The sequence below is a fragment of the Coturnix japonica genome, chromosome 5 (genome assembly GCF_001577835.2).
Source record: "Coturnix japonica isolate 7356 chromosome 5, Coturnix japonica 2.1, whole genome shotgun sequence".
Taxonomy (NCBI): Eukaryota; Metazoa; Chordata; class Aves; order Galliformes; family Phasianidae; genus Coturnix; species Coturnix japonica.
Genome location: NC_029520.1, coordinates 29426468 through 29493627, shown reverse-complemented (window position 1 = coordinate 29493627; position 67160 = coordinate 29426468). Strand labels below are relative to the sequence as shown.

At 33.9% G+C, this 67160-nt stretch overlaps 1 long non-coding RNA gene across 1 annotated transcript; it reads left to right on the top strand.

Annotated features, from left to right (window-relative positions):
- The first annotated feature begins 10568 nt into the window (after positions 1–10568).
- On the top strand, positions 10569–16371 carry LOC116653551. The gene is made up of 3 exons (XR_004307645.1): positions 10569–10769; positions 12491–12821; positions 15611–16371. It is a non-coding gene; the product is annotated as an uncharacterized LOC116653551 (long non-coding RNA).
- The last annotated feature ends 50789 nt before the right edge of the window (positions 16372–67160 follow it).

The window sequence follows — 67160 nt, the reverse complement described above, 5'->3', positions numbered from 1 at the left end:
ATGATGTTATGATGTGGAATACTGATAGCAAAAATTACAAAATTATTAAACCATGACATCTCCTTATACTTACGCTGTTAACTATGTGGTAGCATATGCATTGAATAGGATCACTGAATGGCTTAGGTTGGAAAGGGATTTAAAGATAATCTAGTTCCAACCCAAATATGTGAATGTGTTCTGTCCCTGATAGAATTCACATTATATGATCATACTTCAGATATCTTAGTTTTGTTATTTATGAGGAGGAGAGCTGTTAAAAAGTAAAGAAGTAATCATGCTGAGGTTGTCTGACTCCTCAGAATAGCAGTCAAGTCTTCAAATTACTCCAGTAAAGTTTGGAGTGGTGTTTTAAAATAGTGCAATTAAGTGCAACCCCAAAATGTTATCAGTAACACTGTTTCTTCCTGTGCACAGAGAGCAGAGGTTAGTTCTGTAGTGTCTGTGAAGACTACAGTGTTATCCATTATTTACTGCTGTTTTAAGAAATTTAAGCACAAAGATTCAGTGATTCATAGAGTCAAAGAGGAAAAAAAAAAAAAGTGCTCAGAGCAGCTAAAAAGCAATATTCACTCTACCTCATCTGTATAAGCTGCAAGTTTGTTAGCTCTTGTAAAAGCTGTTCTGCAGTTTTTATTATTTAGAAAAGACTTCATTCTTACTAAAGACTGACAGTGTATTTTGGAGCTGTTTTAGCTCAGTATACTGATTTATATTGTCATGGTTTTATGATTTTTGGTTATCGGTATTCCACATCATAATATCATGTAGTGCACTGGGAGTTAAAGAGTTAACACTCCAGTTCTGGGTACCAGAAGAGAAAAAGAACTACATGCCCCAGAGGACTTTGTGTTCAGAGAAGAGATATAACTCCTGGTATGGTCACAAGACTTAGAACATTAACTCCTTCATATTCTTCAAGGACTTTTTGTTATCTTCTTTAGACTTTGACATCATTTCACAGAAAGTGTCAGGGGTACCATGCAAGTGTGACCAAAAGTTTTGACCAGAAATAGAGCTGAAAGAGAAACTTTGTATTTGTGAAAAGGAGAAAGCCTTCTGCACCCCACTTCCTGGTTATTCTTCTTCCTGAGACATTAACTAAATTTATTATCATGGAATCATAAGATGGCTTGAGTTAGAAGGCAACTCAAAGGTGATCAAGTTCTAAACCCCCCCAACATGGAATGTCCAGCTGTAGTACAGTCGGACACCATCTTAGCAGTAATATTACAACATTTTTTTCTCCTTAGCCCTAATATCTGATATATCTCTTTTAATCTAGATCTAGTTCACTTCACTTCTAAAACACTGTTTTACTTAAATAATGGTACAAGGTTTCAGTGTGTCAGTGTGTTAACTTGCAGTGAGCACTTAATGTTGATCTTAACAGTATGAATGGCGTCACTGATTGCAAAGAGGAAAAGCTTGAAACACAGTCTGTAAGATCTATCAAGTTTCAGAAGAAACATGAACACAATGAATGTTGGTTCACATTCTAAATTGTATTTTTAACACTTTGTAGTACATTTTTTCACCATATCAGAAGGAGTAAATCCTTTTCAGATCAATGTGACTGATGTGGGCAATGAGTGTTTTCCATAGTATACTTCACCCCCTGCTACCTAATGCACTGATTATATAGATAAGACAGTTATGAATTGATATTCATTGTGATTCAAATGCATGATGTTCTACTATCGTTCTCTCAGCAGAATGTATGATCCTGTGTAAATAATTACGTTTAGTGGAGTAGAGCAAGAGACTGATTCAGTTTCTTAGGTTTTGAGGCAGTCCCAGTGGGGTGTAGATATCAGGAGAACGGCACTGATAAATCTTTATTCCAGTGAAGATTTATGAGAGCATATGTATAAAATGTGTACGTGACAATGTTGCTGACTATAAGCAATTTAATAGTAAATAAGCTTTGGACTTAATAACAAGTGACAAATCTCTAATCATTTTTTTCTAGCATTTTATGACAGAGAAGGAAAAAAAGCAAAAAAAAAATTTTTTTTTAACTCCAGTTCTTCAGCATTAATTTTACTTTGTCAGTGGAGATAAAGAAATACACATAGATATAGAGTTTTCACTACCTACTCACTGCTTTGATGTTTCACCAGCAAAAATGTAATGTTCAGGCCAAGCAGAGAATTATTGAAGTATCCCAAAAGATATTCCAGTTTCAGTGAACATCTCTTCTGTACTTTTTATTATGAATAGGAAATAGTCTTATTCTTGTGTCTGTTGCTGAAGGAAACAATTGCTTTCAAAACAAATGAGATTACCCAAGAATTGTAACAAAATTATTTCTTAATTAAGTGCTAACTGAACTGTAAATATAAAAATTTTCCTTTTAGAGAGTATCTATTTTTATCATAGTTTTTGAGTCAGTTGTGTAATTAACAAAATACGTGAGAAAAATAATGGGTTATATTAATTGATTTTCACTTTTACCAGGAGTAACAGCAGGTAGCAATCTCACTTTTCCTTGAAAGCATCATTCATTTTAAACTACTTTCTTTCAGACGTGGGTATTTATAATGGTGTAAATTCACCAAGGAATGCCATTATACATCTCTGAAAGAGCATACCATAAAAGCATTGAAATTAACAGTATCTTTAACACGCTGAGGACATGACTTCATGATATTAGAAAGTATTTAAGTTTTCATCTACCCTGCAGCACTCCCTTGGCCACCATTCAAACTGTGTCAATCTCTGCCACAATCCAAGAGATCATCTGTAATAAACCGGTGCATGTGCAGTAACTTCCATTGAAGTGCTGTGGCTACAACACAGACAGTTTTAGAGGCTGGACAACCATAATTTGTATACAACTCCCTTATCTGTGAAGACAGAGAACATTTCACCAGGAGTTCCTTACTATTAGCACTTCAGACTATTAGAATGAAATCATGTTCCTAGGCATGCCATTTGTTTATTATTTTTAGTGCTCAGCCAAGCTATCATTCTGACAGAGATGTTAATATTTTATCATTATATTATACAAACACATGCACGTATGATTTTCTTTAACTAGAACTGCATTTTTCCCCTGATTACTGAGAATTAAAATATTAGTATACAATGAAAAATATTTTTTGCTTCCCTGCTTATGTGGTTAGTTTACTGCTAAAACTTTATCTTGGTGAGAACATGGATAAGCTGAGAGCGCAAAAGGCTGCTGGAAAAATTTGTTGCAAGTCTAATGTATTTCAGGATGAGTCTGAAATATACAGTGTGGCAGGAGACCCAGAGATCCTATGTTAAAGTCTAGTGTAGGTTTCTGATTTATTGAAAGGAATGTTCCTCAGATAGTTTTCAACAAGTTTTATTTCCTCAGGTTTTAAAATCAGTATCTCTGTAAGAGAGATGAAGTGAGGATAAACACTTATTCAGAACTAGCTGTAAAAATTCTTTTCTATGTTGTTTAAATAACACAAACTTTTCATAGAACCGTGGGTAAGATATAAGATTTGGTTCAAAAGGAGTTTTTCAGTAATTCCAGTAAATTTTGGATGCTTTGTTTTGCTTTTTTAGGCCTGTAAGTTTTTAGACTGGGATGTTAGTGGCTCTGCACATCTCATTTCAGTGGAACCATGAAATACCATTGCATCATCAAATTAAAGAACTATAGAAATACAACATCTGCCAGGGTAGCTCTCAGTATTGAGAATAAATAAATAAATAAATACTTTGAACAACTTACAGTTTGCTTGATTTCTGAAAGCAGACATTTCTGTTAGACCTTTCTACTTGGCATATATTGACCTGCTGCCATATATGCAAAAAGTAAGGATGGGCTTCTGTACTCTATGGCTCATAATTGGGTTATGCAATATATTCAAGAATTTGGAAGAAAGAATGAAATAATGAGTGATGTTCCTTTGTTCATATTAGTTTTGACCATGCAGCAATGATTAAGATTAAAATAAGCAGTAAACCTCAATGAGGTAGAAAATGAAGAGCTTGGCTTTTGTTAAAATGTTTTGCATGCTGTGTTTCTTATTATGAGAACACAGATCTGTTGGAGTCTAAAATGTTTAGGTGTTATGCCTGAGGAGTTCTTACACAATTGTAATGTCTGTGAAAACTGATTGATATATAAAAGAGCAGAAAGAACAGCTAATAAAAAGCATGATTTTCACAAATATACAGTGAGAAGAACTATAAGGTAAGTTTCAGCAAAATTCATTCAAAATTCACAGCTGTTTAAAAACTGGCATTTCACATTTTCATTATTTGAATAGATGTCAGATTTCATTAGGCAGCAGCTTGAAAGCATTAAATGAACAGAGGATAAGATATCAAGTGCCTTCATCGTGACCAGTCTTCCAGTCTTAGACTACCATGCAAGGTGCAGGCTCTAGCAAGCAGATAGCTAGCCTTCTCTGTATTTTCTTGAGAATTACAAACAAATACAAACAAAATAAAGCAAAAGGCAATCTCATTTAAAAAAAATATAAAATTTTAAATAATTTAGAATCTGAGTGCTCCTCTGAACAGATTTATTTTGGCCAGAAGGAAAGACTGTTGAAGATGAAGGTCCATGCATTTCCTGTGCCAGGGTAATGACTTGACTCCTCTGTTTGAACTGGGACTCAGAATCTAATAGCCTCATCTACTGAAATTTAACCAAGGTAATCAACAACAGCTTATATTTTCTGGTAAAGTATGTTTTTATTCAACCTGATATGATGTTGTGAGATTGTTTTTTCATATTCACATATCCTGCATGCTATAAGATTGAGACTGTTTAATGTAATGTTGAAGTTTATGAGTAAAAAAAAAAACCAAACCAAATATAAACTACTTTTGACAAAGTAGGATTAACAGGAAAAAAATATATATATATTTCTTTCATTAGTCAGATGCACAGCATTCTTTGTTGTTTTTTTTTTTGTTCTTCCCCCTTCCCCCTACTTTTTAGCATTCCTTCCATTTCAATAAACCTTGAACTTTTTTCTTTCACCCTTGTTAGAAAAAAGGTAATGAAATCAGACTTATCTAACAGCAGTGATGCTGCATCCAGCAATGAGGTAATTTAAAAAACTTCAATAAATCTTCTTTCTCTCAGAGGGAAGAATAATTTTTCATTAAAAAAAGCTTTTTTTTTTTTTTTTTTTTTTTTCCCTTACCCTATCTTCTAAACCCTACCTTTCCTTGAGAAGCAGTAATCAAACAAACCAAGTAACCATGAGATGATCCCAACCTGCAAAAAAGAGGAAGGGAATGTGTTCTCATCACAGTGTTCTTCCACTTAAAGATATTTTAAACTAGCTTGAATATCTTTTTAGTTCTGTATTTTTATTATTTTTTTTTCAAGGGACAGTGAATTTTGACCTGATAATTGTTCATTTTGCATTTGTTCTTAGGTCTTTCAAATATTATAATAATTAATGAAATTAATGAAGCAGATCAAAGTCATTTTAGAGTACCACTTGGCATACACATTTTAAGAAGGAATCAAATCTGAAAAAGAAAATTTATTTCTAGACCCCATACCTTATCTTTACAAAAAATTGCTGTTCTTTAGAACAGAAGTCATCCAGATACCATGAAGGTGAAGGAGCAGCTGCTTAAAGGCATTGAAGAATTTTGTTTTAGATTTATAAGATGTTCAAAAGAGATACTGATAAATGTGGGCCTTACTCTGTCTATTAAATTGCTCTAGTTCCTTCGGTTTTCAACTTTTTTTTTTTTTTTCTGAGGTAATTAATATTTGACATTTTTTTCTTTTCACTTTCTTCTCCTTGACTGTGCTGCTTATATAAAAAAATATCATTGCTTACATTTGTCTGTTGTTAGGCTGCCTTACATTCTAGATCATGATTTCACTAAAAGATTAAGTAGGAGGATGAAATGAACTGTAAAGGGAAAAAAAAAAAAAAGAAAAAAATAATTTTGCAAAAGTGAGAAGTGCCAAATGATACATCAGAGATAAAAAAAAAAGATAGGACAGCTAATTAAGAGCTGGAAATTTGCAGTGACTGTACTGTATCAAGCAGAAATGCTCTGAGGATTCAAGTGTTTATTTTCCAACTCCCAGTGCATTTAATGTACCTTAGAAATTAATGGGTGAATAGCGAGAATAGAAAAATTTACTTTTTTTTTCTTACTGAATTGATGTTTTCCTTCTTTCTGAACACCAGCTAAAGGAACATATGCGGAACAAAGATGGCAAAACAAGATACCTACAATGTCACTAGAATGAAATTTTCTTGTTCGGTTAAGGAGAAGCTGTTTCCCATTTTGCTTCTTTTAAAGCAGGTAAACTGAAAAATATTGCATATTGAGTGAGCTACATTGCTTTTGATAAACAATAACACAGATATCTTTTGATAGGCATATGCACATGAGAAATCATAGAGGATTATCTAACTTAACTCTCCTTTGAGCTGATTTCCTAATGATAATTCTAATTATTTTTCCACATCCAAACAAGGATTATTCTTTTCAGGCTAGTTTGCCTTCTTTGAGTGTAAAACCCTGGAGTATTCTAGCTCTAGCACAAACTTAATTCATTCCATAGTGCAGACTTCATATGGGAACCGTGTATTTAATCAACTGCTGTATTTTGAACTTCTGCAATAACCTGTATTAAAAGATACCAGGAAAGAAAAAGAAGAAAAGTAAATGGCCTTGTCATTAAAACGTCTCTGGAATGATTTATCATTTGTTGTTCAGCATTTGACATATAGGACACATCAAAACTGAAAACTTTAAGTCGTACAGACAACAAAGTCAGAGGAGATGTGTGATTTTTACAATATGGAAAAATTCAGAGATATGATAATTTGTGTGACATATTCCTGAATGTTAAAGGAGAGTTTGTTTTTTCTTATTATTCATTGCAATTAATTGAACTTAAATATGTGAGGGAAAAAAAATTGATGTCAGGGGAAAAAAGAAAACAAAACCAGAAAACTTTAGCTTGTTTGAGACAGGAATTTACTACTTTCTTTGCTTCTTGGGGTTTTCTGTGGACATAAAAATGCCCAAAAGAAGAAAATGAGGAGAAAATAAGGAGAGAACTCTTTTTACCAGGTAGTCTAGTATCTGCCTTTTATTTTTAGACATGTTCCCTATGTGTTATCAGGAAACGTTCCATATTTTATATACTCTATCTAAATCAATTCTTAGGCAGATGTACAAAATCTGGGGTCTAGGATGCATTTCTTTAGTCTTACCTCTGTATAATTCTTACCAAAGCAATGTTGGAGGGTGCAGTTCAATGGCTTTATCATTGTCTGCCTAAAAAAATGAAAATTTGAAGGGAAAAGTTACTGAAAAAAGAACACAGGAAACATGTTTATCTCCTTTAGATTCTGATATTTAAAATGTTCCTATGACATAGCACTAAGGATAGTTCAGAAATAATATTGCAGTGACAAGAAGTTGATGACACAGGGGCATGGTTGCAGATCGCTATCTCTTCAGAGTCATTTATCTGATAAATTAGTGTCAGATATTAATTTTGAGGGATTAATTCTATATGAATCATATGTACTTAGGTACATAATCATCACTACTAATTAAAAATATGTACTATATGTGTAACTTTAAGTGCTGCAAGACTGAGATGCTGCAACAAATGTTTTATTTACTTATAGAACTTTTTTGCTAGCCAAACCACATTGAAAAATATGGAAACCTTTCACTTATTTCTGCTTTTCATCCTCTCTTTTATAATCTCTCAATCAAACAGGAATGTAGTATTTTATACTTCAGTAGTTTAGTCCTTCTCCATTTCTCAAAAATTGATTTTCCCACCCCCTCTTATGTCTGTCATGGAGCAGAAAATACACTGGAAATTGAATATTTACTTATCTGCTTTGTAAAAGATTATCCAGCAAAGATGCAAATGGTATTCTGGAAATGGGACTTGCTGGTTAACTGAAATATACTTTGCTTTCAAATAAAAAGCAATTTTTTTTCTCAGTGAAAATAACCTAGTGCCATGATATATATTAATTTAAGAATGGTTCAAAGCCTCATTATTTTTTACTAAGGTTATGGTTGCACGGTGAAGATTTTCATGAAATATAGAAACAGATTATGCTAAGATTCAAATTCTCTTTCAGGTGCTAAGATCAAAGGCTAGAATATGCGATACCCTTCCTTTTTTGTTAGTACTTCTGATTTATTAAGAAGATAAATGTTATGACAGCTTAAGAAAATGTGTGAATAATACTATTCACAAGAAGGCAGACAATGTCATTTTAAAACAAAAGCTTAGATAAAAGCTACACATTAGAGTATATGAGCATTCATTTAAATTTTCCATCTTAACAAATTGTCGCACAAATCTTTTTCTACTGGCCAGTCACATAAATATGTTTGATCACAGTTATTTTCCAGAAATAGTTGCCAGTCAAACAGTGCTATTTTACCTGAAACTAACAATGTCAGTACATGAATGAGGCAGATGAAAGCAAAGTACATCATGGCACAAGGCAGCTTGAAGAGTGTAAGAGATAAAGGTCTCTTGTAGCTTCAGAAGACTTGTAAGGTGGTATCTAGGCAGACTTAAAGAAAACATTGCTGGAATGATTTTTAAAAGATAATTTATTTCATCTTATTATTCCATTTATATTTAAATTCACCCTAGATGTTTTCATGGCCGCTTTTTTTTTTTTTTAAGATCTCTAGAATATACAAGAACAACTGGACACCAATAAAAGAAATCTGACTTTCTTTTTGAAAGTATTTCTTTAATTGTTTACCCCTCAGGCAGAGAACTACTATTAGAAATATGTTTCATTTGATAAAAAATATTCAAAACTTCTTTAAATTCAGAGGCATCCTCATAAGGGCATCTTCAGTTTTTGAGTCCTACCATGTAATCATCCAAGGAGAGATTGTTTAAACTCCTGATTTCCTTTTACTGTGAGTTTTACACTTTCCAGTAGTCCAGTGGTATTTCTACTCGTTCAAACATATTTAACCCAGAGAATTCTGGTATAACTTTTCATTCTGACAATGTTCCCCCCATCCACCCTCTTCTCCCTCTGCCTGTCAGGCACAGGAGAATAAGGAATGGGCACTGCAGTCCCATAATGCTTTGTCTCCTTCACTCTTTCAACTCTTGCCTGATTAACCCGGTACAGTGTGTATCCCAGGAATAGCTATGATCAGAGATCTATGAGAGCTAGCCTACTTCCAGTTTGTCTATAGTGGCAGCACAAAAAATAATAATAAATTCAAGCTACAGAATTAGATGTAGATTCTTTGGACAAACATCTCTGGTCCAATACTTCATTTCTCCTGTTTCCTTTATTTCCTAAAATGCACTGTAAATAACATGCACATGGAGAAAATTTCTTAGTTTCCCTTATCATATGAACTTTTCAGAAATACGATAGGCACTAGATAAGAATTGTTTTCTTAGGAAGGAAATAGTAAGTGAAATGTAGGACAGGGTCCTCCTACATTACTCACAGTCAAGTCACAGACAAGAAGATCAGCTTAAGGGTAGTGATTATTTGTCATGGTACACATGATGAACATCCTGTTTTAGTAACATCTTTAATCATTTTGAAGCAAGGTGAAATGATAGAAATATCTGACCTAAAATGTAAAAGGGATCATTCTGAGAAATGTCTTAAACTGAAGTATTTTGAAGACACGTTAAAGAGTTTCAACGTTTGTTTCTCCATTCCAAGCACTGTAATTAAACTTGTCTAGCTTGTTCCCTAGGAAACAAAGAGAATCAGGAATTTCAAGCCTTTGGAATAATTCACTTAGCAATGTTTGGTATGGTAATAAACACAGGCAAGTACTACACTAGCCAAAAATCAAGAGCTGAATGTGACTCTGTTGACAACTAAGGCTAAAAATGTATCTAGCAAATGTCCTTAAAAAAAATTAAACCCAGAAATGGACTTGGTAAAAGGAAAGCATTAGTACCTTGAGAATATTTTTTGTAAGTGGCCATGAAGTGATTTAGGCAGAGCATTTATGGTGTTCCTCTAGTGGCCTGTTTGAAGACACGCTGCACGATTTTATGATAAGAATTAGAATATTGTTAATATTCTGTGGATTAATTACTGTATATGATCAAACTGAATTTTTATGTTGAGCAGTCATAAATATATAAGACTAGATAATATTCATTTGTCACGAAAAACTGTGATGTTCATCTATATTCATTTTAGTGGTGAAGCATGTATTCATGTTGTTTTACAAAAGAAGACTTAGCAGGTTGTAATTGTATGGAAGAATATATAGCAGTGCTCTCCACTGATAGTCATGCTATATGAGAAGATTTTAAATTTTAAATGTTTTAATTTTCTTTTGTAATGAAACCAGATTCAAAAGTTATACAGAAAATTTCAGTCATCTAGAGCTCTGAATTCTTGCATTTGTCATCTGAAGTTACAATAATGAATTTCACAGATCTTAAATTATCGGCATGCATTTTCCTCATTATTTGAACAGTGCTGAGTCTGGAGAAGACAACTGCAAAATGTGCTCTGCTGATGTTTTGGCCAGTTTTTCTTTGCTTAGCTTGTGACTCACAATGTGGAAATATGCCTCAAGTTTTTCTTGTGTTTCTACAGGGAAAGACAACTTTTTTGAACCCAGTAAATTAAGATGCCAGGTCCTTTCTAGGGAGCCGGTATAGGAAGAAATAATTTTTGGGCATTGATATGATTATTCCAGTCTCTGCTGACACCTAGAATCCTTAACCTTAATCAGCACATATGACAGAAGGACTGCAATGGTTTATTGCCTGCTTATCTCCTTTTGGCAATAGCAGAGAGGTAAGTCCTCAAACTAATTTGTTTAGGTCTTGCAGCTGCTCTTTTTATCTGCTGTTCAACAGGTTTCAGGTTGTAGTTTTCATTGTTTCCTCTTGAATTCATTCCAGCACCTCTGGGATTATCTTTCACTTGGTGCTTTCCTTCTGAAAGCACTTGATTTCCTTCTGAAAGCACTGAATTTCCTTGTAATCCACACTCTAGCTGCCTTTGATATTATTAGCCATGAAGCGTAACAGATACTGTTTTGTAAAATATGCCAGAAACAGACAAAATGGTCCTCTACTCTTTTTGTTATGTTAAAACAGATGAAAATAGATGACTGGAAATATGTATTACACTGATTTGTCAAACAGGGTTGTAAGAGCATGATGTATTTTTGATACTTATTTTTATTCAAAAGTTAAAAAAATATGATAAATGACCTAATGTTTTTGGAATGAATGTGATGTCAATAAACAGAGTACAACTTCTTTTTGAGATTACATTAGTAGAAGCCTATTTAGGCTGGACTGCCAGTGTTTATGGGAATTTAAATATGGTACCTTATTCAATGTTTTCCATCGTGAGCTTTTGGATTATGTCTCCTATGTTACACAACTGATTAAGATGAAGAAGAGGAAGGCAAAATACATAGTATTATGTTTTTATTTCCAGCTAGATGTCACAGACTTTGTAAATAATTGCCAGAAAAAAGTCAGCAGTTTAGATCTGATATCAACCTATCTTGGAAGGAAATAATTCAGTTTAGGATAAAGTGACATTTCAGTTCAGGGCGATTCAGCCATATGAGTTTGTTGTCTCATGCATAATTTTGGTTTTGATTAAGATAAATGTTTCTTTAAAAGCAAAAATCACAACAAGAAGGTGGGGAATTTCCAACCAGAAACACATATGTTATTTCAACTGTTGGGAACATATGTTGAAGAATACAGTCAACTGATACTCACTGTGATATCTACAACATCTAGAATGTGACCACATCAGTTTCTCCATTTGTTTTGCTTTGTTTACGAGCAGCATGTACGTGTAGCACTGAAGGCCAGCTTTTTTTCTGGGCAGCATCAAAAGACAGGGGGCTGGATGTTAAGGTAGATGTTAGGAAGAAATTTTTTACTCGGAGGATGGTGAGGCACTGGAACATTTGCCCAAAGAAGTTGTGAATGCTCCATCCTGGAGACCTTCAACGCCAAGTTGGATGGTGCCCTGGGCAGTCTGATTTAGTGGGTGGCAACCCTGTCCAGAGCAATTTGGTTAGAACTAGATGACCTTTAAGGTCCCTTCCAACCTAAGCCATTATTTGATTCTATGAAATAACATTATAATACATAACTGCTCAACGCTACTTCATAAGAAAAGGAATATGAGAGGGAAAATTCTGGTTTTAAAGAAACTTGGGAGAGATTTTACAAGGGAGCATTTCTAAATGTTTGCCTTTACAGTTAGTTACTGTTTGTATAGATTACATTACATAGTTTCAAGGTATTAGATGAATGAAAGGCAATCTTAAGAGCTGATAATTTCAGTGTAAGTTTCTGGGACTGCTGTTTTTTGTATATTAGAACTACTTATTTATATTGTCAATAAATGAAAAATAAAGAAGTTTGGTCATGAACCAAAGGCCGCTTTCAAGTTTCAAAATGTCATGCCTTGTTTCAGGCTAGCCAAGTAAAATTTCACAATGATTCATTCTAGTTTTTCTTTTTCTGGACATACTTTTTCAGCCTTGGTTTCCTCTGACATTCTAAGACTATGAAATCATCACTGATGAAATCGCCTAAAGATCATAAAGAAATGTGGAAGACTACTTAGCTATTTGGTCACAATAGAAAAGAAAAAGCAAGATAATTCAGAGAGTTCCTTAGTTTTAAATTAGACAGACAGTGATTACAAGAAAAGCACCAAGTGAAAGATAATCCCAGAGGTGCTGGAATGAATTCAAGAGGAAACAATGAAAACTACAACCTGAAACCTGTTGAACAGCAGATAAAAAGAACAGCAAGAGACGGGAAATATATGAGAAAATTTCCTCTTAAAGAATCTCAGGATTAAAAGGTAGGTGCTTGCATACTTCCTTTGATTTTAGTTTAATTTTAGTCTTATTCTTGTAAGGTTCTATAAAGAATTATGATGTCAAGTCATATTTTTATTACTGTGCATTTTGATTGTAAGAATAGTTCTGCTGCAGATTATTTTTTACCTGCAGCACTTTACACACTGCAGTAATAAACAATGTTATGACTCTTTTGACATGTCTTTGTTTTACAGACCATCTGACAGACAATACCGAGTAGGATTGATTAATACTGTTGTAATTAGACATTACAGTAAAAAATGTTCTCAGAGACGGACTCTAAATTATAAAGCTATAAAGTTGAATGCAGATACTATTGCAAGGTATTTCAAGGGATTTGGATATTTCACTTTATAGTTACTAGTTTTACATTTGAACTAAGATCATCATGAATCTCTCTCTGGTCTCGGAGAGCTTCGTTGGAAAAGTGTTATCTCGGTATCTTATATTGTTGGCACACATTATCTCCACTCAAGCTGTTACTGAACAAAGCGTAAGGATAAACTAGCATGATAACATTATTGTCTTTAGTATTTATTTTGGATGTTTGTTTGATACAGGTCCCATTAGAAATAAGAGGTATGTAGGATAAAGAGAAAAAATAAATAAAGGCAGTTATCTGGTGTTCCAAATGAAGCTGTCAAAAATTTGAAGATGTCTTCAATTTCAATAATTTAGAAAATAATCAAGGCACTAAAAAGGTCTTAATAAGAACTGCTGTTATAGCTCAAAGTCGGTTTCCCTACAGAGACTGATGATAGTGTAGTAAGAAGTGATATTTTAAGCAGTTGTTATACAGGAATCATATAGGACTACCAGTGTCTTCTGGTAGATCATTTCCTGCAAAAAAATCTCCTGATTTCATGACACGGAAATGGTGTGGGCAATTGTTTCATGTTTTATCAGCTCTGCTTCATTCCCTACCTGCTTCTAGCTTGATTTGCTATTTTCTGCAACAAGAGAATTCTTGTAGTTGTGGTAGACAAAATTGGTGTTCTTTGTATATTTCAGAGATGTGAAGGGAAAGCTTTATGGATTTAAAAAAAAAAAAAAAAAAAAAGGCCATTTGCACTCAGGAATGGTTTGTAATAAACTCCCCAGCAACAACACATAAATAATACCATAGAGACACGCATTTTACATTATTATGTGAACATAATTATGTTTATTGTATTATTAATTGTATTTACATATTATGTAAACATAACACAGTTATGCTATATATTTTCTTGGAAATAGGAGTTTGCTATGTCAAAAAATCAAAGCAGCAAGCAAATCAAATAAAGTCCATTCTTTCCATCAACACAAACAATGGTGAAAATTCTGTCTTCTCAAACAGAGTTCCGTATTTTTTTCAACAGTGCTTTAGAATTTCTGCACTTTACTTTCTCCGCAGCGATATTAGTGCTTACAAGATCTTTCAAGGCAGTTCTCTTGCTACAGCTTGACTCCATTTTAAGAAATTGGTACATTAAACCAGTCTACAATTACACCTATCAGTAACTGGAATCTTTATAGCCCAATGTCATAGAAAATTTTAATTCCTTTTTCTCTCCTTATAAATTTATTTTTATAATGATATCTGTAATACATTTGTGTATCTGAAACCTAAAATGGTTTAAAGGTTTGTTTGTTTGTTTGTTGTTTTTTTTTCTGGCTGTGTTGATCACACTATATTAATTAAATCCCCCAAATATTTTACAAATTATAGATCATTCATAAGAACACCCATCCCAAACTATGCCTATCTGTACCAGCTGATATGCTCCATATTTCATATGATTTTACTGCAAAAATAGGAAGAATCTATAGTTTTAAAGTGAAAAGGTTATTTTGTTCTCTCTTTCTTAGCTATAATAGAAATTCTAAAAGAGAATTCTGCAGGCTCCGAAAGCAGAAATACTGAAACTGAAGGAAATAGAAGGTTAAAACTCTAAATCAAAACTGCTCAGTAAATATTCAGTTAGATTCTTATTTTTCAGTGCTTATTAATTGATTTTTCTCTATTAATCCTCTTAGTTTTTAAGAAAAATATATGCACTTTGACTGACAAAAACACAGTTTCTGATATGAAATATAGTTCTTCTAACGTGCCAGTCTCAAATGTCTGTCACAGGTTAATAGATAGATACTCCTTAAAAGGAATTCACTTTTCATATTAGGTGAAATGAATATCTCTTTGGTTTACTTGTCATATCACCGGGTTTGAGGATCTCTGTGTTTATTTTGAGATTACCTAACTACACATCTGTGGTATAAATTAACCATCTAAGGTATAAAGATTTGCTAGTAACTTTTGATTAAATTGGAAGATGCCTGCTTACAGCTCCTACTCCATGAGATTGCCTGTAATTTCTTCTCTTACACCAAGTCAGAAATAAAGATGGAGAGTCACTTGCAGTAACATGAAGAAGAGCCATACATGTCTAAGTATCCAAGAAATAAGAGGGCAAATGAGGTTCCTTGTAGGGGAATGTGAAGTGATACACAAGAGAACCAATTTGTCTACAAAACAGTGCAATGTGAGTTCATTGCTTCACCACATACACAAGACCTTGGGATTATGATGTGCATTTTGATGAAAATATAATCTGTGTACATAATTGTGGACAAAAACTTGACTCAAACATATGGAAATGTTAGGATGTATGGAGATAGAAAGAAAATAATTAAAGTCTATTCTGTGTATCTATCTATTATATTCTCAGTCTTACCATTTTGCTGGATTAGGAAACAGCTGTTTCTCAGTCCTTCTGATTTCTCTCCACAGGTCTGAAGAACAGTTTCATGTCATGTCCCAGAGGAGACTAGAAAGAATTCTCCAGGTTTAGACCAAGAGGGTCCACTAAACCTCTGAATTTTTCCTATCTACATTTTTTTTGTTGTTGTTTTAATATACTTCATACCTTGTATATATCTCCTGGTTGAACCAGATTATCTTAATGCTCTTATCCAGTGTCAATGATTCTCTGATTCTATACATTGCCTCTTTTCCACAGTAAGTACACAAATTAATTTCTTTAAGATCTGTACATGAGACTGCTATGTACCTTGAGAACATTCATTTTTCTGTCTGGTGGTCAAGAGTATGAGCCATCAAAAAGGCCTTTCAGCATTTTTTCTGATATGTGGTCTTCTATTGAAAAGAAAAGATATTAATGCAAGCAGATTGGGAAGTATTTGTTCACTTGAATGTTTAAGTTTCTGTATTTTGATGCCTATTTGTTAAAGGAACTAGGGCTCTGTGAACAGTGTTGAAGAACAAGATACTCTGCTGATTTTTAACTATTTGCCTAGAGGGAATTTCAGACTGACATCTCCAAGAGTGATGATGACTGATTGATTTTACTGGCAGTAAGAACGGATGCTTTCAATATGGATTGTTTCTTTCTCTGAAAGAAGAAATTACCTAACAGTAGAGCCCAAGGATAGTTTTCTATCCTGTTTCAGTAGTGTTGATTACTTTTTTCTTTTCCTTCGTTTGTGGACAAATCATAACTAACAAATTAATCTCTTAAACAACATAAAGTCCTTTCCACATTTTCATTTGTATGTGTTGTGTTGGTTTTTTTTAATTATGAAAACAAATAATAATTAAAATTATTCCCCACAATTAAATGCATCAACAAACTTGTGTGCCTCCTTAATTTTAACCTAAATGTCACAACAGATGCTGCTCTTCCAGTCTCAATAGGAAGCAGATTCCACAATCAGGGAGTATAATTACAGAAATCTCTAGCTCCTGCTGTCTCAGAGTTATACTTAGGGCACGCTAAATAGTCTGCCACTCTCAATCTTCAATGGCTGACTGAGGCCTTTGGTAATAAAAGATCAGTCAAGAGTACATTATGATACTTCACAAAATGTTAACAGCTTTGTAGAATTTATAATCTAGTGAGACATATGCCAGCTTTGTACACTACTTAACTGTTAAAAACAAATACAATAAGATTAGTATATAGTATGAGTTCACAGCAGAAAGTGTCTGTTTATTTGCCATCGCAGAAGTATGGCAATGTATTGAACATAAAATAAGAATTGGCAAGCAGTGGATAACTGGCATTATTTTGCTGACAGTGCTTGCTGGACATAGATCATACCTCAGAAGAGTCTTAAGTAAAAATAGAATGTATTTTTTTTAATTTTTTTTTCACTAGTGATACGATTTTTTTATAAATGGAAAAATAGAGAGGAAGGCCAATAATGAAGTGGGATTTTTTTGTTTGTTCTTGATTTTGCTTTGCATTAGATTTCTTCAGAATAATGTAGATCACAGAAAAAATAAAGTATATGGGGAAGAATGAGAATTAGAGGGAAAAAAACAACAAAAAAACAACAAAATCTGAAATTTTCATCTCTTGCTGCACACAAATTGTTGGCATGCACTTAGTTACAACAACTCTTCTAACAGCAATTCCTAAAATATGCTCATGTTTGAAATAAATAGATAGGTAGATGAGTAGATAGATAAAAAATAAAATATTCTCCTAGGAAAATAGAAAATGTTGAAAAAAAATCATTCTTTTAGTGTAAGCACCTCCTCTCTGGCCTTGTGGCCAGCATGGAGGAGGTGATTGTCCCTCTCCACTCTGCACTCCTGAGGCCCCATCTGGAGTACTCTGTCCAAGTCTGGAGTTCTCAGTACAAGAAAGACAGGGTGCTGTTAGAGAGGGTCCAGAGGACAGCCACTTAGATGATTAGAGGGCTGGAGCATTTCCCCTACAAAGACAGGCTGAAGAAGTGGGGCCTGTTCAACCCAAAGAAAGCTGCAGGGTGTCTTCATTGCAGCCTTCCAGTACCTAAACGGAGCCTACAAACAGGAGGGGAATCAACTCTTTACAAGGGTGGATAATGGCAGGATAAGGGGAAATGATTTGGTTGTGGGTGGTCTGTCCCTGGAAAAGTTGAAGGCCAGCTTGAATGGGGTTCTGCACAGCCTGGTCTAGCAATAGATCTGAAGACTGGTGTCCCTGCAAATGTCAGGGTAGTTGGAGCTTGATCCTTGAGGTCCCTTCCAACCCAAGCCATTATATAATTCTATTTTTCTCTATAACTTTACATTCATGATTCTTTTTCAGAAGACTGAATAATTTTCAGTTACATACTTAATTTTTTCCAGAATGTGTGGTAAATCCTGGAATTAAAATAACACCCATTTACATAATTGGCAATCAGAAAAAAGGCATTTAGAAAACAGAAATGATGGGAGAAAAAGTTGAGTGCACTTCACCTGGAACTGTGATCATTTCTTTTAACTTAGGTAGTCCCCTTTTCTAAGTTAGAATGTGTTATCTCATTTGCTCCAGAGGAAGAGCAGATCATTGAGCAAGTGTACTACTCTTGATTTAGATATTCATGCTAGACTCTTGCAGATTAAAATCAGGACCAACTTACTTCAACACAGATAATTTTCACATCTTAATTATAGAATCATAGAAATGCAGAATTGCCTGGGCTGAAAAAGACTACAGTGATCACCTAATTGTAGGCTTTATGATTGTTAATGACTTTACAATCTTGCCTCCCTAGAAGCTCACAGCTAGGCCAATTACTGAAGTGACACCAAGGTGGTGAGCAGTAAAATGGCGATTTATTGAAGCAAACACACACTTATATAAACTATGCCTTTCGTGTACGCCTACTACATTACACGTCACCAAGATTCTTCCAGAAATGGGGAAGGGCCTGCCACGTAACATCCTGATAAGCTCCCCGTATTTCACCTAATACAACACCTAATTTCAGCCCCTCCCCACTATTTTCAGGGTCACCAACCACTCAACCAGGCTGCCCAGAATCACACATCCAGCCTGGCCTTGAATACCTCCAGGGATTAGGCATCTATAACATCCTTAGGCAACATGTTCCAGTGCGTCACCACCCTCTGGGTGAAAAACTTCCATATTTTGCAGTAAACTAATTCTCTCAGGAGGAGAGATTTAGAGAAGAGGATCACAAATATGTGAACCATCTAGTACTAGTTTCCAGGTGAAAGCGCTATATCTAAAGCAAGACAGATGACTACTCCAAGTCACTGCATCAGTTGTGATCCTTGCAATTCAAGCAGCAGATTGGAGTTTGTGTTTCCAAACTACAGTTCTCTGTGTTTACACAAAATCTGATCTTTTTTTTTTTTTTTTTTTCTAGATGAACTGTTCAAATCTGAAGAACATTGAAAGGTTTCTTTTCTTTTCTTTTCTTTTCTTTTCTTTTCTTTTCTTTTCTTTTCTTTTCTTTTCTTTTCTTTTCTTTTCTTTCCTTTCCTTTTCTTTTCTTTTCTTTTCTTTTCTTTTTTTTTCCTTTCTTTTCCTTTCTTTTCTTTTCTTTTTTCCCACTAAAAAGCTGCTGAAGGTAATACTTCATTATTTCTTGTTAGGTTTCAATTCTTTTACATATAAAATGACTTCATTCATCAAAATCCTGAAGATATTGTAGAATGGAACCTATTGATCTGTTTTCCTGTGTGAACTGTGAAGACTGTCAACTACATGTAGAAGGAGTAATTCAAATAAACGTTAAAAGTACATAAACACAAATTAATGAATGAAATTTGCAAATAATATAAAAACATCTTAATGAAACCTCCATAGGTACTGTGAGGGAAGACAGCAGGAAAGATGGATGGGTAGAAGCAGAGATTACTAGAGAACTGGTAAATAGTAAAAGAATCAATGAAATCTGAAAATTCAAATATTAACATTTCAGGATATATTTGGCTGTATTTTCATCCAATAAACTTAACATCCCTAGAAGTATAACATGTACATGAATATCATTGCATTTGTTGATTTCTATACGTAGATATATTGCTAAAAGAAAAAATCTTCTGAGAACTGCACTGACTTTGCACCACAGATATAAGTTGTTCCAGGATTGCAGAATCACCCCAGTATGAAGTTTGTGAAGTTTCATGAAGGATCCCAAGGGAGAAAAAACAAAACCAAAATGTCACACATTCATTTCCTAGGAAGAAACTGACCAGTATTTTTAAATATAGATATTGAAAGACAGAAGTGTATTTGTTAAGCACATAATATTTTTTCATTCAAAATATTTTCTCAGATTTTATTGCTTTATACTTTTTACTTGCACTGAACTTTCTTCCAATTCATTGTTAGAGCACGAATAGAGGAACGCATTACTTTCTGAGGTGCTGTGCGTTTCTCATTTTGTGTTTGAACTGTGTATGGGAAACTGTTGATCACAGTCTGAACCTCTGATTAACTGCCTGAAGCAAGTGATGAGTCAGCTGCAGAAGCACAGGTGAAGGTAATTCAGCTGTGAGACCAGAAAGGGTGATGCTTGACTCCACCTCTCCCAGCTCTCATTTAAGGACTGACTACCACTATGATATGATCACTTTCTCTGGAAAGATAGAGCTCTGCTTCTGTGTGGAGTTTATGGTAAATCTTCCCATTTTTTAATAGATTATCTTTCTATCTTTCATATGAAACATCTGGTTTAACCTCTTTTTATCTGTCAACTGTACAATCCTGTAATGTGGAAAGAATATTTTCTAATTTGACAATATCCTCTCATTGCAAAAAAAATTCATAAAGGGAAAAATAAAATAAAAATTGTGCATAAAAATTTTCACAAGAGAGCAGTAAAATACAGGAAAATTCTCCTGTGAAAATTTTCTTTCCCTTTGAAAATCTTATTAATTCTGGGGAGAATGTAACACATTTACATAAGTTTTACATTCTTCTGGGAGTTCTCCTTGGTGAAGGATCAGTACAGAAGTGGGGCTAAATCTTTGGTGGAGGAAAAAAGATTCTATGGCAGCTTATTAACTGGGAATATTTTCTAGGTGCAATGAAATGATGAAACCTGTACCATAGCTTTCCAAAATAAGTTGTTGCAGCCAATAAACATCACTGGAAAACTAACAGATATAATAGTACTGTTACTTTTTCCTGTGTATCACTGTTTTAAACATATGGAAAGGCCTAAAAGTTTTCTAGGTAAGGAGTCACACCTGCAGCCAGACTGCAGATGAAAAATATTTTTTGAAAAATATTGAAAGAGTGACGCTATGGCTATTGCAACTGTATACCTCTGGGTAAAGTAAAAATCCATTGAAATTCTTTGCTTTTGAGATACTGATCTTCCAGGGTGAAAAATTACCAGTTATCGACTACCTCATACTTTTAAGAATCTAGAATATTTGGGAATAAATTTCTGTCACTGGAATTACCATTCAGTGATACCATTAGCCAGTTTAACCTAAAAAAAAACCTTCCAACTCATACTGTTTAGTCCATTCTAAATTATTTTCAATAACTGTACCTAAAAGTGTGAAAACAACCAGATTATATTGCTGTGTTTTCCTGTGTGCCAATTTACTGTATTTATATAAACATGTCATATGCTGGGAAAGCTTCACACTGGTGGTAGAACAACTTGGGTCAGACAAACTGCAAATTTGAAACTGCTAATTAAATAGCTATAAGATTTTAGTTTGCCAACCACTCATTTACACAGGTATTCACTTGTCATTCTAAGTTACTTTCTGTTGTTTGTATGCACTTATTTTACATACTTCAGATCATGTGGGCAAGATAATATTGTAAATTATTACATTTTGATAACTGTTTGAATATATAAATTGCTTGTTCTTTACCATCAAAACTAAGACTAAAATAATCTAGGTTTTGAACAATCAGAATAGCCCAATTATATGTTACTATTTACCCTACATATACATACTGAAACCTGAGTGATTTTTCTCATCTTCCTTTATTAGGAAGATGTTTTAAGTGAAACCACTTTTACTCAGTCCTTCCAGATTTTCTTTGATTTATTGTTTACTGTCTGGTACCTTTTCCCATTCTCTGAGTCACTGGAAACAGATTGTGAATGTTAATGAACATTTATTTTTAAAAACTAGATCATTTATTTGAAAAAGCTAGCTTACTCTTGAATCCATGGAAGAGAATCACTCAGAAATAATAGATAAAAAATATGTAACTGAAAAATCATTCTTGTCCATTCTCACTTATGATTTTAAACTTTATTTTTATTTTTATTTTTTTTTTAAATTGGGGTTGATTTTCATAGGTTTAGGACTCTATTTGCTGCATTCAGTTATCCTGATAAATTACTGCACTATTCATTGCACATAACCAGCCTATTCTCTAGTCTCCTAAAACTGTTTCTTGTAAACATGGGTTTTTTATTATCCTTTCTTTATTTTTTTCTTTTACTTTATCCCTTTTGTCCATGTAGACCCAGAAGTAATTTATGCTGTTTCTCTTGCTGTCATCTATTTTCTACTTAAGCCCATTTGCTATTCACATTACCGTTCATACCTCTAAACCAGCTGAGAGTAAGAAAAAATGAGACATATGACAAAGAGGTACATTGAAAAATAGGCACACTATAGAATAGTAATTTCAGGTTCTAAAGCATAAGAAAGGAAGATGTTATGATGACAGAAGAATTCAAAATAATATCAGCAGCAGGATATGAAGAAGCTCATGAGGCTTTTTGGGCATCAAGTATGACAGATCTCCTGCTGGGAGTGGAGGAGCAACCTGAAGGCATCAGAAGTCAGGGTCATTGTTCAGACAGCAAGCTAATCAGAGGTATGTTCATAGACTTGAACAAGCATTGTAAGAAGGCTGTGAAAAAGTAAAAGAAAAAGCACATGCAAATTTGGTACATAGGTACTATTTGGACTAAGAGGAGTGGAATGTGAATTGAATAAAGTATAGCAGTTTTTGCAAGGAATATACAAAATGCATATTTAGTTACTAGGATAAGGAGATCCCTAAGGAGACAGGAACAAAAGAATACTTAGTTCAGTGGTCTTTGACATCATGAACACAATGGACATTTCCTGGGTGTCTGGGACTGGTCATGACTGGCATGGTACCCAGAGGTACCTCTGAGATACTCCTGTTTTCATGAGAGAGAAGACAAGGAGGAAACAGTGATGAAACAATGCACTATTCAATCAGAGCAACACTATTCAGTGAGATAGTTACTTTTAAGAACTGTGTGAAAGAAAAAATGTATAATAATAACTGGTGTAAGCGTGGCTTAGTCTGGAAGATTATAGCTATCAAGTTTACCTTAATATGATATTTAAAGTAAAACAAAATTATTATTTATCTCCAGTGCTTGTGAAAGGAAGCTTGGATATTATTAAAACAACGATAACAACAGAATTCCTAGCGTGATGGCATATGTGCTTATAGATGCCCCCATATTTTTTTCGGCTTCAAAACTGTTTTTAGATCTCATCTCTGTAACTGTGCCTTTCTAATTGTAATACTGGGCTAAGTTTTCATTTATTATTTTTTTTTTTATTCTGTAGTATAATGTTTGATGACAGAATGTGAGATACCCCAGTAACAAACACATTTGTTTTTTTGTTTTTGTTTTTTCACTGGGCTCCACTTTCTGGTAAGAATCAAATGCTTCACATTTCTTCATGTAAATAACTAACTGCATAATAAATATGCAGAGAGAGAGAAATGTATAGTTGATGGTGAAATATTATGGCCAAACATATGTAGTGAAATTTTATGTTTCACCCAGAACTTTCAAAAAGAGAATTAACAAAGACTCCTAGAAGACAATTCATCATGTAACACTGGGTTCAGCTTTGAGAATAAATGAAGTAATGCCTTGTAACTATGGGAGGCTTTAAATTTGAGCTATTTTTAATTAGCTTTGCTTTGTGCAAAAAAGGAGGTTATTTCTTGTACATAAGCACTGTAGATTTTACCTTTCCAAGAAGCAGGTCTTGATATTGACTTTCTGATTAATTTTTTCACTGAAACAGGACTGTAGTGCTTAGGAAACTATACATCTTTGTGGATGACTATCGTATCTGCAGTTTTCAGAAAATTCCCAAATACCATGTAAATATTTTATAATGATGTTTAGCACTGAGCACCCGAGCCAACCTTATAAATGACTCTTCTGCATAATTAGCACATTAGTCACTATGTAAGATTGAGTCTGATGAATTATTCAAAGAAGTTCTGCAAGCTGCTGGTCGAGGGCTCTCTGTGAGGGCACTTTAAAACTCTCCTGTTTAACTTTGAAGTAATAAGTAGGGGAGTATCATAGTTAAAAGAAGAGCAAACACTAACATTTTACTGCCATGTGAAGAACGTTTAGTGGGGGAAAAGAGAATATGTAAGGGAGATGAAAACTAAAACATGAAAATTCTCAAAGCCCTTAGAGAAAAGATTTAGGAAGAGACAGACTCATCTTTCAGGGTTTTGTTTGGTAGTTCTATTTGCCTTTAATTATCATCATCTGAGTAACTGAGAAACTGGTCAACTCAGTCAGATGATATTCTTTGCTGATTTTTGATTGATTGTTGGCAGCTGGCAAAAAGAGGGTGAGTGGGATAATGTCATTAATTTAGGAACAGTGACATATGAATATGTACTAAGGAATTAAAAGCGTGTTATAAATTCTTTCTGAACTTGTCTTTTTTATTCTGTCTTTTTTAACCACTTGGTTAGACTATAACTACTAGAAAATTGATGCTATTAAAACAGGCTTCAGAGAAACACAATATTCACTTTGCAATCATCAGTCTACAGGTCATATTTATTAACTGAATATACAACATAGGGTTTCTACTGAAGTCTTTGTGTTGCAGTTTCCCTCTTGTAGCATTTCAAATGTGGGCCATTGCTTCAAACATTCTCACTCACATTATCTGATTTTTTTTTTGGTTGTCCTGCATGGAGCCAGGATCCTTACAGTTCACTTCCAACTTGGGGCATTCTATTATTCTGTGAATCAACTTTGCTAAGCATCACCCTAGACACCTGCACTGTACAGGGAACTAGAACTAGGTGAGCACAAAAGTAGTAAAGACATTAGCTATTTAAGACCAATGGAAAGAGATTACTCTGTGGATGCTAGCCGAAACATACAAAAATAGTAGTGAAGTTGGAGCATGGAGAAGATCCATGCTGCTGTAGTAAACATGCATCTTTGTCACAATTAAGCTAAATAGGCTTTTTTTAGACTTTTAAAAAAAATAAAAAATTTAAAAAATTGTTTAGTGATAGGAACATAGAAATAAAGGTTTTAGTTGCAATGCAGAAAAATGTTATCAATTTCTTCAAATTACAAAAAAAGTTTGATTTTTTTGTGATTTTTTTTTCATGTTGACACTGTCTATACATATATTGCTGTGTATCAGGTTTCTGAACTTAGTTGCATAAGTACCTAATACGTAACTTTTATATACGGCCTCTAATACTTTAAATGACTGACATTATATTCAAAACCATATCTTAAGTGTTTAGTTCTGGGCTACCCAGTACAAGAGAGACACTGTCCATAGACAATACCTGAAGAGAGAGTGTAAGGAAGACAGAGCTAATATCGTTTCATTGGTGTCTTGTAATAGAACAAGTGGCAATGAACACCAGGTTTGATATACAGGAGACTGTCTGAACATAAGCAGAAACATTTTCTTCACTGGGATTTTGGCTGAATGGATTACTCAGAAATGTTGTGGAATCTGCATCCTTGAAAATCCCCTACTTAGCTTTCCCAACAAGTTATTTGAGCTTCTGATGAAACTAGTTCATTCTACCAATGCAACACTTTTTTATATGCTTTTTAAAGAATGAACCTTATGGCAGATGCATTTCATAATTTCCCTCTCCAGTTCTTCAGGAAAAAAAAAAAAAAAGAGAGAGAGAGAGAGAAATCCACACAGGCGACTATTGTATAATAGAGCAGAATTTTCAAAGTTTGGAGCCAGATTTCAGCTTAGTAGAATGTTTCTGCAATGTTCCAATCTGGTTTGTGTGGTCATGACTCCCTCTAGTGATGTCTATATAGTCTACCATAATCTCATTTCAAATGTTTTTGGTTTTTTTTTTTGAAGTTGGTACCACATGCTCTTTGTACTTAGTGAACACCATAATGGCTGTAAACCATGTTTTATTCATATATAATTTTTTAATTTAATGTTAACTGGTAGTGGATCAGATCTGATGGTTTTTTAAATATTTTCTAGTGTGTAATAATATCTTCAAAATAATCTGAAGGACAAGTAGAATAATAATCTCAAAAATCCTATAAAATATTCAACATACAAGTACATTGCATGTAACTGGTATAGGAGTTGTAGAAATAAAATACCAGTAAGTAGAATATCAGTTGGAGAGATGAGTTCAATTGAATTTTAATGTTAGTCAATGTTCAAACACTGAAGAGTTCTGTAAATCCTTGTTCTGATCATAAATGTCTTGTACTTGGTATGGGTGGATGTTTTTTCTGTGAATCTGATTTTCTGCTTTCTAGTAGGCTACAGCTATAGCTACCTTGTATGTTGTGTGCACTCTGGGATATTCCAATAAATAATATCCTGCAAGCCAATTTACCAGCCCGAGGGAGAGAAAACTACAATTAATTCCTTTATCCCTGAGTCTTCATATAGATGTGTGACCCTTAATTGCACTTACAGTATCTTATTCAGAATGAATAGATAAAGTCTAAAACATGGATGTATCAACAGAATAACAATGTTTCAAGAGCTTTATTGATGAAACGAAACGTTATTGCATTTATCTTTCAAAAAAATATCCTGTATTGGAGTAAGGTCCCTTTGTCAGTCTAGCTTCAATTTCAGTACTGTATGAAAACAATTACAATGCTTTTAATAATCTCAGTTGTAAGACTTCATTTGTTATTAATCAATACCAAACTGAAAAAGTAGTCTGAATCAACCAAATACTCTCTAGTGAATTGCAAACAATACCCTGAGTGATACTTCAGGACAAAGAAAAGCAACACCCATTGAGAGCAATGTTATAAATACGGACAGTAGATATGTGATTAAGATTAGAGTATTACATAGTTTTATTGTTCCTGCACTGCATATCTACTTATCTCCACCTTGAGGATGGTAATGCAAACACTAAATCTGCTTAATGAATGATCAATATTCTTTCAGCGCTAAAACAGAATGAGTCACGTGGACCTTTTTCAGGCAAAATGCAGCATTCCATATTCTTAGGAGGCCAAGCTTATGAAATGAGAACACTATGAAGTCAAATATTCAATACTCAAAAAGTAACCTCAAATTTCTCTTTAGAAGATGACTTCGACTTTCTTTAGAAAGATATAAGTGTATCTGAGAAGCAGAACCCAGTAATTTAAAGTTCACCTGAGGTAACAGACTAGATATACTGAACCTAAATTTACAGTTGAATTCAACCCAATTTGCACAGGGAAGGCAGTTCAGAAAGGACAGAACAGGGTAAATATTTTTGTAATTTATTCTGATTTTGATGGTTCACTTCTTACTATCTTACCTTACTGTTTGCCTTAAGTTACTGTTGGGATAAAATGGTTCAAGTTCAAACTTTTTTGAGTGTGAAATACAGACATAACTGAACACAAAGGCTTTGAATGTATCCAATGAAAGATTACAAAAGTATAAGTAACAAGCTGAAGATGCTGGGAAGTTAGGATGCATTCCAGCCTGTAGTGCTTCTGGTAGATTACATTTTTCTTTCATAAATCTGCATTGATGAGAGGACAATGAATAGTAACAATAATTCAATGAGTTTTGTCTTTCAATAAAAGTTTTAAAAGGAGCATAATTTATCCGATTTTCTAATTTAAATAATGTTTTCAGTTCCCTCTGTTCTAAATTTTTATTTTTAGTTCATATGTTAAAGTACAGAAGATGACACTTTCTGTTGTGATTTTATGTTTACTTTCACTTAAATTTAGATTAACTATGATGCCATTGGACAATACAATTATCTATGATATTGGTAATAAATCAACTAATTAGGTCCCTTTTTTATCAGAAAAATAATTGCATACTTTATGTAATTCTTCAGTTTAAAGGGAAGAAGCTTTTGTGTTGACAGAAAATATTTTTCTCTGGCCAAGAACTGGTCAGTTGTGTGGAACCATACAATCATTAGTCTCATGCTCCAATAACATTTTGTTTTGAATAAGATATATACAAGTTGTGAATCTATTTAAACAGAAGTAAAAAATTGTCTGATTCTAGTATCAATATCAGATCTTCCAAGCCAGCTATATACTTCCTCTTATGTACTTTTACATGCGCTATGTGTATATAACACAAATCTCTATAATCTTCCTCTCTTGACTTCACAATAATGGAAACAAGGAAGACAGAGATTAACTTCTGCATTGTTTTCACTGCTTATGATGAGAAAGTCAGACATAAATAGAACTATATAGTGCCCTGGCTGTAATTTTTGATTTTGTCTATTAGGTTATTATCAAGGGTTATAAACTATTTTGACAATAAATGAAACATAAAATTGGTTGTTATTATTGTTGTTTTGTCGTGGTGGTGGTGGTGTTTTTTTAGATTAATGAGTCCAGTGAACAGTGTGATGTTCTTTCAAAAAATATGTGATTGAAAATGAATGGGTCTAAACATTGTGATTTAGTTGAAAGAAATACTACATGATGCACATGAAACACAAGCTATCTTTAGAGAAATTAAAAGTACAATTATATAAAGCCATGCAGAGATACATTGAAACTTCTCACAATTTCTAGTCTGCTCTGAGTATGTGTTCTAAATACAGTGGGGAAAGTGGTTTATACGTCTTCCAGTAGTGGTAGAGTAATAAAATTAAGCCATTCTCAGGATTTATATTGATGATCATTAGACTAAGGATCCAAGCAGGTAACTGTGTAGGTTGGTCTGAATGTAACGCCTCCTATTTATTTCTTTGGAACCTACAACAGCTATAAAGAAAAAAAAATTAAAAATGACCCATTTTAGTAGAGCGAATTCTCAATGGCAAACAGGCTATTTTCCAACATAGTCACCACTATTGGTTATGCATTTTCACTAGCCATGTGCAAAAACCTGCATGCCTCCTATTTTACTGTACTGGCCCACACTGTTAGAGACAGATGTTGGTGCTACCACAGCAGGGGTTGTACCTTGCCACAAATGCTTCATTATATTTTGTTGCTATGCGACAGATAGCAGAAGAGGGAAGTCTGACAAAATGGTGTCTGACACTGAAGTGCATATGAAGCAAAGGCATGTAGCTGAATGCCTCCGTGCAGAAAATATTGCACACATTAACACTCATCAATGCTTACTGAATGTTTCTGGAGACCAAACAGTGGATGTGAGCCCAGTGAGGCAGGGATTTGTATGTTTCAGCAGCGGTGACAGAGATAAAAAAGACAAGCCACATTCCAGACACCATGCATATTTTTTTAAGTGAATCATACAGACACTAGTTCATCACTGGCAAAAACACATATTAATGGTGGTGACTATATTTTAAAATAGTAGGTTTTTTTCTTGCCTGATAATTTCCTCTGTAGAATAAGGTTATTGTGTTCTTTCTATTTGTTTTACTTTTCATGGAAATAAAAAGGAGGCATTATTTTTGGAGAGAACTGTCTTTCATCTTGCTGTATGTTATGGCTAGCAGCTAGTAATGGTGTGTAATGTTAAATACTGCTGGGGTTGCATTCTATAGACCAGGTATCCTTTCTATCATCAAGAAGAAATGTGATGTTTCGCACCAGATCAACATACAGCTTCTTTACAGGATTCAACTTCCTTTCACAATAAGGTGTGTTATAGAAAATGTTTATAGGTGTTTGAAGTTGTCAGTAAGATTTATGTAAAAAAAAAAAAAAAAAGAATAAATAAATGAGTTTGATTGTTTCCTTTGTGTGAAAAATTTTTTAACATACATCTGATTGTGTTTCATGCAACTAAATAATGGGGTAAAACTGATCTTGAAATTTTTGGTGCGCATCCTGTGGGGATGAAGATAACTAATTTCTTCCTTGCAAATTTGCAGACATTAATGAGTGACACAGGTCCAGGTTAAAGCTAATCTTCCAGATTTAAAGTCTAAAGAATAAGAAGCAAGACAAATTATAGCATTTCAATCAAATCATTTGATAAAAGAACAGATACAAGACAGTGGACAGTTAGTTCTGTGACTTTTAGCTGGGCAACACATCCATATTTCTGCTCTATTACCAGAAAAAATTAAATCAGTTTTGTATTTTTGATGAATTAAATGGAGAGCATATACAGTAGCTTACTGACATCTGTGAACAGCTGAGGCTAAGGAGGAGGGGGATGGTATGTAAGAGGGAAGTTGAACAGTATTCAACTCTCTCACTAATCTACTGATTTCATAGCACCATATTTCATCTTTACTGTGTTGCCATAGAATTTCTATTACCATGGGCTTCTGTAGCCATTTTTATCGTGTCGGTGCCCTTTTCGTTACATACCGTGTGTGCTCTAAATGCATAATTCTTGCTGCATCTGAAACTTCAGATCATTCATTTGTTATCTGTAATTTTGCTGATCCTATAGGATAATTCTGTGCACTGATCAATTCACTTATTTTTCTTCCCCTTAATTCTGTCTTAAAATTTTTATTCAGGGATATTTTTCTTCTGTTCTTTATCACTGCAAATTTATGGTTTTTTTTTTCATTTTTCTTTTTTACCACTGCACAAACATGTTGACTTTATTCTCTCTTTCCTGTTAGACAGTTCCGGCTGGCTTACTGAATTACAAACAGAAGATATGTTTTTAGCAGGTGTTGTGTGTGACTTTGCATGAAAGATTATCATTAGTTTGTTGATTGCTTATGTAGCTTACTAAATATTTATAAATTACTGATGAGAGAAAGTTGTGCTATGAAACCCTCATATACATACAGTACTTTGGGAACTGCACTTGTAAATTTTCTATTGGATTGAATCATTTCCTATTTCATACATAAACATTTCCCTGAAGACTGTCCAGGCCTCCCCCTAGATCATTATAAATGACCTTTCCTCACTACTTTAGAGATGATAAACCATTAAGATGTAAGAGCACTCAGGTGACTTATCTTCTTTCTGAAGTTCTTTTCCTACACTATGGGCATAACTATTCTCTTTTCAAAAAAGACACAAATACAGACGAATTCTTTAAATCTGATGCTGAGAAATTTCCTATTAACTGCTTATACATAAAAGATTTGTGTCACTTTCTGTTCAAAGAGCAAAAAATTCTGAACAGTGGAAAATGTTGCCTACAGGTCACATCAAGTAATTATAGAATCAACTAAATGAGATAAAATAATTTAATTGGCTACTTTCACAACTCTTAGATACTTATCCAAAATACAAACAAGAATGCAGGGCCCAGCCAGAGAGGTTTAGGGAGTTAACAGAAATGATCAGGAAAAACTGGGTAATGTACATTTTCCCCAGCATATGCCATTAAGCTGTACATTAAAATATGCAAAGCAGTGTGTTTGTTTGGTATTTTCACAGCTTTATTTTCACTGTGAACACCCTTTTAATGGTTTGGTACATGAGGATTGAGAATGTAGAAAGGGAACTTAGGAGTCATATAAAGTTTTCCATGGTTTATCAAGTATAGGATTGCTAGGGAACAATGCAGATAACATTACAAACTAATATAATTTTAGATGACCTAATGTCTTCTATTCATTTGACTCTTTTTTTTTCAGTTGACCTTTTTTTTCCGGAGGATGTCTGTCTGATTTGAGTCTTGTGCCTTATCTGTCCTGTCCAGTGTGACTGAATGTACTGGGGCTTCTAAAATGGCACTAGATGCCTTTTTTAGTATCATAAATAGCTTTGTAGGGGCCATATAATTTCTGCCCTGTTCAAGATGATTTTCTGCTCTATTTCTTTTGTATTTCTTTTCAGATATAGATATAAATAGGTATAATTTCTTTACACACTATGTAAAAAAATCTTATATTCTTTACTTTTAGTTGATTAGGAACTTTACAAAGATATTGCTAGAAAGACTTGATTTTTTATTTTTAACTTGACCAAAATCAAGGCAGACAAGGAATCAAGGGAATTCTGTTCCTGTTATTTTTCAAATCTGCCTCTGCAGATGAGGAGATCTATTGTATTTTGAAAAAGCACAGACTTCTCTGTAATTCTGTTAATGAATTCTTGGTAAGTTTCTAGACATTTTTACAGTAACTATGATGCCTTCTTTTACCCATCTCTTTCAAACAAGTGAACTTTTCTGCTATGCACACAACAAGGCACAAAGAAAAGGAATAAGAACTGCATACCATATACTTCCCTAATACTGACTTCTCTTTCTTTTTTTCATAGAGAAGAAAAAGTCTTTTCACCACTTAATAGTCCCTGATTATGGTTGATATACTAATTTACATTTCACATCCTTAAAGGGTAGATGTTATAACACTTTGGCTGTAGGATTACTAAAATATATGTCTTGTATATTATTATGGTTTCTCAATAGGCCATTCAAGTTTTGGTTAAAATAGTGTTGGGGTTGGTTTTTTTTTTTGTAATTTTTGAATGCAATTTATAAACCATCCCATTCAGCTCTGTGAGGACAGTATTAAAATGCAATCCCTCCAGAGCAATATACTTCTCTGACACAGCTGGATATTTGATAACCTGGGGAGCTGAATGATTACGTTTCTTTGAAATTAATATTTGTCTCATTTCTTTAGCACTGATTTTTTAAATATACAGTTCTGTATACAGAATTTTTGGAGAAAAACACATAGTTGTAGGGAAAAAATGAACATTTTCAGAACTGAGTTTTGTCTTAGGGACACATTTTACATCTGTTATCTTTATTTTCTTTTCTGTTCTGCAAAAGTAAAAGTAGGGGATTGGAGAAGAACAATAAAGAACCAAAACTATAATTCAACCTGTCATATTCTCCTTACATAGGAAAAAAGTAGAAATCAATTATTGTTCACTTTAAAAACCCTGAAGTTCTGACATTCTAGGACTCAACTCATGTATGCCTAACTGCACATTATAATCTGAATATACCTTAAATGCAAGGCAGTTCTGTATTGATGCTTTCTTCTCTTCAGTTCATGAACCTATCAAAGAGATTTTATTGAAATCTAATTCATTTTGATCAACAGTGGTGAAACAAAGTCCTCTCAGGATCCTAGTGTCACTAATAAATGACAGTATTAGTGTTGAAAAGTTACATAAGAAAATTTATAAGAGCTGGACTCAAGGCCAACTATTCTGGGTATTTTGTTCATCCAAAAACAAGTGTGTCTGTGAACTTGTAAGTATCTTCTAAATTCTACAGCAGTTATTTTTTTCCTCCTAAGTTCTGTGACCCTCTATATAAACATAATTGGATCTACATAAAGCAGTTATCAATGGTAAAAACAATACATTAAGAAGAATCACCTAAAAATAATGTTTTTCAACCAGCTGTTAAATCAGGTAATGTATTTGTTTTATTGCACATTTGCATAATAGGGCAAACTAGAAACTCTCTGTAACAGATGTGCTGGTGGCAGGGAGATTTGATTACTGGCGTCTATTATTAATCACTGCACAAATTTTAAATGATTTGTTTCTACAGTTTGATCAATTTACATCAGAGTGCTTGCATTTATACACAAAATGTGGAGATAAAACATCTGTTCACACCTTTATTAGCAGCACCAATTTTTTAATGGAGTTGAAGGTTTGTGTTGAGCAAGAAACAAGAGACTGACAACATTTAAAGAACAGTTTCCACTGTTTCTGAGTGTAATCCATAGCTGACCACATTGATGGTAATATTAATACTGTTTTTATTTTGACTTGAAAAAAGAGGAAAAACAGTTTTCAGTTTTCAAAATATTCTTAAAACTTGGCCAATAGAATTATTTCTAGGATGGCACATTTTTTAACATGACCGGTTGTTGAGATGGCTTGGAAGATAAATGTATATTCATCATTGAGGATTTCAAATTTTGTACTGAGTTTCTCCTAACTTCGACATTTACTTTTTTTGCAGTTCTAGGTATATCTTGCATAAATATTTTGACTACAGGGAAATTAAAATTCACATCTGAATGAAAAAAATATACACAAATTATATATTTTTCAGTCGTTTTTGGTTAAATATAAGTGTATTAGGGGAATGTGGCATTTTATGAAGTACACAAAAGCAATAATAATTCCTGCAGAGAAAAAATGTAGTATAACTAAACACAGGCTGTGCACTGTATCTGTGTACCTTAATATATTTAGGGAAAGCCCTGTAATCATAGAATCATATACAAGAATCATAGAATATTACTGGCTTTCTGTCTAAGGATCAGATGTAACTGTTTTCTTCATACACTGAAGTTACTGGCTTGACTTGCATCGCTATCTATTTTCTTGGTGTAGGTGAAATCCTAGATGGCGTAAATCCTAGCTGACATAAAGGTGCTGCATCCTTTCTGCCATCAGAGGACAGAATTCACTAGTTCATGTTCAAAAAGGAACATGCCTGAACATGTTTCTGGAAAACAGAATCAGGACATGTCTATGTTTCTAATTCCATATCACTTCTAGATCAAAGATATCACATGTTCTCACATCCTGGGGTGCTGTAGGAACCCCTAGACTGCACACTATTTCTACTAGTTTCTACTTCTACAGAAGCACTTGCTTCTGAAGGTCAGTTACCTCACAGCCAGCACAGAAGGTGCTACTGAAACCTTAAGGTTAAATTAATATGCCCTGACTACATTTGAAAAGTGCTTTATACAAACAGGGAAAGTTTAAATGCTTTGAACCTAATGGCTGAAAATATCAGAACAGGAGTCTCTTCTGTCAAACTGATAATTCTAATTAGTCACATTTGGTTGTTGTGTTGAGGGTCATGGAGAACTATTGGTGATTTGTGGGTGGTTGGACTCGGTGATCCTGTGGGTCTTTTCCCGCTTTGATGATTCGGTGATTCTATGATTTTATGTACAATGATAGATAGGTTAAGGAGTGAAATTCTTGTTTATGAGTACAAGATTCCAGATATCCTGCAGGATTAAAATTTTAAAAGAAAGCACAAGTTTTATAATACCATGCCTAAAAAAAAAAAAAAAAAAAAAAAAGAAATAAAGAAATAAAGAAATAAAAGAAATAAAGAAATAAAAATAAATAAATAAATAAATAAAAAATAGGAAATTCCATTCATTCCCTATTGTATTTAACAGATATTTTAGCCCAATAATATTTACAAATATTTCAATTGTAATTTAGAAATGTTGCATCTCATATGTTTGCCTATAGACATAGCTTTATACACACTCACCTGTTGAGAAATATTAAAAGAATTTTCTCTTTTCAACTTTTATAATTGAAATTGTTGCTTTTTTACAATAATTTTAGGTGTAGCTCTCAGTTCTAAGTGTCATTATTCCTTATGTGTGCATCTTTTTCCTTATGTTTTATAAAGCAGGTTTGTTAGATATCAACGATAAACACTCAAATTCCCAAAAATTTTTGAAGCTCCATGATAATAGATAGCAAAGTCCACACATAGATTTCTGGGGGAAAAAAAGCAAGCAAGCAAACAAACAACTAATCAACAAACTGAAAGACATACTGTAGCAGATGGAAATACAAGAAAAGGCTTATAAGTCAGGGTTCTGAGTGGCTGAGTGATTCCAGTGTGAGCTAAAGAACAAGATGGCAATACAATTCAGGGAAAAATCTTAACTCTATTAAAAGCACACAGCCATCTCCAAAGTCATTAACACAGTTGCCTGAGGTATCTGCCAAGGAGCCAGATGTCACTCCTCCATAACTTTGCATCTTATGCCTGTCATTTAATCTGAAGGAGGATACGTTGTGTTTGGATGCAACAATTATGATGCCTATTCTCTAAGTGGATTTTCAGTTTGTTTTGTAAAAATGGGAAACGTGGTTTTATAAGGCCACCTACAATGATCTGGGCATACAGTTGCATTCTGTTCTGCTGACAACATTACATTTTGTAGAGCATTTGCAGTCATTTTAGGTTTTAAGCTCATAAAAGATGAGCATGATCATTTGATTTGTTCTCCCATGTAACACAGACCTCATTCATTGAAAAGAAGGATTATTATTAGCTAGAAAACCATTTCTACTTTTTAAAAAATTCACTTTAGACATAAGAAAAATTGTGGAGTTTGATACAGTTGAATGAATTATTTTGTTATTCTTGCTGTTGTTGTTTTCTAAAAAAGAATGGCTGCAGTGGCACCGAGAAGAAAATAATCTAAAAATATTTTTATAGGATTTCTCAGGGAAACTGTTAGTTTACTATTGAAGAATAAATGTAAACACAAGATTTCAATGGAGGTGTTAAATTACTACAACCTCAGTCCTAAAATGTGAAAGAGATCTGTTTGAATGAAGTGAGACTGCTTAGGAAATATCAGAAAAATCACATAAACATGAAAATGAAGCAATTCCTTAATCTTCACAGCCAAAATACAAAACAGGAACAACAGGATATAATAAAACTAAAAGCCTCAGCTAGAAGAAAGAAATAGAGTATAAGAACTTTTGAGTTATGGCCTGAACCACTGATTGATCACCTGAGGCAAACATTTAGTCAGCCACAGGAGCACAGGTGAAGGCAATTTACCTCTGTGACCAGAAGAGGTGGAGCGTGGCTCCACCTGTCCTAGACAAAATTTAAAGGTCAGTGGGGAGGAAGCTCTTTCTGGAGATCTCTCATTTTGGAGTTTTCTACTGTAAGCTTAGGACATAGGTGAGTGTTTTATGTCTTTTGGGGTTTGTTTCATTTATAAACTGTCTCTTTCTACCATGATGATCTTTCTACCTATAAAATACAGCCTTAGCCACACTGCTCTTCTGTCTGTGCATTTGTTATTTGTATAAATGTCAAGATGAATGCTGTTGTTACCTGAAGCCACAGATTTATGTTCCGTTTGTTTTGTTTTTTGTTTTTTTTTTTTTTTTTTTTTTTTTTTTTTTTTTTTTTTTTTTCTGGGGGGGGAAAAAAAAAAAAAAAAAAAAGAAAGAAAACATAAAATGAGGTAAGGGTTAGGGGTTAATGTTTGGAACTTATACCTCTCTGCTTAGCCTACTGATTGATACCATACAGCAACTGATATAAGAAGACATCAGGTATTGATTGGCACCAAGTACTTCTGTTACTCCTTTTAATGGTGTTATATATTTTTCTAGTTGTAGTTAAGGCAAGGACAGGGAGACAAGAAGAGTATAAGTAGGGTTTAAAGTCAAAGGTTTTTTTTGTTGTTCTTCTTGTATGAGCTGGTGTTCTAGGTTCAAGTTGGGAAAAATATAAATGTAAGTCTTCTAAAACACAAAAATTGAATACTCAAGCAACTGTAAAATAAGGAGAATTAGAGGAATTTCTGCATGAATCAGTTAAACATTTAACATACTTTGAGATTTATGTAAGTTATTTTTAATGTAGGAGTTTCAAAGAATGACTTTCTGATAGTAGATAGATAATAAGTTCTATGGCCCTGTTCAAAGCATAGCAACAGTGTGTTGTTAAAGATTGTGTTTTCATTTCTGATTATTCTTCAGCTTCAGGATACAGATTTAAAATAGGCATGGCAACTGCAAAAATTTGTATTTAGGCTTCATCTTGCACTAGATCACAAGCACAGATAAAACTGATATGAAGTTGCTGTCACTACTCTTAATCTTCTTAGTTGCCTGTCAGGAAAACTCTACATACATTCAAATATGCATGTGTCATTATCAGTACTAATTATAGGAGATGTAGAAGATGTAAAGCTCCCATCCTCAGTGTTTATATTGCATCAATACTAAGCAGCCCTTTACTCAAAGCACTGAGTGCAGTGACCATTTTTTGGCTAATCTTCACCTATTTTGTTAACCACGTCAGAACTGATGGACTATGTTAGGGAAATTACATTTCTTGCAGTGGATTTGATAAGCTGTATAACTCTTCAGCATTTTACGTTTTGTAGCAAAGAAAAGATAACTTTTGAAGTTTTAAGTATCTGCAGCACTTGTGTATAGACTCTTCTGATTTGCAATGTCATAAAGTGAAAGTGACAATCTGGCATCTTTTACCTTTTTTACCCTATAACTTATATAACTCTTTTCCATATATTGTACTTGAAAATACTGAAAGTCAAATATATGAAAAAGTAGTAAGTGCACATTCTGGGAAAGCAAGAGGTTATACTGGAAGAGGAGACTGGTCAACATAGAACACTCCAGAGCTTGGAGATTGTTTAGCTGTCTTTCTTAGCAGTCCAATCTACTATGTAGCTATCTACTATGTACTATCTACTATGTAGCTACCTTTTGCAAAAGGAACACAACTCTCTATTTTATCTTGAATTATTACAGCAGGGTTTAAACATGCACACAAATAAAAATGACTAAACATAAATTGCTATGTAGTGCCTATGAAATATACACACATAACTGGGGGGGGGGGGGGGGGAACAGAAACAAAGTATTTAAACCATGCATATGCATGAAGAAGATGAATAACTGTATGTTTAGACTACTGCCAGTGAATAATATTACCTGTTTTGCAAGAGTTAATTAGTGTCTTTTGTGCCCGATTATCTGTTTGCTGTCCTTATATCTTGTGCGTTCAAGTTAGCTGATGGTTTTTTGTAACATGAGCTCTTACAATACAAACAACAACAACAAAAAATCTTATGCTGCATAAAAAAAAAAAGCTTTCATATTTATTTGCAAGAGAGATTGCTATTCAATGTTTACAAGATATATTCCAATTGTATTGTTGTAGTGCTGTCCCCCATATCTGTCAGATTTTTGGAATATGTGCATACAGATGGACACACAGTTAGTTGAACAGATCAACTAAATAAAAATAAGAATTGTAAAGTTATTTTTAAAGTTATATTTTTTACAGTGAACTCAATGAAAACTGAAAGAGAAAGTAAAATACAGAACACATTTTTCTTCAAAGTGTTGTGTAATTGCAATGTTTCTTGACCCAGGAGTCTGTTTTCTATTGACCCCACAGTGTTATCTATGACATGTAAGGCACTGATGAGATTAAAATATTATGGAAACATATCATAATGAAGATATTTACTGGAGAAAATTATCCCAATTTTTTCCCCTGTCTCTAACAGATTTGTCAGTGCCCCTCAGCTCTGCACAACTTATTTCTAGCATTTACGGATATTTCCTGAACCTGTGTAGTAGGTAGTTTTGAAGGCTGCTTGAGTCCCTTTAGTGAATATCAGTGCTATATTTAGTCAACCAACATTTTGAGGATACCCTAACCCTTCTGCGTACAACTCATCCCAGATTAAAGCATGCAGCACTCAAATCCTTTCTAGGCCAAGGGCTGTATTATTCCCTGCAGACACGTGCTGGACAAGTCTGGGTCAGTGAGGAAGAGGAGTATGAAAAGGACAAAAAGGGGGGAGGTGGAATTTGTGGTAGAAGTCATCCTCTCTGGAGGATAGTGGTGTTTTTTTGTTTGTTTCTTTTTACTAGACATACTGTTAGGAGAAAGTAGAAAATAGTGGCAGAGAGAAAATGGAGCTAGAGTAAATGCCTACAAATCTAACAGCTGTGTCTAAAATTCTAATGGTAGATTGCAAAATGTTATCTTTGTAGATTTTCCAGCAGCTGAGTGTATATTTAAATGTAATTCTAAGACTGTTAAAGACAAACTGAACCCTGCTTTCTATAGAGCTACAAGAAAAGCTCTATGGAAATCATGTTTGTTAAGATTCCTCTCACTGAGAAGACCTGGCTTTAATTGAGCCATCCACATGTGTTTCCTGAAAAAATAAGTAGTCTTCCTTGTTTCCTGATGTCAGGATAAACTAATCTGCACTATTTGTTTTAAGACAACTTAAAAATTCATTCTTGTAAAAAGAAAACCACACAGAAGATAATTGTTCATTTAAGCTTCAGCTGCATAGTACCAAAGCTCTCCATGGGAAATCCAGGACACCAGTGGTCCAGAGATAGTACAACTCAGACATGCATAGTAATATGGAACAGAAGTGATGTTCACATTTGAGATCACTATCTAGCATGTGTCTTCTAGCCCCTCACTCCAAAATAAGTTTCTAATTATTTGGAACCTCAGAGTAGTCTGTTAAATCTACTTTGCCCTCCATTGTGCTTAATTACAAAATAGAGTTGATGATAGCCAAGCTGTAAACTCAAAGGTACAATAAACTTGTGCTTGAATACTGTGATTGATTAATTCATGTAGATAGAATAGACAAGCCCAGAAAAGTGATGATTGTGTCTTATCATTCTATTTATTTTAATGGAAAAGGCCTACATCAAAGTGTCTAACCACAGAGGACCTACTTTAGTGTCCTTTTGTTTTGTTTTTTGTTTTTTTTCCTTCTCCCTGAAGCACTGCTGAAGAGCTTTTGAATGCTTTGGGCTCTGCTGTTATTTCACTTTTATAATATACATCATACCTCTGAATAACCTCAGTGTTGTCAGGATCTCACAAATCTTGATTTTAGTTACCTCAGCCATGAAAGTATCTGAAAAAATAAGTTATTTTAGGCTGTAACAAACATTACATTTAATGAGTACAGTGCACATGTAATGATATACTGAATTGGTATGAAGCCTCAAATAATGATTTCTGTTGGCAGTATAAAAGGAATGTAATTTTTCTTGTTGAAATACCATTTTTCAGTTACTGCATGACTGATGTGGTAATTATCCTCTACACCTGGGATTTAAATCCAATCCTACAAGCCCATTTTCTGTTTGCAAGCTGTCAGACTGATGCATAGGCTTTGTTCTTATCTAGCAGTAGGCAAGGAATCAGTAATTCAGAAACAACAAAGCCACTGATGGGTCATCATGTAATCTGTGCTGAAAATTGCAATTCGTAATGAGATTGGAAACAGAGATGAGGAGAGTAAAACTGATTACATACCATATCTAAAATTTTCAGGTTTATTGTATAAATATGATCAAGCTACCTTATAAATTTGTGGATTAGCTAAGAAAGAATAAAAATTACTTTTAAATTAAGTGAAAACCATTGAAGTTATTTAACTGTAAATTATTTGTTTTACAGTAATTAAACTCCAAGGTGATTCATATGTCTGTGTTATTTTATTCTGTATTTTAGAAAATCATATATCTTGTTGTTCAGTCCAGACTTGTATAATATACTGCATCGTCTTAAAAATAAGTTTAGTCATGAAATGTTGAAAAATAATTAACTTAGGTTTTACATTGTAGAATATGACAGTGGGCTAAAAAGGCATGAGCTTATTCTTAGGAAAGAAATGAAAAATAAACTTCAACTGCATGGAAATTATAACTTTTACTGATAATGTTGGCTGCTTTATCTTTCTGACAGATACTCATGGGCATGTGTCAAATTCTTGTTCTCAGCTCAACGCTATATATGTCTCTTTTCTGTACTGATGATATTATGACTAGAACCATACAGAAAAAACAAACAAGCTCTGATATTTACAACAGAATTTTGATCAAGCACAGTTATTTAAAAAGAATAAATCCCTGATTTTTTTTCCAGGTACGCAGAGCATTAACATACTTTTGTCCATACCTTCTTAAGAAAATTTGCTCTTTCTATAGAAATCACAAAGTTAGATCACCTAGTCCAGACATCTATCCACTACCACCATGCTTACTGAGCCATGTCCCTAAGTACCATATCTACTTCTGTCTTGAAAACCTGCAGGGATGTTAACTCCACCCCTTCACTGGACAGCCTGTTCCAGTGTGTTACTTTTTCTAAGAATAATGTAAATTCTTTTCTTCTTGAACAATCCCTGGTAGAAATCAAGGACATTACCTCTCATAGGAACACTAGTTACTTGGAAGAAGAGGCTGACCCTCGCCTTCCTACAGCCTCCTTTCAGGTAGCTGTAGAGTGTAAAAATGTCTCTCTTGAGCCCCCTCATCTCCAGGATTCTTTATATTCGTCCATAAATTGGTATTGCATTAAAATAATACATTGTATTTCCAAATGTTAACAAATATATCTACTTTTTTCCTTTTGAAACTATAAATCAAATATTAACTGATGAATGATATGTTGCAGTGAACAATTTTGTAATGCATAATTACTGAACTTTAACTGAGAAGTCATATAAACTCCATCTGAGATACTGAGGCTGAATCAGGGATTGTAGCATTTCATTAGTATGTTTATGGTGCTACTAGTAACAAGTTTAGACATATTCCAACAATTTACAAGGGATACAAAAATATATTAACTGCCATTAATCTGAATCAGTACTATGTATGTGATAAATGAGTTACGAGTAATGCATCATAGTATTTTCATGGATGTTTATACCTTACATTCATGCATAAAGAATCTGTGAGGGAGAAAAGACTGGAATGTATTCTACAGATCCATATTCTGAGTATGCTGAAGTGTCTATTATATAGAACGGCCACAATTCCAAAATATTTCCAATAACAGGCTTAATTTGCAAATTAGATCAACCTACAAAATAGAAGTCATAACAAGTGCAAACAGTAGAAACAATGTGGAATTCATGCATGTGAAATAAAAATTGAAGTCCATTAACATATCAGCTGTCGTTTCATTTTAGGATCATCTAAATGATGGTATCCTAATTAACTTTTGTTTATCCTTAAGTTATGGTGCTATGTATTAGGAATTGTTCTTTTCAGTAACCACATGTACTTTTTGATAAAATGTGAAGAAATTAGGAAAATTTTATGTTGAAGGAAGGGGAAGTCATGGGACAAACTAATGACTACATAAAAAACTAAATATTTGCTAAATAAATAAAAAAAACTAAAAAAAAAAAAAAAAAACTAAATATAAATATATAAAGACAAACTATTTTGTGTGTCATTATCAACTGACAGCACAATGAAAAAAATATTGTCAGGAAAAATGTATTAAATATGCTAAAATATGACCTTCTGGGTCTTTTAAATGTAGTAAATGGATAAATGAAATGCAGAAATGGATACAGCTATCAGCTATAAATTCTTGACATGGTTGTTGATTTGGGGCCATCAAGACCTGAAATTAATTTTTTTTGGTTTTTTTTACCCCCACTGCTCTAGCAGTCTTCTATTACATGTTTTTTTGTTTGTTTTTTTTTGTTTGTTTGTTTTTTGTTATAGTAATAGTAATAGTCTTGTGTGGGTTGGAAGGGACCTTAGAGATCATCGAGTCCAACTCCCAGGATTCGAGCCTCTGAGCTGCATAGCGGCACTTCTACCACTTGCACCACCGGGGGGATTCGAACCCCAGGCCCTGGTGTTGCAAAGCAGCATTCCTACCACTTGCACCACTGGGGCACACATTGTTTTGGGTTTTTTGTTTTTTTCTTTTTACCATTATGAATTAAAAATTAAGGTCACTGAACACAATACATTTATATCATTTTCTCTTGTTGTCAGTAACTTTAACATTTGTCTTAGCATCTTCAGATTCCGTCTACAATGACCAAATCTAGGGCCCTATATTCTGACCATTTTTTCACAGTGTGAATTTTTGTGTGTGAGGCTTTATTTTACTGCCCTTACACTCTAGAAATGCATACAGCTGATGACACAGTTTTATCTCACAGCAATTTGTTTCATTTCTCCTATGCCTGGTGTTTTCATTGCTCATTCAAAAATTCCATATGCTTGCCAAAATTCTCAGTGCATCGCTGGTATGGTTAAAACAATTCAAGTTCTTCTAACCATCTGCTGTTTGCATACATTATAATTGGCACTTAAACATAAAGACAAAATAAGGTCAATTTGCAATCAGATTTGAATGCACTTATCAAGGGAAAAAAAACAAAAAAGAAACACCTCCACATTGCAATAAGAAGTTAACAGAACTCTGCACAGAAAAGTAGAAGTACTTTTATAAATCATATTATTTGTTAGTCACCAACTATTTCACAATGCTTATGAGTATGAATAAGTAGTATAAAGAATGCAGAACTGCAAACATGGCAAAAACAATGAGAAAGTTGTTCTTAGCTACACATGATTCAGGAAGATAAGAAATGTAGTTAAACATGAATTTTTGCTTTCAAAGGACAAATTGTACACTGAAGTACAAAAATCATGCTGTATACAAGAGAACATTAGGTGATGTCTAGAACAGTAAGTCTGTAAGTATTTTCAGATGTATATTTAATCTTGATTGTGAAATTCCTGTCACCTGCAGGATTCTTCACATCTTCCCTCTATAGACTCTAAAGTCCACTTAACACAGGCAAGAAGGTGATTTTGTATAAAAATACATGTTTTTCCTTACCTGTAGAAATGTATAGTATTTTGTTCAACTCAAATTCAAAATGTATTCTGCAATAAACATACAGCATTTTGAAATTGCTTTCCTTTCCTGATATAAGTTTGAAGTTCTAACATTTTAATGTATTCTTGACATCATAGTCAAACTGGATTGTGAAACCTTTCCCTGTTTAATGTGATTGTGTAGTTAAAGGTTTATTCATAATATCCCAAATCTATTACATGCTAGACTTAATCTTTTCACTACAGAAGAATGTATTTTAGAGGGATTCAAGAGTCATGTGTGAAGGACAGAACTGTTTTTCTTATTTGTCTCAAAGCTTGCTTCGTGAACGATAAGACTCTGACTGGCAACTGATAACTATCCAGGAGAGTGAATGATGGGTGTCATCGTGACACGGCACCTCTGCAAGCAGGACAGGCAGCCTTTCTCAGGGGTGCGGCTTGGAGGAGCTGACCACTGCAAAAGGTGATAATGCTTGTGCCTGGCAACAAAGGCACCACTCCCTTCTGGCTTATCTGTTGGGCCAGGTATGTCACACCAAACTAAGGAGAAAAACAACCTCACAGAAATGGAGGATAAAAGGCCCTCGCTAAACTGGGGACTTTGGAGACAAACTCCCAAAGACACCTTTGACGGAGAATTCCCTGAGGGGAAAACTTTGTCGGAAGAACCCCCGGGACCGGCTTGCTGCGGAGCTCCCTGGCTGTCTCCCATCCCCCGCGGTGATCAGACGAGTTCCTGAGATCAACGGACCTATTGTGTACCTCGCTGGACCCACGGTGGTGACTATATCTCTTTTGCTCTCTGCAAAGACTCCTTGCTTATATTTCCTACTTTTTCTATCGCCTACCTTCCCTTCCCCATCTCCCTAAAAATAGCTAGGACTTTAATAAACTGGTTGGACCAACATTTGAACCGTTGCTTCTTAATCTCATGCCGGGTATATACACAAAAGAACCTTGCCTCCCTCCTGTAAATTGGAGCGAGACATCATGAATACGTTAACATCTACAGTTCATGTTTCTTCAGCAGAAAAATCAATAATCCCAGTGGAGATTTTACACAAAACGTGGAGTTGATGTTTATTTACTAACTTCAGTTCCAGTTATACTGTATTGTGTTGTCTTGCATTCTTTTATCACATTTAGTTGATCAGTTTTCTCGCTTAATTCGTTGCTGCTTTTTTGCTTTTAGGATCATTTATCTACTTTTTTCCATAACCCCTTTTCCCCTCTCCCAGGGCATGGGCCTGTGGATCCCCCACCCCAAAGTCATGGAACCAAGCTGAACCAGCCTAAGAAACTGTTCACAATCAGGGAAGTTAAACTGCCCATTGAGGAAATAGGGTTTGCAATGCAGAACTTCTGCCAGCTGTTCACAGAAATGCCTTGTCTGTCTCTTCATCCCGATTAGGTTGTCTTTAACAGACCCCCACCTGGATGTTCGCCCTGTTGGTCTTCTCCTGGATCCTTACCCACTCAGATTCAATCTTATCATTCCCAGCTCTAGGCTCAGCATCATCAAAACACTCTAACATAGACCGCTACACCAAGGCACTTCCCTCTTTGCCTGTCCCTCTTAAAAATTATAAAGCCATCCATTGCAGCACTCCAGTCATGTGAACAGTCCCAACATGATTCTGAAGTAGCGACTAAGCCATAGTTTACCTGCTGCATGATGGCTTCCAGCTTCTCCTATTTGTTGCCTATGCTGCATGCATTGGCATAGATGCACTTCAGCTGACCCCCTTGCTTCACCCCTATTCCCAACATCAGGATGACTGTGGCTAGAATCTTGTCAAAACTGCACTTTGAAGCACTGCAGTGGAAGAGAGGGAAACTGAAGTTTAGGAAGCACTTTTCAGTTATTTTTTCTACGTAGTTTTTCATAATCCAGAAATACATTGTAGGAATAGGTAAGGGAATTGATTCTTCAGTCACTGAGTAGTGTTATGGTACAATTTTGCCTTTCATTACTGCAACTGAAAGCCATGGTTTTGGAGTTCATTAATGATTAATCTAGCCCTTTATTTTATAGAGGGTAAGAAAAAGAAAAAAGAAAATTAAAGAAAGAGTGTGTAACAGAAGAGCTGAGAATAGACTGGCACTTTAATTACACTAACTTTAAAAACCTTTTGGTATTTATTTAAAAAAATAAATAAATGCAGACTTCTTGCAATTTGTCACAGAAGTACTACCTGTGATGACTTCAAAACCTATCCTTTTCCCCAGAAAGTTTCATTTCACTATCAAAGAATAACAATAAATGCAAGGTATGAACAGAACATTCCTACTATTTTTCAACTCTGTCACACTTTTAATGTTATGTTCATAATGCCAGCTGTCTCACATGATGTATTGCAGTGATCTTCTCACCTGCTTGTTGTTATTCAGGTGCTAAGTGAGGGGAATGAGTATGTATAATTCTCTCAAAAGTACATAATAATGACTGTCTGGCATATTTTATTAAACATTCCACCAGACCCTGATTATGTTGTGAAGTTGGTATTCATGTTACATTGCTTGGCTGTTGATAGTTCTCGCCAGCTTTCTCAAAGAAAATTATTAACAGTAATAATAAAAGGGATATTTTCCAAGCATAAACTTGATAGAGGGATAAGGAATGTTAACATTCATTCCTTTATCAGTCTTTAAGAGAGGATATAAATAGCCTACATAACCATGCCAGCATTTTTCCAAACTTAGCACCTAATTAAATGACAAAACTATTGTCACAAATATATGAGAAACTAAACATTTTGACTTTTATTTCTTCATACAGATTTCTTCTGTTTTGCAGTAATTAATTTCCTACTTTGGCATCATGATAATGTACTGTATAAGCTACTCTGGTTTTTGATGTTTTTTAATAGTCCCCACTGAAACTATTATCTGTTTCACTTGCTTTTTCTCACTCCAGTTTTAGTTATATCATGTGGACTGAAGTACTTCCTGAGGTGTTTAAAACAATTCAAAAAGAAACCTTGTAAAAACTGAGTTTTTTATTAGTAGCAATAGTAGATGCTATTGTTTTTCTTTTTTAAATCTTAAAAACATTTCTCTATGTTAGCTTAAGCATCCAAATGATAGGCATCATTCTTCATGATAGATGTACTGATGCAAAATTTTGGCTAAACCTTTTCTAATCATAAAGGGAATCCCTTAAATACTTGCTAATCATTGCACAAACAAAAGTTTAGTGAACTTCAAATGTTCATTAAAATGAAAGTACATAAAAGCCCTGTCTGAAAAAACAGTAGTTAATATAATTGATTATTAAACAAGGTATGTATCCAAGTCCTTAGAGTGGATGTTATATATTCATCAGCATCCAATGGTTGGCTTCTGGATTAACTAACTGCACTTACTATTTCTTCAGAGCTAGCTAAAATTTATTCAAGATATCACCTCTTTCAGAGCTTGATCTGGTTATCAGTTTTCTCATAAACTGGTGGATTACAGCCTTAGCCTACTTGTAGAAAGAGATATCTACATTCATGTAAATTCTACTCTGAACATGTTTTGTAACACTGTAGGAATCAGCACAGGTATACATGCGCTGCTGTCACAGTCAATGTTGTTAAGAGCAAAGACAGAATGAAGTGACTTTAGTAGGATATGCCTAATATCCTTCATTAGCTCTCCACTGTCTATGAGTGTTAGTTCAGGATTAAGCTCAGTCTAAAGGTTTGTCTGAATATGTTTCAGAAAATTTGAACTAGACGAATACAATAGATGAAGAATAGTTGAAAATGTTTTTCAAATTTAAAGAAGACCTGAGTCTGACCTGCACTACAGGGAGAACAACTAACAGAAAGCTTATATTGGTGTAAATTCATGGATGCTGACACAAATCCATCATGGCACAAACAGTGTTAGTGTTGCATATTGTAAATTAAATGCCTGTACACAGAGAAGTTATCAGATAGTTAAGAGATCCTAAACTGATATTGTAGCATAAACAGATATCTCTTAAAAGACAACCATGAAAACACAAATGGGTTTTATTTTGTTTGCATTTTTGTTTTTATTGGGAAGGCCCACATACTAATGGGGATTATGATTATTCTTAGCAGTCTTCAGTTGATTTTATGTGCTTGTATATTAACCCTGAATAAACACATCCAACAGAGAAAGAAAATGCATTTCTGGATTCAAAGAAAATTTTAAAAAAGCATTTAGATTTCTGATTTGTGTTGAAATACTTAAAAATGGAGTGAAGTACTTCAGATGCATTCTAATTAAACCTTACTTCTGCCAAGACTGATGTATTCCAAAATGTTCTTCTTAATTTTCATAATAGCAGATATCATAGTATTTTGGCCCATACCTGCATACCTGATTTTTCAAATAAACAATTTAATGCTATTTTGGCACAGAATTTGTCAGCAGAAGCCTCTTAGATGAACAAAGTAAGCCATCAAAAACAATTACAACCCTTTTTCAAAAATTCAGAAATTTTATCTTCTATGTTCAAAACAGTGGTATGACTTTTTTGTTCCATAAAATCTTTCCAATTTCCCATTCCTTCTACTGATCTCTTCTATATAGTTTTCAAAGAATAAAAATATTTTTATTATTACACAACTAAAAATTCTTTGCTTTGACTACAGTCAGCGTTAGGATATACTAAAATCTGAAGGAAACACTGAATTAAGTCATCTGTCAGCATTTTGAGCTTAGTGTTGACTTTTTTATTTTTACAAATAAGTTATTTGGAACAACAGATAGATAAGGATCTGTCTCAGCCCACTCAGATGAAGAATGGATCTTGAAAAAGATCACAGTAACAGTCACTGACAGTGATGAGAAAAACACTGCTTCATGTGAACACTAATACAATCTAAACAAAACAATTTTTATTTTTCTGTGTTTTGTTACATCTAAAAGATTCTTACTTTAATAAAGTGTTAGAAGAGGCAGGTATAATGATTCCTTAATCATTTTACTTAATTAAAAATAAAAGGAATAGAGAGGAATAAAACTTAAGGATGTGAGTTAAAATAAATCAGTAATTATGGTGCCAATGGCAGATCAATATATGTTAAGGCACAATCCCCTGACTTCTAGAAATAACTCTTGAAATCTATAATGCAAAAACAGATCAGATTAATGTGGAAGAAAGCTAAGAGAGTCATTCATTTACACTTTGGTTTTTTAAGTAAAAATAATAATAATAATTCTAAATGTATATAACAAATACTAATTAAAGTGTAAAAAAAAAAAAATTTATACTGTTGTTTTCATATCACTGCACCTCCTATCCTAAATGCAAGTTTCTAACTCATGTTGTTTTATGTGGTCTGTCTTCCAGCATTGGAGCCAAGAGCACAGTGTCACTGATTTTTGAGGGAAAGAATCAGCTCTAAAGATCTAATTATAATAGTCCCCTGTCCCATATACACATGTGAATAAACCTGCTTCTTTCAGAAGTTGTAATATAAATTCTGTTTTGCTACATTTTTTCCTCCTCTTCTAAATTTCCATCATTCTTTTCACAGTTGCTCATACTGAGAATGAATATTTATTCTTTACTAACCAGTAGGATTTTTCTAAAATAGTCTGAATTTCATTTTGCAGTTCATTCTTTACACTCAATTTATCCTCTAGTTATGATGTGATTATTTTGTGTATCACCTCTTCCGTATCATGAATCCATTAAAGAATTGCCTGATGTATTTGCCTACTGTGTATCAGTAAATAACTCCTAGCAGTTTATTATTTCTTCTTTTTCTACTGTTTAATGCTCTCTCTGATATTTCAAATTATATAAAAAATCAGAAAATAGTCATCTGGAACCAAATGAGTATTGCTTAATAGTCTTGAAGCACTTTCACATACTAGGTCTTTTTTTTTCTTTTTTTTTTCTTTTTTTTCCTTTTCTTTCTCTCTCTTTTTTTTTTTTTTTTTTTTTTTTTTTTCCCCTTTTTTTTTTTTTTTTTTTTTTTTTTCCTATTAAAAATGCTGAATGATTGATGAAATCTTTCCATGAGGCCATTTTACTTGTGGTGGTTGTTGCTTTATTCTGTCATGTGAGTAGTGTAAGGAGGGTATACTAGAAAGACCATCTCTTACTCTTTCTTTTTAAAATTGATGGAGTTTTTGCTTTTTTTCTCCTCACTCCTTTAATAGCTTCTCAGTAGTCTTTCAGTATTTTTCAAGAATAAATATCAGGTCTATAGATTTGGCCTATTTAGTGACTAATGTTTGAATTATATGAAACATCATTCTCATGCTTAAACAGAATTTTTAAGATGGAGAATTATTTAAACATGGCTAGTAAAGAAAACATTGCAGAAAAGAATTTTAAACTTAGGAGAACAGCTAAGAAATAAAATACTGAAATAATATGCAGTAGAACAAATTCAAGCAGGTTGATAATAATGTGTGAAAAACAAAACAAAACAATAAAAAAAGTGTGTTACCACTAGATTGTAAAATATTAAGGGGCTGAGCAAACAGAAAAATTAACTTACACCCTTGGGTGACATCAGCCATTATTAAGGATAAAGAACTTATTTGCTAATAACTATTTCAAGAACACTGAAAACATGATCCCTCCCCCAAAAAGAAACTGAGTTAAACCACTGGATGAAGTTCAACGTTTTTAGCAAAACAAGATATTTTCTGTATTTGAGTGTATGTGCATCAACAAAACTGTTTCATTTATTTCTCACCTACAAATTCAAACATAGCTGCTGTTATCCAACCAATTGCCAAATCAGCAGTTTGTGTGACATCCTACGTGCCACAAGGAGTGTTCAGACTCCAGTCTGCCTCACTAGGCCATTCCTTTCCTCTATGGAATAACAACTTCAGCTCTATCAAGTCATCCATTCACTAACAAGAAAGCTACCTTGTAGCTGACCTGCTGATCAACAGATTTGTTTAAAATATTGAGCTTGATAGAACAGTGCCCTAGCTACGTGTATCAGTTAACTGCATATGAGTTTAACCAACATCAACTTTTGTTTCTCAAGCATGAACCCTAAACAACCTCTGCAGATCAAGTAAAGAAATGTACCAATTACAAGGCACTAGGTAAGTTTGATAAATGTTAGAGTTTGGATTCTAATGATGTCCTTATATGCTTTTTCTTCATTTATTTGTGAAAAACTTGGAGTATTATTAGTTTCTTGCATCACAACCTTACTTTCTGGAGCAGCAAAAAGCGTGTGAGTATAAATGTTGCCAATGATTTTGATTCCTACAGAACACTAAATATACTTTCTCTGCCCATAAAAAAAGGTCTGGCAATAGCCCTGTTTATCACAGGGTCCCTTAATGATCCAGTCTTAGAGACCCAGACAACAAGTTGCATGTCTTTCTCTAGTGCATTAACATGGTAAATGTCCTGGTTTTGGCAGGGGTAGATTTAATTTTCTTCCTAATAGCTTGTGTGGTGCTTTGCTTTGAATTTAGGATGAGAGTAATGTTGATGAAACACCAATATTTTAGATGCTGCACTGCAGAGTGTACAGTTAGTCAAAGGCTTTTCTACTTATACTACCCTGCTAGCAAGGAGATTGGAGACGCACAAGGAGCAGGGAGGAGACAGAACCAGAACAGCTGACCAAAACTGGCCAAAGGAATATTCCATACCATAAAACGTCAAGATGAACAATAAAACTAGGGGAGTTGTGAAAGAGTGCATTTACTGCTCGGGGACTGGCTGGCTCCAGCAATGCATTGTGCATCTCTTGGCTCATATATTCTTTCATTATTATTTTCCCTGCCCTAATTAATTTTCTGTATCATAGCTGACTAATTTTACCATTTTTTTTATTCCTGTTCTCTCCCCCATCTTACTGTGGGGGAAAGAGTGAATGGCTGTGTGGTTCTTGTCTGTCCACTGAGTTAAACTACAACAAAAGTGTCTCTTAAACTTACAGTGTAAGATCACTAAAATCACGTAATATATTTTATAAAATTTTTGAAAAAATGCTTTTGTTTTGCTTTACTTCCTTGGTATCAGAGAGATTCAGACAAACATGGGTTTAGTCCTCTTCCTTTATCCAAAGTTTATCTGCTCAAAGCATGTCACAAAAATAACTCTCTTCCATGTGGTGCAGTATATACATCAGTATTATGTTATACATAATTCCTTTCTAAAAACATACATTATTTCTAACAAGCAGAAAAAATGCTGTTGTTGAAATGGCATAATTTTTTCAAGCCATGTGAATATCTGAAAGATTACGTTGACATAATTACATGTTGATACTTTTAAAACTTTTTTCTATCAACACTGTTAAACATGGACCAGTTCAGAACATGTTACAATACCACTGAGTTTTCCAAGACTGAACACATTTCAGTTTCTTTCATGCTTAGAAGCCCATTGATTCACCAAGAATTGAAATACCAGTGATCCTTATCTGCTTAGTTTAACCTCTTTGCTATTATGCCAGTCCGTTGACATTTTTTTTGCAGTGATGTCAGTTGCCCAGGATTCACTCACTGGAGGTTGAGTTTAATGTTCTTTTCTGCTTCTGGCAGCAAAGGAGGATTTTAATATACTAAGCTTAGGGATAGGCATGGGAAGAAAATTGTTCATGTGTGATGTTAGTGATGAAAATTCCCAGCTCCTAGCAACACAAAATAGAGCTTATGTTTAACATATATAATATATTAATTATATTCACACTCTACTCCCACATGCAAAACCCTGAAATTTCTGGACACAGATATGTGTTCTGTTATCTTTCCAGGATGCATTATCTTCCCTTAAAGGGAACAGTTCTGTCTCCTAATGATGCCAACAAAACAAAAGAATTCCTTGGGCAACAGTTCTGGAGATTTTTTTTCAGTGTTGTATAGGAAAACATGGTTGCTCTGATTTACACACACTCAACCTGTTTATCCTTTAATATGTAATGAATATTTTAAAGATTTTTAGCTCTCACTGTGACTTACATACAAAATAATATATATAGTAAAAATAAAAAGAAGGAAGAGAATTGTAGTCCAGTTTTGATGGTGCTTGCAAGTATTACACTAAATACACTAAATACAAATCCTTTTTCTGCTGCTGGTTTCCCCTGTGAGGCAAAGCAATGGTTATTTCTGTCAGATTCTTTGAATAGGCAATTATATTAAATTACATTTCAGCTGTGTAAGCTGATTTGCATTACAAAAGTTTGAGATTTGTAACTATAGAAAAAAAAACAAAACGCCCCCCCCCCCCCACACACAAACCCTAAACAGTTTACAAGCATAAAATATAAAATCCAAAGCAAGTGGTTACTTTAAGATAAACAATAAAAGCAAGTTTCTCTACTAACTGACCAGCAGACCATCACCCTTTTTGAAGACCATTCTTCCACAGCTCAGTCCATTCTAAATTTCTCAGCTGGTTCTGCAAAACAAATTTCATTTCAGTTAGAAAATCAGATTTCATTTGTTTCAGAATTTTTAATTAAATTTTAAATCTATGCAGCTCTCTAGATCCAGTAGCTGATCATTCTGATCAAGTTTTGACTGAAACAGCTCTGCACACTTAACATACTGCTGGAAGAAAGTGCTAAAACTAGGAATATGACTGTAGATCAATATACAACTATGTTAAAAGTGGCAGCTAAATTGATAATAATAAATAATAAACTTAATAATATAGAGACAATGGCATATCACTTTTGCTGTAGATAATAGATTATTTCAAAAATTTAATTCTTGTCTCAAACCTTTGATTTTATCTCCATAAGATTCACTTGTACCATAGCAGGATAAGTACCTTTCCATGAAAAACAGAGAAATAAAAATATCCTGTAGACTGTTACAGTTAACCAACTATTCCAACAAACTCTGAAACATAAAGATGACACATTTCAAATTATTTTTCAATATTCCCATGTCTTCTGTATCCAGATATTAAGTCTGGCATAAAACAGGTTTTATTAACATATTCTCAAAATTTTAATAATAGAAATTATAAAATTATATAATTTGTAGACGTTGTAATTTATATTTAATCATAATATATTTATATTTCACTATTTTCCAAACTCAAATCACTGCATATTTTGTGAACATATTTCAAAACATATAAGTAACTTGTATTTACAGTTAATATCAATTTAATATTTACATCTTCACACAATTGCATAAGTTCTCTAGGAGATTAGTTCACCCCTGAAATATATCAAATCTTATTATTTATAAATTGCAAAAAATATGAATACAGAAAACATTTAAAATTGTTTTCAAATCCAGGACACACAAATTATATTTGATAGGATAAAAGAATAAATTAAAATACTTATTCTTTTTAACAGAATTTTAACATTTTTTATTTACCGCCTATAAATTTGATGCAAAATGGAATGAAATATTATAATCTATACCTGTATAAAGTGTATTTTCAAATAGACCTAGCTATAATTTCTTCCACATAGAAGTAAATTAGACAGGTACAGCACACAAAATGAGCTAAACTTTGTCATCAAAGAAAATTGGTTTTTCCTTTTCAATTTCATTTCAAAGAGATCTGACAACTGTCGCTTTGAGCAAACTTTAACAGCACAATGTCTTTTGTGCAAGTTTCCCCCTGTCAGCTTTTTCATTCCAGCAGGAACTTAGAACAAAGTGAGTGCTGCCCTTTAGTTGAGAACTTCATCAGTTGAATGAACACTGCAATAGTGCAGTGAAATTGAGGGCATACACTCTCCATGAATCTGAACAGTGTATTCTCAACAAATACAACTTCTCTTTTACAAGGATAAACTAGCCGGTTCTCCCGTGCTTACTGAAAATGAAAATTCATTTTAAAATCCACCTATTCAAACCTAGGCAGGGTATCAAAAACAAATCTTTCAATTTTCATATATAGAATGCGAAGAATGAATCTGCATTTATGCATTCTCAGTTTTCCCATAGTGAAATTGTGTCACTCATATCATACAAAGAACAGTACTTATATTGCAATGGACCGACATGTTCTTGAGAATTCTACTTGTACTGTAGTGCGTAGAATGACTACATATGTACTCATTGAGCAATTCAGATAAACTGAGAACTGGTTGAACCTTGATTACTTCAATCAGAAACTGCCTTCCTTCAAGGAAAATTTGGCTCCACAGGAGTTAATGGAAGTTTCCCACAAAAGATTCTGGTCAGGATAAATATCATTTTTCCTCCAAGTGCTACAGCTGTGTCTGTTTGTCTTCTGAGTAAGCATGTACACAGTCACACAGTTGAAATGAAGTATTTGTTGCACTGTAATGAAATGTTCCTGAAAGTCTTGCACCTGGGTTGAGGCAACATCCACTACAAATAAAGTCTTGTGGGAAAAAAGACTGAGTGCAATCCTGCTGAAAAAGATCTGAGGAGTACTGGTCAATGGCAAGCTGAACGTGGGCCAGTGATGTGTTTTCATGGTGCAGAAAGCCAACTCTATCCTTGGCTGCATCAAAAGAAGCAGGTCAAGGGAGGTGATCCTGCCCCTCTGCACTGGTGAGACCTCACCTGGAGTACTGAATCCAGATGTGGTCTCCTCAGTACAGGAGAGACATAGAGCTGTTAGAACACATCTAGAGGAGGGCAACAAAAATGATCCGAGGGATGGAACACTTCTACAAGGACAGGCTGAGATATCTGGGGCTGTTTAGCCTGGAGAAGACAAGGCTTCAAGGTGACCTGTTATCAGCCTTTCAATGTCTAAAAGGGAGATATAGGAAAGAGGGGGACAGACTCTTTATCAGTCTGTTGTGATAGAACAAGTGGGAAATGGTTTCAATCTTAAATATAGTACATTTACACTAAATGTAAGAAGTCTTTTACAGTGATGGTGTTGAGGTACTGAAACAGGTTGCCCAGAAAAGTTGTGGATTTCCTGTCCATGGAGACTTCCAAAATAAAACAGAATCAGGGGCTGGGCAAACTAATCTAGCTGCACTTGCCTCTGTTCACTGCAGGGAATCTGGATTAGATAGTCTTCAGAGGTCCTTTCCAACTCTAAAGATTCTATGATTCCATGATTGTGATTTTTCACTTAGAGCTGTTACATCTCAGATTCTGGTTGAGAAAAAGTGAACAATGGTCTTTTCAGTGAGGTTCAGTTTCAGTTTGAACTTACCACATTTTTAATGGTGTTTAGCTTTGGAATCCTGTGGTTTGCATACAGTAATGTGAAACAACATTCCTGGTAATCTTTTTTATTGCAAATGATACAACTTTACATTCTAGTGGAAATTTTTATGAGTGTATGGGAGAAGTGTTAGGTCAGAGATTGAGCAGGTGATTGAGCACCTGGTGAAGGAGTGTGGCTGGCCCAAGGAGCACAGCCAAGTTGTTTGCACCTGTGTACCTTGTGAAGGGTGGACCTAGGGCTCATATAATGGCAAACCTGGGAGGAGTAAGTAACTCTTAGACCTAGTCTCCTAGGGGTGCTATATGGGAAGTGAGACCTTTCATCAACTGGGTGAGTTCAGCTTTTCTTTTTTTATATTGTTGTTGGTCTATCTGCAATTACTTTCCCTAGTATTGATGATAACTTGTCAGAAGTAGTTTCACTTCTCTGTGAGCAGAATGGAGTGTTAACTGACAGTGCTCATTATGTAGCATGCTACATCTCAGTTCTTCCAACGTCTATGAATTCTAATACCAATCTTCTGTATGTTCTTTTGCGTGATCATTTTGGATTCCTAATATGTGCATACATTTGTTGATAAATACTTGTGTTTTAAAGAATGCACATCACTCAGATGTAAGAGTATGAGTAAATGTGTTATTTTAAGTATGTATTTATTCTGATTTGAAGATTCTTAACTTCAGTGGTATATAGACTTCTTTGTTGTTTTTTATATTATGTAATTCACTCTGAAAGTTGTGCTTCCTTTTTATTTCTATGGAAATGACAGCACATACCAAGATTGCAGTAACTCTACTTAATAGAACAAATTTTCAGATACAAAAATCTGTTTTTTCCAGAATAGTCACTGTCATTAGCTATGTGATTTCACTGGTAGTGAACAGGAGCTTGCGTGTTGTGCTTTTGAGAAGAAAAAAAAAAAAACAACAACAAAAAAACAAATCGTACCTGTGGAGGTGATCTGCTGTTGCTACAGGTGCAATGTACCACCCTCCAACTCACCATGCTCTTCTCTGTGTTTGGTCCCCATAAATGTTGAGAAAGCATTAATGAAAATCAATGGCTGCAAAGTTTTCTGCATAGACAAATTTAGTTATGCACCTTTGCTTCATACGTGCTTCAGGGCTAGGCATGGATTATTTTCCAGGCTGCCCTTCTTCTGTCATTTGTTGCACGGCAACAAAATGCATTGAAACATTTGTTGGGAGGCTCAAACTCTACCATCATACCACCAGTATGGTAGTACTTGTGTTTTGGGCCAACACACTTGAATAATAGATGCTTCTTTTCTCTTCTGTCATTGCAGGGGTCCCTTGTTCATCAGGAACTTTAAAATGATGCTGCTGAATACATACAAATTATTCTGTGCTATAGAAGTGTACCAGCATGAATAATTTTATTCCTATGCTTGTCGTATACATGCAGATCATTAATAATATCCCAATACATGATGAAAGTAATGAGAACACTGACCTACCTATGTCCTGTATTTTCTGACTGCTTTAAGTTACAAATTTACAAATCTAAGAGTACATAAGCGTGACTACTGAATAGCTAATTAAAGTTTGAGAAATAAGACTGGGGAGTGGTCACAAAAATAAGTGAAGAAAGAGAAATGTTAGAGTGTAGAGACTTTTTCAGCTGGTAATAAAAAGCTTTAAAATTGCTTTTGTTCATTGTGTATGATGCACAGATGGATTCCATGTAGAAAAGCAAGTTGAATTAGAAGAGATATTAGGTAAGGATGAGTATTTGTATGTTTCAATTTTTTTTTACCTTTTTTTTTCTACAGTGGTCATTTATTAGCATTTATATAGCTTGCTGTTTGAAGAGGTTTTTACAGTCAGAGTCACTGGATTTAACAAGAGAAGGCTATTTCGTGCTTTGAATTCTTCCAATAAATGTAACTGGAATTTTGCTTGAAACATGAAACAAGTACAAACTTGTCTGAAATGTGATTTGAAATTAAAAGAACTTTCTTTGTCTGCAATACCTCTGTTAGATGGCAATATAAAAAGAAATAACCTAGATAGTTCCCTGACACTGAGCCACTAACAAAATTCTGTAAAAGATCATACAATTTAATTTAATATAAAACCATGCAGTATATTCAAATTCATTTCTAGATATAATTAAGTAGTAAGCTGGAGAGGAGGTTGGCAATGATAAGGAAAAATCTTCTTTAAAACCAAAGAAAATCAATCACTGATCATGTAGAAAATTGATAAATAATTATTCTCGTAGCAAAAGGAAATTTAAAATCATCATAAATTGTGCGATAACTTTAGAAAACAATTGCCACCATAAAGCAGATGGCAAAAAATATTTGGTGAGGACCTATCCTGTTGTCTTCTTGTTTCTTATTATGTGTTGTGAATTCTTTAGAAAGAAAAGAAAATCTTTTACTGAGGCAAAATTTTCTTCTATTAAAACAGTAGTCATTTCTGACAATAAACCATGTTCAGACAACATCATGTTTTATGACAACAGGTGTATTGGAGTTGGATTGTTAAGTAGACAGTTTATTTCTTCAAAACCAAGCTACCTTGATATTTCCATGTGTACTTTATCTGTGAGTTTAGCTCTGCACTAGGAAATGTCTGGAACAATGTTTAGCTCGAAATCTTGGTTGTTTGCTCTATTTCTCTTAGTTGATTAAACTATTTTCTCCAGTTGCAAAAGAATAAGAACATACATCTGATTTTTCCAATTGAAAAAGAAAAGAAAGAAAATTTAATTCTATAATTTCTCAAAGTAGAAGAGAGTTTTTCTTTGAGAAAGCATTTCCAAGTCAACAAATAGTTTGGGTTATTTATTTATTTATTTTAAGGAGTAATTGAATGAAAATGTGTTTACATCTAGAGATTATAACTCAGTATTGCTAGCATGTTAAAATTATGCATGATAGTAGTACAAGTGTTGCTATTAGAACAGCAGCTTCACAGACAAATACTGACTTTCTCCATGACTGGAGAGAGCCAAAAGTCCATGAGATTTCTTCAAAAGATAGTTTAGGTAACAATGGCTTTCTCCAAAATGTCCTCTGTGTATGCACTGTTTACGGCAACCTAAATTGCCTGGCTATTTTCCTAAGTAATACACAGAAGACAGAAACAGAAAACCATGCAATAATAGTTTTCATTAATATGCTTTATGTACTGCAATAAACTAAATAGGCTAAAACCAACTCTATTCTAAACCAAGATCCCTTCATTTTATAAGCTAAGGTGATATGATTTTTAGTGACATTACTTAGTTTCACTTTCTGGGGTCATTTTGGATTAAACTCAGTTATTGACATTGTTGATGAAATAGCAAAGTTAAGGACTACTGATACAACAGCTAGGGTCCTGGATAAAAGGATGTTTTAGTTAAAATCCATTGAACTTGCTTCAACTACAGCCTACTTTACATTATTTTTTAATGCATTTATACTACACGCAAGTCTATATGCACCTACTTGAGATGTATTTGTTTATGTTGGGTTTTTTTGTTTGTTTGTTTAGAGTATCTTCTGTATGAGAAGAACCCTTGAAACAAAATCTTCTTACTTGTCTTTCATTTGCCTAATGGAAATCAAAAACAGCTATGCTGAAATGAAGTGTAATGTTATCTTATAATGGACTGTAAACTGCTGCACCTCTTGTCGGAGATTAGGGAAAGATTAGGTTCATTTTGTAGTAGAAATGATGCAGAATAGCATGCTTATACCCATCTATTTTTGCACTTAGTGTGCTTATACGTTTATGTTGTAGCTTCTCCCTCATGTGTATCCACTTGACAAATCAGCTAGCCCAAGACTAAATCTGGTTATTTTATTAATTATCCAGGGCTGTTCTCTTAGTTTTGTTTTCCAGTTTAAAAATAACTGGTAAAACTGCATGTGGTTGGAAATTCTCATCTAAATTGAGCATTCCTAGCATAATATATGTTAGCCATGGGAAGATCTCTGTAAATTTCAAAGTATTTTTGTTTGTTTTAATTTTGTTCCCACTAAATGTTTTGCAGTGGAGTTATATTTAAATATACTTCCACATATGCTTGAATATCTCTTCCAGTTTGGTAAAATATTCTCCCTCATAGCAAGTCTTACTAAAATATTTTGAAGCAAACAGCATTCCTCTATAAAACAGGTTTTTCAGCACAACAAGCCTAGAAACAGTTACAGACTCTTGGTGATATGAATAGCAGTACTCTGTAATGTGAGAAGAAATAGGGTATCAATCAAGCTTGTATTTATAATGAAATGCCTTTTCAAGGTGAACACAGTAACCATCTAAATAAATGTCACTGTGAGGATTTTACTTTCCTAAAGCACTAAAAAATGAATGGGTCTAGCCTTTGATTAGATAAATGTCCAAGGCAAAGCACCCATCATCTCAATAAAAAGCCATCTATAAAATCAAAAGCAGGAAAGAATGTTTGGTACTAGGTTTTATTCAGACTGGGGAAGGAGGGTGAATGGAGATAGAAGAAAATTCATTGTAGTTTATTTTTCATTTCCTTCTGTTTTTCTTTTGTTCCAGACAATTCCAGATACTGTTCAGAGAGGGTGCTTTTTTTCTTTTTCTTTTTTTTCTTTTTTTTCCCTCGTGCAGAACTAAAGCTTTGAGTAGTCAGTTGCCATGGAAACTAAAAGGACAGAAACAGTTTATGTGTTTCAAAAGCTGTCAGACCATGTTCCAGGGTTTTTGATAACTAAACATGAACAATCCTTTTTAAAAACCATTGTGACACTTATTACTGTTGCTAGGGAAAATAAGGCAGCTACTAGTTTAGCTTATTTCTCATCAGTTTTATAAATAGTTTGGATTTTAGAGTTATCTTGTGGTCTTAATCAGTGTTTATCAAAGCAGAATGGAAATAAACATAAAGTGAGCTGGCAAACGGTGTGCTTTTATCCTTTTTAAAAATAAATTAAATTCCAGCACAGTCATTTAAAGACAGAACTACTAATGTAAGGCATCTTTTCTATGTTACATTTGATACATTTCATACGTGCTCAGTCAAACAGTGTTAAGTGGAGAATGAAAAATGCTGCGGTTTTTTTGCAAAATACAGTAAAAATATATATACTTGTATTATAAATATATAGTAAAATATAGTATAAGTATATAGTAAAATGGGCAGTATCAGTATATAAAAAAAACTAATCACTAAAAGAAGCCTCTTTTTATCCCAGAATCTTCATCTTTCCTTTTAGGGCATAGGAAAAAACAACAACAAAAACCCAGAAATATATATAAATATATATATTTTATATATTTATTTTTCAATGTTTAGTTTTTGTACATACTGATACTGCCCATTTTAATATAAAATGGGCTACTATGGGTAGCATGCTGATACTACCCATAGTACGGGTGCCAGAACAAAGTATTTTTATCAGATTTTCTTGAGCCAGATAAATGAATCAAGAAATATAGTATTTGTCTAGTGCATGATAGGGAAGACTTGTAACCAGTATGAAACTCATCTTCTCAGAATGTGACAGTTGAACTCAATTAGAAGAACAAAAAAGATCATCACTCAAGATGGCAGAGAGGGAGGAGAGTGGATCTAATTTGTCAGAACTTTTTTTGTTTTTAATCTGTTTTTTTGGCACATAACCCTTAGCTTTTTCTTTTCCAGCCATACTTTGCAATATCACGTAGAAGCCTATGATTTATTTATTTATTGACATAGTAATTGAAGTTGTTTAATAGTGATAGTTGTGATTCTAGAGGACAAGGCTTGATGGATTCAAGATCAAATGCTACGGACACACTGCTGTTGTGTTCCCTGATATATATCAAAGCAACATAAAAATAAATGTGAGACAATACAGGTAGTTCCTAATAACACAGTTCCAAGTGTTTCAACCATTTAGAAGGAAGACAGACATAGCAATTTAGAGCAATTAGAACAGTTTTTACTTTCTGGCTTTCCTAGTAGTAAGACTTGCATATCTATGCAGCCGAGTAACTGATTACTCATATTAGTCTTCTCAGGTTTGGAAATTTGTTCTGGATATGTATGTGTGTCTGTGTGTGTGTGTTTGTTTTATATATATATATATATATTGCTATGAGCCCTACAACATAGACTACAACATTTCTCTGTTACTGTAAAGCAAGAAAAAAAAACAAAAGCAATTTTCATGACATTGAGTCATTTGATAATGTAAATCTTTTAGGCATATCTGCTTAGAAGTTAATTTTTGCTAAACAAATTACAAAAATAATTAGAGGAAAACTCAGTGCTTTTAAAAACTTCTACCTGCTGCACAAACAAGATATTAAAGGTGGATACTAACCTGGCAGTTGGGTTTACTGTAATAAACATCATGGGAGTTGCTGTTTGTTTTTTGTTTGTTTGTTTCTCCCCAAATGCTATTAGCATATGATAGAGAATATTTTTAACTGAGAAAAAAATGCAATCATGCAGTAATTCACTGGCTTGTTTTATAATTAGGCTGTAGTACCAACAGTCAGAAGACCTAGTTCTGCTGCAGTAAATTAAGAGAATTAAAGTTAGATTAATTTAGATGGGACTGGAGTTGTTTGCATACTCAGCCATTACATCTGACACTTACTTGCAGCATAATCTTAGGCAAATGAGAATTGCTATCCATTAGACAGGGAAAGTAATTTCTCTTCCTCATCCCTTTGGCCCCAGTCAACAGGACATCTTCAAGGTCATATTTACAAATTACTTTTAAATTACTGTGCATTTATATATAGTCACAAATAGACTATGAAGAATTATGAAAGTCACAGGTAGATGTTCTGATTATATACAGTATATTACAGCAAATGCTACAATAGAGATGCTTCAGTATGTTTTAAACTGCATTGCATGTTAAGAAAAAAAATCCCATCACTGTGTACAAAAAAATAAAATAAAAACAACAAACAACAGCAAAAAACAACTAAATGCTGCTTAGTTTTTGGTGTCCCCAACCAAAAGAGGAAAAAATTAAAAATCCTCATAAAATAGCCCATACTTGAGCAGAAGAAAATGTCTTTGCACAGAAAGGGAAGAGGAATCTAATAATATATATTAATAGCTTCCTTGGTGGTCCGAATTTGTCCCTTGTATTTCAGACCCCAGTCAAGAGAGTGTTGTAGTAGATCTGTGAGTAATACAGGATTCTGAAGAGAACAAGGGAAGAGTTAGCTGAGTTCTTTAATTATTTTTAAGGGACTGATAGAGCTAATAGCTGGATTAAGTTAGCAAACCAAGTGAATGAAGAAATAAAAAGAGCTGTATCTCCGAATCAGATTTTCCAACTAGAATATCCTTATAACTCGGTTACAGCCCTACTATGATCCAGGGGGAGTGAAAACAAAAACTAATCAGTGCATGGTGCTGTGTTACTCGCAAGATTGTAACTGGCAGTAAAATAGAACTACTGCCTGCTGTAACGAATAATTTCCATGCTGTGGCCCAGAACAGACAAGTATTATCACTTATAATGTCTGTCTCAAAACTCCTGGGCCAGAATGAGTTAGTTAAAAAGTTACATCTTCCTTTTATTTCAGGAAACTTGGCTTTAAAAAGCCTTCAGGGTTTTACATATTGAGAGGTTTTTCTAATACAGATAAAATGTATGAGCTATACCACAAAATGATGTTTATTCTGAGGCATTTTGTAATGGTGCATATATGTATGCACTGCTATGTAAGTATACACTTTAAATACTCACTGGAAAATATGCCCTTAATGCTAAGTGAATAAGTGCCTTAAATACTCTTGATAACACAGAAACCTACAAAAAATAAAATATATATATCCTAATTCAGGAGTAGCCCAATGAAAAAAAGCTTAGGTTGCTGGCTCAAGATTTTAATGAACAGATGAGAGCAGAATCTACTCACTTCTCTCTCTAATCATGCTATTTTTCCAAAGGTAACCTTACTTTTCTTACTACAAAGAGAAATCACTAACCTACCTTTAAGACAGAAGCTACTTTAGGTATGTGCTAGTGATTATGTCTTCATCAGTATCAATTACTGCAGTCATCTGCTATATTTTTTACAGTATATTATATTATAATATTATATATAATATATATATATACAGTATATTATATTTTACAGTGTAAGTTATAACATATAAATTTATTGCTGAGTCAGTTCATTTGTAATTAGCCACATTCACTGTAGAACTAATAATGAAAGGCTGAAAGCATTTTTTTTTTCCAATTCTCAGACTTGTCACTTTAGCAGTCTGAAAGAATTCTGTTTTAATGCAGTAAGATGTAATCTTTTTCTTTTTCCCCCCAGAAGATGTATGTAGTATGTAGAAAGAATCTGCCAACAAGTTGTCTCTTAAACAGTAACAGAGAGTTTGCCCAGACAGCTGAAATGTGAGAAGTTATTTTGCAAATCTGTCCTTATTCTGGTGCAGTGATGTGTATAGACAGAGGAAACAAACATGAAACTAACATCTGCATGTAGTAGTATTCATCATATATATGCTGCAAAAGTGATTAGTCATTTTAACTGATATTTTCAACCCAGAAAGTTGATATCACATGGTTTCTGCATGATGATGACTCAAACTGCTTACAGAGTGGGAGAACTTGTTTTGCATTGCGGTTTCACAATCAGTATTTCAGATATAACTTAGCAGTGTTGTGATCTTTGGTCTAAACCATTTCTGCCATTCTTTCATTTTCTGTAATGTAATTCACTGTACTACTTCAGTTTTAAGTTAAGCAATAAAAATTACATAGTAATGCAACTCTAGGCTTATTCGTGTATTTAACAAAACTCATCACCACCAGTTGCTATTGTTTAAAGCTGTGCCATACAGTAATCAAACAGCCTTCTGCAACTAAATTTATTTCATTGTGAAAGATCAGCTAATCCAGCTGATGCTATAGCTGTGTAGTGGTGACCAGCTAATCTGGATGAGAAGTCAGAAGATACAGAAATCCTAAAGAAGGTTTTGTCTAACATATACCGGTTAGTGGCTTTGTGTAAGAGCAAGTGGTATAAAGCCATTCTCTTCTCCATTCCTGACACACAATGTACAAGCAGTTTGCTATCTTAGGGATTCTGTTCTAATCTGACAGAACAATGTACTCTTTTACATATTAAGAGCTATATAAATAACAATTTAGAGAAATTTAAAGTAATTTGTTGATAATGTTCTTGAGATTCCACTTTCTATAATAGCACTGTAGGAGCAGGTGATGTTTGATGTTGAAATGTTGTGTTTGCTGAGAAACGTACTTTTGCATTTATGGAAAAAGGATGATTGTTTCATTACTCTCTTTTAACAACACAGTAAAAAACTAAACCTTCAAGTACTTTGCTTGTAAAGAACGGCTTGTGCATCTTCCTCTGTGGTTGGAAAAGTAGTTCTTCCAGTGCTTATCTCTACTATTATGTTGTTTATTCACAGAAGTGGTGTCTATTACAAGTGCATGTTAATAATCACAAAGACACCCCAAGTATCTATTTAGATTCTCTGTGATGGGATTAATATAAATGGAGCATAGAGAGGGGTTAGATCAGTACCGGATATCCTGATTTCAGTTATACTCTGTCAGGTTAAAATCAATGTTACAGAGGGGAAATACATGGAAATCAAAGGAATCCCAAAAAGCATAAATCACCATGCACAGGTATAGGTTGACGTAATATGTTTCATTCTTTGTAAGCAATTTATATGCAGTTAGTTAATCCCTGTTTTTTTCCTTTAACTTATATATTTCTCCCACTTACATGGTGATTACACGACCAGCACATTTATAAAAAGTAGTCACAACTCCAAAAGGACAAAGAAACAATATTATTTTATTCTTCTTCAACATGAAATGACTTTAATATACTCATTTTGACCACTCTATTGTCAATTATCCCAAATCTCTTGCTTAAACATGAGGGATCACAATTCTACATGATGTTCTGACTTTACATATTATCATGGAAGGGCTTGGGTTGGAAGGAACCCCAAGGACCATCAAATTCCCACTTCCTTGCTATAGGTATGGCCAAAAGCATCCAGAGGTGGTTCTAGATCAGGTTTCCCAGGGCCCCATCCAACCTGGCTGTGATCACTGCCAAGGACAGAGCATCTGCAAGACTCTCTGAGCAACCTGTGCCAGCACGTCACCAGTCTCTCTGTGAAGAACTTTCCCCTGACATCTGATCTAAACCTTTGCTCCTTGAGCTTAAAACCATTCCCCCTTGCCCTTGTAGGAAGTTGATTCCTTTTCTTTTTATAATCCCTTTTAAATTCTGGAAGGCTGCAATGAGGTCTCCTTCTCCAGGTTGAATAAGCCCAGCTCCCTAAGTCTGTCTTTGTAAGGGAGGTGTGCTTTACGTATTTGGAATGCTAACAAACAAACTGCACATCATTAAATGGTTTACTCTTTCTGTATTCAAAATAAATCAATTTGAATTTCCACTACTACCTCAAAGTCATGATTTATCAATATTTCTCATATTGGTAGTTTCAGAGATGAATAAATACATGGTTTGGGTACAGATGTGTGTAAAAATTAACTAATTTAATAATAATTAATTATATTGATTAATTGAACTTATTTGTTATGAGTATTTCCATTGTTGGATGAGTAAGTAGAGTAGTATTTGAATAAATGTAAATGAAGTGTGGAAAAATGTTTTCCATTGAATCATTTAATTGCATGAAGGTATGTGCAAATACCGTGACTGCATTGCAAGTGTTTGAGAAAATTATTCTTCTACAGTTTTGTAATGTTTTCAACTGATATCTGCTATTATTTTAAGTTCATAAATTCTCAGCAAGAGCCAACACCTTGTCAGAATGATGATGGAAACCAGTTTCAAGGACTCTGTTTTGGATAGCCGAAAAAAAAAATTCCTAAGTGAGGAAAAGTAAAACACGCTTTGCACTGGTTTTTTTCTGTTGTTGTTTGTTTGTTTTTTCCTTCTATGACTTGCCATTTGGAACATTTTAAAGCTAATCCTGGATCTTTTAAATTTTTTTTTTTCTATGCAGGTTACATGGTTTTTAAAAACAAATGCTGCAACAATAGGTCTCAGATCACTGCATGTAAACTTATATCAGTATGTAGTGCAATGACTTTGCCCAAGCCAGTTCAAGACATTTGACAAAATCGGGCTTTTAAATGTATTTAGTTATGAGGCACAAGTGGAACTTATCTGAAGTTAATGTACAGATATATGCCTAAACTATCACCAAGACTAAC